At 42.4% G+C, this 71,269-nt stretch overlaps 2 protein-coding genes across 3 annotated transcripts in view; one reads left to right on the top strand and one right to left on the bottom strand.

Moving 5' to 3' along the window:
* The first annotated feature begins 1,856 nt into the window (after positions 1-1,856).
* Abcd3 (ATP binding cassette subfamily D member 3) lies at positions 1,857-56,415 on the top strand. Of its 2 annotated transcripts, none has more exons than XM_032897392.1 (23): positions 1,857-2,121; positions 19,502-19,538; positions 23,706-23,804; positions 24,676-24,764; positions 29,428-29,497; positions 30,737-30,834; positions 31,169-31,292; positions 33,195-33,251; positions 35,251-35,393; positions 37,845-37,914; positions 38,996-39,065; positions 39,151-39,248; positions 39,342-39,433; positions 40,534-40,625; positions 40,707-40,779; positions 42,170-42,233; positions 44,153-44,230; positions 44,326-44,391; positions 44,487-44,576; positions 45,005-45,124; positions 48,540-48,644; positions 52,263-52,319; positions 55,031-56,415. In XM_032897392.1, the coding sequence occupies exons 1-23, from the start codon at positions 2,012-2,014 to the stop codon at positions 55,106-55,108; spliced, it is 1,980 nt and encodes a 659-aa protein (XP_032753283.1). In that variant the 5' UTR covers positions 1,857-2,011; the 3' UTR covers positions 55,109-56,415. The 2 variants fall into 2 exon arrangements, with proteins under 2 accessions (XP_032753283.1, XP_032753284.1); XM_032897393.1 differs by lacking the exon at positions 1,857-2,121 and adding an exon at positions 17,752-17,798.
* Positions 56,416-70,407: 13,992 nt separating this feature from the next.
* Positions 70,408-71,269, bottom strand: part of F3 (coagulation factor III, tissue factor) — an 11,442-nt gene continuing 10,580 nt past the window's right edge. Inside the window, exon 6 of the mRNA XM_032897394.1 lies at positions 70,408-71,269. This exon is cut by the window's right edge and continues 50 nt beyond it. Coding sequence (XP_032753285.1) covers positions 71,186-71,269 — 84 coding nt within the window. The 3' untranslated portion in view covers positions 70,408-71,185.

Below are 71,269 nucleotides of genomic sequence, written 5' to 3' on the forward strand. Positions count from 1 at the left end.
GCCTTGAGCCTCTCCAGCACTTCTTCCTTTAGATTTTATACTCCTTCTCTCAGTGTAGACGTTTCTTCATCCTTTCTTGGTGACGAGGGCCTTCGCCTGTGTGCTGTCCCTTTTTGTACCAGTTTGCTAAAAGCTGACGTTGTTAGACTACTCCTCAGTGGTTTCTATCAGATGGGCATATCAACAACTCGAAAACATCGTAGCTTGCATAATCTACTTGCCTACCCACCTTTCTTCCTCTTCCTGCCCCCTAGAATCTTCTACGCTTCTTGAGTAAGGGCATTTTGTAGAATATTTTGTCAGTGAATTATTCTCTTTTTTTTTTTTTTCTGAATGTTTTGAAATCTGCTTTTTTTTTTAAAAAAAAAAAAGATGATGTTTTCAATCAGTTTTAGAAACCTTTCTTTCATTATTACAAACTCTTCTCCCCCAAGTGTCCAACGCTTTTATACTACATTGCAACTCACTAGGGAAATAGTGCCCGCCCAACTCCCCACATCTGCTAGTGGACTCCTTTGGTCTTAGGGTGTAACTTTGAAATCATCCTGTTGGTCAAGTGTTAATAAAAAGTTCTAGCAAAACTCTAAATTCTATTATATTCTCATAGGACCTAGTTCATTTCTCTAAGCTGACACTAAACTCATCCATATTTTTCTTCGTGTTTTTCTTCTGTACCAGCCTCTGGAGAATAAGGGATTGATTGTTCATACTTGTATTCTCTGTGCCAGGCATACCTAATTACCTCAGTGACTCCCAGGGTAATGGGAAGATAATGGCATATGGAGGATTTGGTACAGGTTCTACTTTTGCTTAACTTAGACTTTTAACTGATTGTTGAGCTCCTGTACACAGCACACACCACGGTCGGTTGGTCGGTGTCTGTTTTTTTCCATTCTCATAACCGTTTAACCAATCACACAGAGAAAACACCTAGGGCACCACTGTTTCATTGGTTACTTTTATGGGCAGGCAACATTTATGTATTGTGTAAGGTTTTATAAGCTTCCTTTCAGACACTTGCTTCTCTACAGTTTCTTAAACTGAAAACAGCCATTCATTAAGTTATTGTGCATGCGCTGGACTAAATGCTAGGGATAACAATTTCTGCATGATAGGGGTGGGACAGGAGAAGAATGCTGTAATCTGTAAAGCCCGTCTGCTTCTGGGAGTAAGGCCAGCATTAATACAACGCACGATTGTTATTTCTGAATGTCCCTTTGCAAAGAACAGCGTTTCTCAAACTTTCTTTGACTAGACCTAACATAAAAAAATACATTTTTTATCGCCATCCCTTGTACATATCTACAAAAAGAATAATTTTTCTTAAAACTCCTTTTTGTCACGCATTCTGAGCTTTTTCCCACTACATTATTCTTATTAAAAAATTAATACAGCGGTGGATCCGTCGTCCCCAACCGATTTTACAGAAGTCCTAGATACCAAAATCTAAGGCAACTTGAGATAAGATATCTGATTGTAGTTTTTCTTTTCCTGGTCTCCCTTCACTCTTTAAGTTGTAAATGTAGACCATACTAGTGCTCTGTGATGGAGCCGTTCCCCTCCTCCCTCGGCTTCTTTAAGAGGGGGATGGCAGAGGGGCAGGGCCCACTAAGTCCGCGGCGCAGGCCTGGCCCGCTCTTCCAGTTCTTGTGAAAGCTAGGGTGTGTGCAAGCAGAGCTCCCAAGGCCGAAGCGGGGGTAGCTCCGGATCCGCGCCGAGGACCAGCACCGCGGGGCCCGCCGCGTTTCCGGCGAGTCAGTGGGGGTCCGCGCGTGCGCAGAGCGTCCCTCTGGGGAAGGACCTTTCGATCGCCCCGCGCCCGCGCGCGCGTCCGGGAAGCCAAAGTCCAGGGTGGGCTCGGCGCGGCGGCGCGCGCCAGGGGGCGTTCCCGCGCGGCCGGCCCCGCCCTCTCTCGGCGCCGAGCTATCCTCCCAGTTTCCCCCGCGGTTCCTGCACTGAGGTTGTCGCCGGCGCGTCCCCTGTCCCGCGGCTCGCTCGCCCTGCCGGTGCCATGGCGGCCTTCAGCAAGTACTTGACGGCGCGGAACTCCTCGCTGGCGGGGGCCGCGTTCCTGCTGCTCTGCCTGCTCCACAAGCGGCGTCGCGCCCTCGGCCTGCACGGGTGAGGCTCGCGGCCGTGCCGCTTTCCCGGGCCCGAGCCGGCTGCTCCGGGAGCGCGCCTTGCCCTTCTCTCCAGGTCCGGAGTTGCGCGGGTGCCCGCAGAACCCAGCCAGCGGTCCCCGAGCCCCGCGGCCCTCGGCCTGGCGGCCACTGCGCTATCCCCAGACTGCGGGAGGGAGGAGGGCGCGCCGCGTTCCTGCGCCCCCTCACCACTTCCCCCTGCATGTCAACTTTATGGGTGCATTCTGGTTTTGCCATCTCATCGCCACAGAACGCTAAGGTTTCTTTCGGGATGGACATTTTACGCCTGCTCGACTCCGGAGTAGTGGCGGTGGATAGTGGCCAGGGGCGTTTTTGGGGGTTTTCTGGATCCAGTGGGCACGAATTTTTCTAAAGCGGTGCCCTTTTCCGGAATTGGTCAGTGGATGCCCTGACAGCTCATTTGGAAAGATTGAATTGGCTGGGTGGTGTGTACAGGACAAAGTTTCCTCCATCTGCTTTATAGGTGAAAGGTGAAAGTGTGTTTTAGGTGAAGATCACTTGTTAATTACAGCGTACAGCTTCCTGCCTGGAGAGAAAGTCAAAGTTTACTTTGAACTCCTGGGAGATTGGGAAAGGAGAGAATTGAGTTCTGGTGACGGGATTACAGGCACAATTTTATTTCTTGTCGCACATTTGATTGCAGCGAGCGAAAGAGAAAAGGTTACTTCCTAACTAAGCATTCTTGCTAAGTCTTTGGATATTTAATATTCAATCTTAGAATAATTCTTCTATGCTTTTTATTTCATCAACCCTCTGGGCAGGTACTATTGTCTCCTGCCTTTGATTTGCTTGATCTACCTTATTAGAATTTGGCCTAAAATACTAGCAGAGAGCTCCAAGTACCCTTTCACGAAGTATTTTCTGTCCTGTCTACTTTGACTTGCCTATTGACTGCAACATTGGCCCCTTTCTTCCTAAATCAGCTTTACAAAATAGTAATATGCGTCACCTTCACACACTAACCTTTTTTTTTTTTTTTTAAAGAGTTCTGGGCGGGGCTGATTAAATATTTTTCTGTTAGATTGTATCCTTTCTGAACTCTCCTTTGGGATTAGAAGTTATCAGTTATTTGGAATATGCTGATAGAAAGTGTTAGATGCTTTGTCTTGAATTACAGTCTTTGTAGGGAAGCGTTTCAGTGCATAGAATAGGCATTTTACTAGGGAGGGAACTTGACTGCTAACAGCTCTGACTGATTTTTAAAAAATGTCCTTTTTCCTGGGACACTTGTATACATACAGAAAACACTATGCAGCATAAATGTCAAGTTGGCAAGATTTTTGCAAGTAAAAGACAACCTGTATCATCAATGCCCAGATCCAGAAGCAGAATCTTATCTGCACCCAGAATCCCCTCACATCTCTTTCCAGTCATAGTCCAAGCCAACAGCTCCGTTGTATTGTAGTACTGTAGATTATTGAGTACAGGGAGTTTCAAACCAAATCTACTGGGAAATAATAGCAATAGAGGTGACAGTATAATATAATTTATCTTCCTGAGTAATTGAAGCTGTTCACCTGCCATTCCAAAGATCTTCTTGAGAAACTTTGTAAACTTTCTGAAGATAGAATTATGCAACAGGTAGTTTACTGAACCAAAGAGAGTTGCTAATCTTTAAATATTTAGAGGGTTGAAGATGCAGATTATGAGCAGATAAATGTGAGACATAAATTACTGAGATAAAATGATTGAACTTACATAAGTCACTAATATATACTATATAGGCTTATATCTAAATATATTAGTACATATATACAATATATATATATTAGATGTGTACTTTCATGTTCTTATCTTTCAATCCCTATCTTTGGTTTCACAGTCTGGAGGTTATAAAATTTTGACCTTCTATTGCCCTGGCCCTTGGGTGTGTTTGGTAACAGCTAATTAATTTTAATATCTTTCGGTACTTACCTATGGGATAAGTGATTGTTTGTCTGTGAATAGTAAGTTTTCTTAGAATGTATATTCTCTTGGAATTGGATAGCTGACAGAACTAGTAAAGCACTCAGAAGTTATGTTGCAACATTATTCTAAATATTAGAGAGGATAAAATTCTGTTACTTTAAAATTCTATTAATGCAACTTTTATTACCCTATTACATCACACACTTATTATGAAATATTTTGCATATCTATGGAGTAAATAGAATAATAATCCCCTACTCATTTCACCCATATTGTTCCATCCATTTGTTTGATCCCTACTCCGTTACAGGTAAAACATATTTATTGAAATGTGCAATTCTTAGTTACACTTGTCAAACAAATGGACACACGTATTACATCCGTCTTACAAATTGGGACATTTTTGTCTCCCCAGAAAGTTCCTTTGTATTTCTTTCTCTTTACTCTTCCTTAAGCAATGGACTCTTGTAATTCATGGGCAAAAGTCACTTAATCACTAAAAAGGAATTGTTTGTTTAGGGCTATTTTCTGTGCTACATGCTGTAGGAGACAGATTATCTATCTATCTATCTATCTATCTATCTATCTATCTATCTATCTATAACATTTAAAATAAGTAAGCCATCTTAAGGCGCTTATGCTCTTGTTAGGGAAAGAAACTTAAATATGAAGTGTTAAAGGTGAGGACGGTGAAGTGGCGTGTGCGGACACTTTAATACTAGCTTACTTGTGGTAGTGGTTTGAACCTCGGCTTGAGTTTTGTACTTCTTCAGCCAAGCACTTGTAATCTGTTGAGTGCATTAGGCTGGCTTTCTTTTGGGTCCGATTTCACTATGTGCCAGCTCAACCCCTTCTCCCCACCGTTATTTTTTCTTTGAGACTTAGCTCAGGAAAGAACTTTCTGATAGGCATTTTCCACCGTTTCTAACTCCGGACTGATGTATATACCCTTTGCTTTTCTGACACTAAGATTCCTCTTCTCTAGCACTCACTACTTAGTTTTGCACAGGTCTCTTTTCTTGGCTTCTGCCTACCTCAGAATCTGAATTTCTTGAGGCTGTGGACTGAGTCATGCTTACTTTCCTAGTTTACTTAACTTTTATTTTTTGCTGTATTGGGATCACACCTACTGGCCCTTGTCCATGTCAGACAAGTAGTTTATCCCTGAGTTAGGGAGACCTTGAGTCATATTTAAATCCCTCAATTGGCTATGTCCCAGGATAGACAGTAAACGTTAGAGGGGATAAGTGATGCAGAGCTGTGGAAGACTTTTTAAAGAACAGTTGGCAGAAGTTGAAGAAGCAAATAGAGGCCTCGTCTTCATAGAAGTCGTGAGTGTACCCGAGAGTCTGTAGTGTGATCTGAAGAACGGGAAATCTGTGAGGCTGGCCTGAATGAAAGAGAAGGAACCAGTCTACATTGTCGCAGAGTTTTACTATGCTAAATAATAAATAAGTAAGCCATTGAAAGACTGAAGACGGAAGAAAGCAGTTTCCCTTCCCATCAGTGCTTGTGAAACAAAGTTCAGATTTCTCATCCTAGGTTTCAGAGCTTTTCTCCATCTGGTCTCCTCTTACCTGGCTAATCTTATTGTGGCCTTGCCTGCCAGTTGGTACTCTGTGTTCCAAATAGGCCGGTGTCCACACTGTTCTCTGAGCAGGCTATCCTCGTACCTGGCTTTGCAGCTTCATTCACGTGATCAGTCTTATCTGTAATTTCTGTCTCCTTTGTTCTTCAGTTCTTTAACATTCTTAAAGGGCTAGAGACGGTCACCCTGACATGAAGTATTTAGCTGCTCCTGATGATCTAAGCGATGATCACGTTGCTTTTAACTGTGCATACAAGTGCCTTGGCGGCTGTGCTCACCTCACCTGCAGTAATCTAGCTGGGCGTGTCAAGTGCACCTTCATCTTTTGTCCCTTTAAAGCCTTAGTCTATAAATGGTGGGGCACAGTTTCCTCCCCAGATATTTCTACGGTTTCAGGCAGCACAGATTTCTCTTACTCACATCTTTGCTTCTGCTTTATTTTGGATGCCACTCACTTGTCTTTTGAGCCTGTCTCATATCTGTGTTGCTTTCTCTGCATTAAGTATGATCCCCAAAATAACTGTTACAGAGAAGTTCTGTTAAAAGATTAGTACAGTTAGTAGCAAAGATTCTGTCAGCTTAGTGAGTATCTTAGGATTCCTTTACACAGGACATTGCTTATATTCCCACTCCTGGAACCCTCTTGGCATTTCCCCACCCTGAGTCTCGGGCCTGACGTCAGGCCTCCTATGTGGCAGTTACTTCCTGCACCCCCTTCCCACTTGGGAACGTTCCTGCCAACCAAATCCTCTTTTCTTTATATCAGTAGGGGCTGGCCTCACCTTTCTTTTACAAGTTCACTGAGGGTTTTGTGTAAGTATAAGCCACCCAGTGAGGAACTGGGCCTTAATGACACCCTTAGAATGAGCTGTTGAGTAGAGCTGTACGGCTGGCCTTACTTAGGTTTCTAGAGTAAAAGGAGGTGCTTATGGGAAGCATACCTTAGAAAAGCTCCTTAGAAAAGCAGCAGCTGTGTGCTGAGCGCAGTTGTGTAGATGAGGTGAGGGTTGTGAGAAGTGTGTCTGTGGTAAAAGAGGTCCAGTTAGTTACGAGTCAAGTTTTGGTACATGAGCCTCTGTGGGTGGCCCCATGTCTCAGTGCACTTGTATGTGTCGTTCCCTGCCCGGAATGTTGTTTCCATGCTTCACGTTGCTTACTTCCTCCCCTCTTTCAGTCATTGATAGTTAGATCACAGTTAGACCTGTGGCCATTCAGTTTAACAGCATCCTTTGTGAGTTCCCTTCCTGGCTATACTTTTTTCCCTAGCACTTACTATTACCAACTGTGCGGTTCCTGTACCTAATGTATCTGTATGTCTGTGCTGCCGGGATGTAACTAAGCTCTACAAAGGAAGAGATTTTTGTCTGTTTTATTCATTGGTATAGCCCTAGTGTGTGGAATTGGGTTTGGCAAGCTGTACTCAGAAAATACTGTTCAGTGATTGTGGCAGTGAGAAGCTGATTTCTTAGGGCATGGCTACTGTTAATTTAAAGAGCAGCTTTCTGATATAACCCTAACCCTCACCTTTTGGGAACTAGACCTCTTATTCCTTCTATTTGTAAGTTCAGAAGCAATATAAATGATAGTGTTAACATACGATTTTTAAAAATGAACTTTTGACAGTTAAGGAGTAGAAATTAATATTAAAGATAAATAAAACTACTAATATAACTATAAATATAATAAACATGGCTTTATTTTTGCTTACTCTGTATTTATTATATGCCCTTCATAGTTATAACTGCATGTTTTGCTGTTTTCATTTAAAGCATAATTGTGTTTTTCTTTATGACCTTTATGATTGTAGTTTTATGGCTTTATCATATTTTATTTTACCCTTTCTTGTTGTGTATTTTCACTGTTTGTGGAAGATTTATTTTTCCTTGTAGCTGGAAATGGAACCTAGAGCCTTGCTTGTGCTACCGGGTTCTACAACTGATCCATACCTGTGAGTTTTTACGGATAGTACTGTATAATTTTTGTTTCTTTGGATTAACTTGTGGAAAGAGGATTAATAAATGCAAGTTTGTGGATGCCTTTATCATGCTGGAAGGGGTGTGGACATTCTAAATTATACAAATTGACATTTTTAAAATGAGTCATGCAAAATGGTAATGCTATGAATGAGTGTTAGTATAATTTGCCATTATTCAGGGATTTTTTTTTTCTTTTAGAGGTATAAAACCATGTTGAAAAGTTAGTTTACATGTGTTTCGTAGATTAGCAAGAATGAGGTTTTGTTTATTTTTATTCAGCAGTAGCAGCAGCAGCATCTTGATCATGAAGTAGCTTGGCATAATTAAGGACATATAGTCTTTGAGGTTGGGGAAGGGTTCAGAGGTTCAGTTAGCCATGCATTTGATCTATGACGTCTCATCAGTTTCTGCCCCTTCTCTGAGCCTCAGAAGAATAGGGATAATAGTATTTATTAAGCCATCAGTTATGTGAAGATTGAATAAGAAAACACCTTAATCCAATGCTGGACTCAGAAACCATCATTATGCCTACCAAAAAACAAAACAAAACAAAAAACCAACTAAAAGGACAACAAAATATCCCTTTGTTAGCTTCTTAGATATTATTGAGGCTTCCTAAAAATGCTTCTCAAATGTATCAGTGAAAATGTCCTTAAATAGTTTTAAGTAGATAAGTCTATTTACTTTTAGGGTATTATACTGGTTTTAGAGACACAGTTTCGGGTCTTCTTACATGTTTCCAGTTGGCATCTCCTAAAAAGGATACTCTGTATTTCTCCACCTTATAGAGAGGTGGTCTGAACTCATAGTATTCAAAGTATGGCCTCACCGGTGCAGGATAGAACCATGACCTTCTTTGTAGACTATATGCTTTTATTAAAATAACATGAAGTTGCATTCATTTTTATGACAACCAAATAGTTTTCACTGACTTCCCTTTTCAGATTGTTTCTTTGTTGTCATTGCTGTTTTTGAACCTTGAATATTGGTTGAGTGACACACATCCTCTTCGGTATCACATCATCTAAAACTTGTGGTCCTTTAATTAGTATTCTTTCTGTATATTTTCCTCAAATTAAAAGAAAATCAGATTAGAGGAAGTCTAGGTAAGGTATAACCTTTTTGTTAATAGATAGCCTTTGAGAATTGTTTTGGATCTTACCTGTAACTTACCAGCACTTTCTGGTGACAGACCTGTTGTTTTCCTTCTCTTTCTTACTGAGCAGGGTCTTCTTTTAGAATAATTCTTTTAGAACTGGAGGGAAGGGTCTGTGGGGTACGTAGCTGTCAGGATGAGGCCATAGAGCCAGAGGGCTTTTCTTTAACATCGAAGCAGGCGAAAACCCTTGCCTAGTCTAACATTTAGTGCTTAGAGTTGCCACCATCCCTTTAGAGACCAGATTGATTTTAGTCTGACAGGTAAACTCATGTTTAACCTGACATTTGTGATGCTCTTCTAAGTTCTCAGGCCCTACCATACCTTTAGAGAAGTGCATTGTAATACTTTCTCAGGATCCACTCATCTAGGACCTGACAAGTACTCTCCACCTCTAATCTTCTGGAGTAGAATACACACTCTCGTCATGTGGAAGAAAAAAATTACATTTTTTGAGTTATATCTAGAAAATTAAATTCAAATTTATTCAAAATGTTATTTCTTTTGGAAAGTTTTTTTTTCTTTTTTCATTTTTTCGGAGCTGGAGACCGAACCCAGGGACCAAGTCGAGGCGTCCTTACTGGGGTCACTTGGGTTATAGGCATCTGTGTCAGCGGGGAAGCATAAGGACGCCATACTTGGACTGCTGGCTGTGCTCTTCAGCGCAAACTCTAACGCATTATGCATCTGCTTAGGAACAACTGTGAGTGTTTTGTTTTGACTTTGTTTTGCTAACTTTTTTTTTTTTTTTTTTTTTTTTTGGTTCTTTTTTTTTTTTCGGAGCTGGGGACCAACCCAGGGCCTTGCGCTTCCTAGGTAAGCGCGCTACCACTGAGCTAAATCCCAGCCCCTTGCTAACTTTTTGAGACATGGTCTCATCTAGCCCAGGTTGGCTTTGAACTCTAGGTAGCTGAGGATGACCTCGGACTTCGGACTTCGGAGACTCTGCCTCTGTCTCCTAACTTTTGGGATTACTGGCGTATGTTACAACGGCTGTGTATTTTTAAAAAAATCTTATCCTTTTGCTAGTCTAGCAAACCCGAGTGACTGCAGCTGGATGAAAATACATGGGTAAGGAAGCTCTTCAGAGCTTCCTCAGCCAGCACGGTGCCTGTGAAGAGCTGCACAGCCTCGGTGCACTGGCAGCACGAGGCAGACATCAGAGCGGACTGTGTGATTTACTCCATGTGTAAATTATCTTGATGACCTCTGCTTTATTTTTAAGCCATGCATAATGTTTTTTTTTCAGACCACAATTTAATATACTTACTATTTATTCACACATTTTGAGACAAGATCTTATGGAACTCAGGCTGGCTTTGAACTCAGTTGTGCAACTAAGGATGGCCTGAATTCTTGAGCTTCTGCCTTCCCATTTCTCCGGTGTGGAGGTTGCAGGCATGCACTGCCAGCCCCATCGTAATATTTCATATCTGTTGGCATTAGCACATGGATGTACCTGGTGGAGTGGAGCAGTCTCTTAGGCGTGTAATAATTTAGTTACTGTGTCATGTTTATATGCCACCCATGTGTGTGCTCAGTTTAAAATGTTTATGAAACTTAATCCCCTGAAGTCAAGGAGGTGATTAGACCCAAGTAATAGTTTAAAATTACTCTTTTAATGCTTTATTATGTCAAATATTAACTGTTTTTGAATAACCAAAAGTTTTAATACACCTCAAATTTGAAAACTAAAGGAAAAAGCACTCATTGTTAATCTGTTACATTACATTTTATTGATCCTAGAACTACTTTTTCATATTATAGCAAAAATACTGTGTATCAGCTTGTATGGAGGACTCTAAATTTAGTGTTTTTACTGTTATTCAGTTTATCATAAGCTTAGGAAAACAAGGACTTGTAATAGAATCGTGTGTTTTCCTCATTGCAGACCAAGGGTTGGAGGAAGTAGGCTGAGCTGAGATCAGTAGGTAAAGATAAGGCAACTTCTCAAAGGATGCTGAGGCTTTGTCCGTTAGCGGGTGATCCCGAGAGCCTCTTCTGAGGATTGAGAGCTGTGGGCCTACCCTGAACCTCAGTCTGTGAGAACATAGTGATCAAGGAGGACCCCGACACTAATCCTGGCCCTCGTGCACCAGCTCACCACTGCACCCACACGCTAACACACATGTAAATTATCACACATGTACACGTGCAGAAAGAAAAAAGACCTTTGAAAAGGAGCCATGCAATATAACATTTCTTGTGTGTGTGTGTGTGTGTGTGTATAAATAAAATTTTTTTAATAACATTTCAATACCAGTTTTCTAGTTCAATTTCAAGCACTCCTACTAAAAGGTCCTCCTCAAGTAATATATTTAGGATACCATTCCCTGTTTACTTGTGTATAGAGTTATAATGTGTTAAGAAATAGATTTAAGGCATTTTCAATCGTAGGATTCTTTTGACTTTTTCTACTAGTTGTGCCCAGGATAGGTAGGCTGTTGAGAGAGAGAGGGGTGGGGGGTGAGAAGGTGGGGGTGGGGTGGGAGAAGCCAGTGTAGGATAAATGTAGCCAAAAATAGCTGTCTCCCTTGGAGAAAGTGGGATCAGTGTGGGGTAGACTATAAAACGTACCCAGTGCATTCAGCTGAGTGCTGTTTCTTAATAGGCTAGACAGTGAGTTTAGCACTTTGAATGACTATTATTTCTAAGACAAATCTTGTGGAAGTACAAATAATAGAAAATCCATACAACCTGAGAATTCCAGCTCTGTGTAGGAATGTAGTCTTTTGGGAGAGAAATGGAGCTAGGAAGATTTAATTAATTTGCTTCTTAATATGGATAGATTTCACCTCTGGGCCCAGTCTTAGTTTCTTCTACGTGAGGGTCAAAGGTGTTCCGAGGATGGAGAACAGCTTGAGCAGAGCCCAGGCACCCATGTGCTGCTTGGGCAGGCATTCAGGCAAGACACTTATGCAGTGAAATAAAACAAAAACATTTAAAAATGCTTTTACAGAGTATTTAAAACTAATCCTCTGTATATCGTTTTAAGCTGTTTCTGGAAATGTGAACATTTGAAATCTTTGGTCTGCAGTTTCTGTTGGTCTTGGTTAGTGTGCAGTTGTGCTTGGCTATTGTTGGCTGTCGTCTGCACATGTGACCTAACATTAACTTTCAGAATTATTTTGGAGCTTACAGCCAATGCCATATTCCTTAAAGAGCACTTGGCTTTAGATTTCCTAGGTGGAATGCCAGTCTACTTAATAAACAAAAGCAGGATTCACATTTCGTGCTTTAGTTATATCATTGTAATAGTAAATCTTTGTTATGTTAGATCAACCTCTCTACTTATGAACTTCAAATCTAAACGTTCTTTTGTCTTTTGACTGGTTTCCATATAGTTCTCTTATTGGAAAATGAACACAAAACATAGTCCAACGATTGCTTTACAGAATTCTTTCTTTACTCTTGTTCTTCATTATGGCTAAGGACTTGCTGCCCTCCACTCTTCCTAGGGGCACTCTGGGAAAGGAAAACGTTTTGTTTTGCTAGGCATTAGTTTGGTGCTGATGGTCTCTAATACTTCCCTGCCTCTACATGGTCTCTAGTGTGCGCCCCTTTCTCCCTCTCATTCCCCGTTGAGTTCATTTCCAGCCCTAATCTGTTCTAGCCATCATTTCTAATAACTTCCTTGGCTGTTCTTCCTGTCTGTATAGCTACTGCCTTTGTTATTTGTTTATTAGCTCTGACTTAGGATAACTTATATATTGTAATATGTTCTCACTGAGGGCAGAGGTTTCTCAAGTATCATCCCCACTCCTAAACATAAGTCCTAGCTCTCCTCACATAGCACTGCTATCTGAATCTTCCCAGTGTGGTAGGTTCTGTCATAAGCACTGTGTGAGTCTTAGCTGATGGAGACTGATGGAGATATTCTAACTGATGGTGGTGTTATTTTCATTTTGTAGATAGGAAAACAAGGTACAGAGCAATTATATAAGTTGCTCAAAATCACAGTTAACACACAATGTCATTAGAATTCTGACCCAGAAATTCCCTCTAGTGCTGTAACTGCTCATAGCTAGAACACATTAGTTTGTCTTTAAGATAAATGTATTTTGTTGTTATTTCACTGGAAAGGGCCGTTTTCCTTCCTTTGGTGTATAGTACCCTCTTATGAAATGTTTTTGCTCACGGTGTTTATGATATCATTCACCTGCATCCCCTTTAGGTCCCCTTCACACTAAATCTGTTTAGTTTTAAGTCTCAGTTTAGGTTTTACGTGAATGAAGGCTTAGGTTAGCATTAGTTCTGCTTTTCTTTGTATCTCAAAACACTTGGCTTAGACCCAACACATGTCTGATTTTATACTAATACAGTGTTTTACTCTACTGAGATTATAACCTCTTTGAAGGCAAGACTATTCCTATTAACCTATGAACCTATAGTATGGTGTAGTATTGCTCAAAGCTAATAAAATGTTTGTTTTCCATTTTAATTGCTTATCATATATTTCCTTAACTTTAAACTAGTATTTCTTTAAAAAATATTTTTTTTAATGTATGTGGTGGATACACTCGTGTGCATGTGTGGAGTTGATTCTCTTTCGACCATGGGTTCTGAGGATTGAATCAAGTACTTTTATCCACCAAGCTGTCCCTAGATTGGTAGTTCTTTAATTTAAAAACTTATTTTCCCTATTAAAGTGTAAAGGCCTCTTTCTGTATATGTCTGTCCAGAGCTGAGCTTCCTTGTTCCCACTCTCCTCTCCTGTCTGTTGGTTTCCTTTCTTTTCTCTGTCCTTTCACAAAATTTTAAGAACAGATTTTGAGTCCAGTGGATCAAAAGTCAGTGTTTTACTTTCACTGTCTCCTAATTTTATGACATGGTTTCAGCTACCTTTAGATTTTAGAAAACAGGAGATGGCAGAATTGCCTTCCTTGAGTACTTAGAAGAATGGAATTTAATCTCTGAATTCCATAAGGAAAACATGCTTTGTGTTAGATTCTTTCTCATAAATAAATGAGTCTTCAAGTCTCTATTTGCTGACTTAATTAATTATGGGTATTCACTGTTTGATTTATAGGAATATACTGTTAGAAAACTTGGCATCAGTTTTAGGAAGCGTAGCTATTGTCGGTGACATTTGGCTTTTATGGCTTTGTTTTTGCCCTCAGTTGTCGTCTAGATCTTAGAAGTCAGACAGTGTTAATGGATAGAAAACCTGAGAGTTTTATTGAATTGACTTGTGTATCTAGAATTCTGACTTTTCACAATGAAATGCAATAGTTGAATTACTTGGGAAAGTGCGAGGTGGTGGGAATGTGGATAGCAAAAGTGGTCTTTAGTTGAGCTTTATTTCAAAATGGTGTGTATTAAAAACAGCCACGTTCTGTGGGTCTCAGGAAAGCCTGGTGTCCTTGTCCAGTCAGATGTCTTGTTGAAGGAAGCTGTTCACTCGCTTACTTGTTCTGTCGACTCGCCACCTCTCCTGGCTTAGCCACTTGTGTATCTGGCCATTTAGATTGTTTTTTCTTCTTCATAGACTGATTTCAAAAGTCTTGTTCTGAAACTAAATTTAAAGGAGAAAACAAAGTGTAAGTTTAGAAAGTATCTTCCGTATGTCAGGTACAGTGTTGGGCATCAGTGATGTGGAGACGAACAAGACGGCCCGTTCTCATGCTGGTGAGGGGAAAATGCACTGTGTGCATTGTGGAGAACAGCAGATACTGGATGTTCTCTGCTTGGAAGGAAAAATCAGGCTTCGAAGATAGAGTTGCTGGATAGTTTGTTATCCTGATTGGCACAGTTTAAAACTGAGAGGAGATACACTAATCACTTTGTTAGCACACAGTAGGTATGAGGAAGGACCAGTCTGACTCTTGTCCCAAGAAGTCAAATAAAAAATGGCCGTGAGTGGCTGTGTGGTGCCAGATCTTCCTTGAGAGTACACGCACTCTTAACAGCAAGCCTTCTCTCCGATGCTGATTTGTCTTTTGAAGTAAGTTCTCATTGTGTAACCCAGGTTGGCCTGGAACTTAGTCTTCTGGCTTCAGCCTGGGATTATAGATGTGTGCTATGACGCTTGCCCAGGAAGACTCCTTTTAAACAGCAGCAGTAACATGTAAAGACAGTGCAGTGCGAGACATGTGAAGTAACACTTTATTTCACTTCCCAGCTTAACCTGATTAACGTCAGTGTGTCTTCAGCACACGGAGTCTGTGCTCGGTGGCAGATGAGCCTGATTGGGCAGGAGCCAAGACCTGTGCTGCTTCAGTACCGTGCTGTAGAATTTGGACTCGGTTCTGAGAACTGTGCTTATTTTAAAAGTTTAGTTACAAACTGTACATTCTCATGGTTTAAAATTAAAAAATAAAAACCAGAACTACTGATAAGAATAATCTGTTTTTGTGATGTTTTAGTAGTGATGCATTACACGAATAAAATGTAATACTTTATAATGCTTTATGCTCAGTAACTGTTAAGTCTGTGAAGTTGTCTGTTCTTTGGGATTTTCCCTTATAAATCTTTGGGTGTAATGCTTTTTCTTGGGATGGGATGAGTAGGAAATGTTATCTAACAATCTTCTTAATATCTCATCTTTCCAATCCATTGCTTTTTTTCTTTATCTCCCTCCTGAGTAGGTGATCAGTTTTGGAAATTTATGTTTTACTAGAAAATTAGACATTTCATTCAAGTTTTTAAATTACTTTATAAGATATCCAGAGACAGAAACTGTGTGTGTGTGTGAGTGTGTGTGTGCGTGCGCGCGCGAGCATGTGTGTCTGTCTGTGTGTCTGTGTGTCTGTCTGTGTATCTGTCTGTCTTGTGCTTTTGCGTTCCTCTTTTTTAATTTTGAGGGAGGGCCTCACTGTGAACTCCAGGCTGGCTTCCTGGTCCTGCCTCAGTCTCCATGGTCTTGGAATTAAAAGGCAGGCACAGCCTTACCTGGCCTGTATTCTTCCTTTACTTTAGATTACCTGGTGCTTTATTTTCTGAAGAGCTAGCTCTTGGATACTTATTGCTTAAGGTTGACAGGTTTTCTGTGGATTGTACATTAGGTCAAATGAGATTAATATTAGCTACATGCTCTAAACAGAATGCTGTGGAAATTTGAGGAAGAAAGTCATGGTGAGAGCTGTTTGGCCATGGACATGGGGGCATGGGGAGAGTTGATTTGGGGGTGGGCCTGAAAGTACAGGTACTTCTTCAGAATTCTAATTCTGTTTTCTTGGATTATATACCCACAAGTAGAATTGCTGGATCAAGTGGTAAGAATTCTACTTTAATTTTGAGGAATGTGTGTTTTCTTTTTAATAACCCTGGTTACGTTCTTGCCAGCTGTACATGAATCCCCTTTTCTGTCCGTCTTTACCAACATTGCTATCTTTTGCTTCTCTGGTAATAGTGATCCTATTAGGTGTTAGGTATATTTCATTGTAACAGGTAAAAAGTATTTATTCATTCTGCTTTTTATTTATGTGTGTACCTGTGTGAGCTTATGTGTACCATATCTTGAACAGGTAAATGGGGAAGCCATAGGAAGTGGCGTTACAGGTTGTTATGAGCCATCTGATGTAGACTCTGAAAAGTGAGTGCAGGCCCTTTGAAAGAGCAGCAAATACTTTCCAATGCTGGGCCATTAATCCAGCTCTCACTGTATAATTTGCGTTTTGTTGATAAATACAGTTGAACATGTTTTGATGTGTCCAGTTGATACTCATATGGCTTTTGAGTATTGACTGTTGGCTAATATTTGAATTATTTGTTTTCCTGCCTTTTAAAAACATGCTTTGAATGCCAACTCCTTACTAAATGAATGGTTGCAAATATTTTCTGTTATTCTGATATCTGCTTTGAAACAGTTCTATAGTTTGTAACGTGTTTTAAACAATCCTATTATATATACACTTAAATTATAAACAACAACCCTAAGTACTGTTTTTAAAGATTTATGTATTTTTATTTTATTTTAAGTGTTTTTACATTTTATATTTATATTTTATAAGTGCATTGCCTGAATGTTTATAAGTGCACCACATGTATGCCTTGTGCCCATGAAGGCCAGAGGAGGGCACCAGATCCCCTGGAACTGGAGTTACAGTTTTGAGCCGTCCTGGGTGTTGGGAACTGAACCTGGGTCTTTTGCAAGAGTAGTCAGTGCTCTTAACTGCTGGTCTCTCTCTCCAGCCCCAACTTGAGCACTTTTAAAAATGAGACATCCAGGTGGTGGTGGCACACACCGTTAATAACAGCACTGAAGGGGCAAAGGCAGAGGCAGGCAGATTTCTGTGAGCTCGAAGCCAGCCTGGTTTACAGAGTGAGTTCAAGGACAGCTAGGGCGACGCAAAGAAGCCTTGTCTCGAAACAAACAAAACAAAAACAGACAAACAAAAAACCCCTAGAAACTATTCTTTGACTTGGAGTTAGGTTTGTCTTTCTAGTTTTGCTTGGTTTGGTGATGGTGAAAATGAATGCACAGATTGAGCTCAGAGAGGCGTCTACATAAGAGAGTTACATATACACAGCCCCTGCAAAAGACTTGGAGATGTGCAACGGAGAGACTCCTTCTTATTCCTCCTCTGAGGAATGTGTGCAGGGCTCTCCCCCCACCCTGGCCTGTGTTTAGGGTCTGCTTCACACACACGAATCCCCAGGTCTGACTTAACAAGAACAGCATACCTTTGGATAAGTCTGAGCAGTGCAGAAGTGTAAAGACATTTCAGTTCATCACACAGCATTTTACAGTACTTACTTTGAACATGTCTTTGTTTTTTCTCTAGTCCTGTGATAAAATGTCATGACCAAGACAACTTTGAACAAGTGTTCAAATGCCCAAAACTATAGGGAATGGTTCTCATTCAAACTACCACAGAATATCTATCCGAGTGTTAGATCTGTTTGAGTTCTGCCTAAACTTGCTTTTCCCCTTCTGTTCATGGATACAGAGTCCATATTGCCAGTATGCTATACTTTTAACTTCAGAGAAACCATGCTGCATTAACTTCTCATCTCATCAGACCTCTTTACTGGAAGGAGAGTCACAAACAGGAATTTAAAATGTGGTTAGTGTCTTGCTGAAGGAGTCCAGGGACAGTGTGTTATAAACAGGGTGTGAGCCAGGCGGATGGTGCTTTGTGGAGTGGTAACATGGACTAGTAATCCTGGGCTACTGTTCCCAGTGACTGTCCTCACCTGTAATGTGGGTGTGACAGACTCATAGATACCTGCGTCGCTTAGTCACTCATGTGATGGAGGGGTACAGATTCTGAGCGTGTCAGAAGTAGAAAGGTTCTTCTAGTGTGATGCCTACTCTCAGTTGTCACATGAGAAACACTCAGAGAACCTAGAATGCAGGACTGTCTGTGAGGGTGTTTCTAGAGGAGACTCATTAATTAGCTGGACCTGCCTTCAAGCACCACCATATTTGCACACACGCATGCACGTGCACACACATGGCGCACACGAGCTTCAGTGGGGTAAAGGGACAGAAGGCAGCTTCCTGCCTCAGGTCTCTCATGGTCTTTATGGTACGTGCCGCTCTGCTGTCAGGGTGGACTGCAGCCTCTGAAACTGAGACAAAGTAAATCTTCCCTTGGGTGTTGTAAAGATTTTTAATTCCAGTCCAGAGTTTCTACCTCGCTTTGATCATTCAATTCCCAGATAAAGGACACAGATGGCCTTTATAATAAGCCTTAAACAGCACAAGGGCTGGGTAGATATCTACCCTCTGTACTATTAGAATCTACTTTCCTATCGATAACCCCGAGTTATTACTTACTGTCTTTCATCTGGGCTGCTCTTAACTCAAATTCGCCAGCCCTCAGGGCCATGTATTCATGACTCACCTAACCCATGGCGACTTTCTCTTCCCCCTCCACTTTTCTCCCCTCTTGGTTCTCTTCTGATCCCCCAAGCCTGGGAGGCCTAAAATAATACCTCCATCACCACTACCACCACCACCACCCCGCCTGTGTCTCTTCTGCCTAACTATTGACTGACAGCATCTTTATTTACCAGTCAGAAATAACTTGGGGGCAAGGTTACATAGCTCACTTGAGCCTACTGCAGACTCTCTCATCTTGGGAGCTGCAGTTAGTCAGTAAAAGACCAGGCCTCAACACTTGAGCCCTTCCTCCTACCCCAAGGTGTTTTAAGCACATGTGGCTCTGTTTCACCTTGTTAAAATCTCACTGGCTAACAGTTAATGTAGCCAAGCCTTGATTCAAGAATGGACAGGCAGATTTTCACCATTCTGTGGGAAGACTTACAGAAAAAAGTATACATGATATGTGGGAGTTCACCCACCACCACCACCACCACCACCACCACCACCACCACCACCACCACCACCACCACCACCACCACCACCATCTGTTTATAATACTAGTAACCTAACATTTAATGATTCCTTTCTCTAAACAATACTTAGTACAAATTAAACATGTCTGCCCTGAAATTATCTGAAATAATTAAACCTTTGAGCACCCTGGGTTTTTGTATCTGATAAATGTAATGAATATAGCAAATATTCCAAATTTTTAAAAACTATGAAATCTGAAACACTTCTGGGCCTAAGCATTTCATGCAGCGGGCGCTCAACCTGTAAAGAGGCATATGAACTCCTTACTGAGTGACTTTCGCCTCTTGGTTATGAGAAAGGAAAATGACCATTTGGGGAATTTTATAATTTTTGACATCTTAGAATAATTTTAATTATGGAAGCATATAACAAATAAAGTAAAGCTCTTTTATTTTTCCTTTGCAGTAAGAAAAGTGGAAAACCGCCATTACAGAATAATGAGGTAAAAATTTTAAATGACCTACTTTTGGGGATGGTTTGCATTATTTAATCAATTTTGTTGGGTAAAATAGTCAGACTTTTAGAGTTAGAATACAAGTTTTAAAAATCTCACTTCCATTCGACTACATATAAGATTCCATTAGAGGAGTTCTCTCTGAGGAGTCTTGCCGAGTGTCTTCTAGTATTACTTGTATCTGTTCACTGGAAACACTCTTCTGAGGAGACTGTTACTAGATTGGCCCATGATGGCTTGCTGGCTGTGGAACTTTGCTTTTCTCCCTTTTATTGAGACAGGATCTCACTATATGTATAATCTAAGATGGCCTTAAACCCTTCATCCTCCTGCCTCAGCCTCCTCAGTGCAGAGTTTAACATATGTACCACTATGATTAGAAACTTTTCTTTAAATATTTATTATATCACACCATTTTTATCTTTTACACGTCTGTACACATGCCTCTGGACCTATCCTAAAAGTTCCTTAGACATTGTTCTTAAAGTAGAGTGTAGTTACCCAAAGGAGGTTTTAACTAGCATGAAATACATCAACACTGTTAAATTACTTGATGTGAGCACCATATTGCTAATATTCAACCTAACATTGATACTATTTATTTAGTTATAACTGTTGTTCACATTATTGGTAAATTATAATCTGTACGTATCTTTTGATCTTTCTGATCACAGATCCTCTAATTCTGTATTCACCAATTAAGTTTTTAAATAGTAGCTTTATTTACACTCCTTATTTTAATAGTCATCATTTAAGTCCAATAGTTATTTGTATATTTATCATAGAATTGAGTGGCCGTTACCACTCTCTTAAACTTATCGGTGGTACTGAGTGAGCCCCGAAGTGCATCTTGCCCATGTGGGTCTCCACAGTCCCCCAGTGCCCATCTGAGCTCTCCCCCTACCACACCGTGTGCCTCAGCTCCAGTTCAGCTTGCCAGCTGAGTGGTCACAGCTGCTACCTTTGCTGCTGGGACAGCTACACTTGGTTACTTGGCTTACAAAAAGTTCTATATTAAAGATCATCACACTAAAGCTGTGGTCAACCTTCAGGTCCAGAAAGATATCCCAAGTTGCACATGCCTTCAGAGCGGAGGGTCTCGGGGATACGGCCATATCCCGAAGCTGCTGGTGTCTGAAAGTTCCCCTTTCCGTCATAGAGTTCACTTAAACATGATGAGAAGACAGGGACAGTGTGGGGCCTCTGACTGTTAAACAGAAACTTAATGGGGTCTTAGTGCTATACCCCACGGTGTTGTGATGTTACCTGATCATTTAATTGGAATAGCAACCACTCTGATTGGTCCCGCAGGTTTTAGATGTAGTACCTTGCAAATAGCAGCTTTCATATGCACAGCATCAGCCTTGCTATTGAAACATCATGGTGAGCATTTGTTCAATGAAGGAAAAAAAAAGAAAAAGAAAAAGAAAGCTAAACCAATCACATGGTCTAGGAATTAGTTTGGTCTTGTAAGGATCTATTTCTTTAAAATAATGGTCTTAGTATATAGTTGTATCCTAAGGTTAACAAAGTCAATTATTCTCGAAATCATGTACTGTCCATTGTACCTATAAGTTTAAAGGAAAATGGCCTCTTCCCATTACTTAGTTATCCTGAGAGTAATTAGAGTGTGACGAGTTTGCACAGGAGAAGCAGGCCATGACCTTGACTGTCCTTGTGGCTGCAATGATGACCTGGGCTCAGCTTGCGTGTCTCAGTCAGAGTTAAAGGAATATGTTCCCCTTATAGCCAGTCAGATAAAATCAACAATAAAAGGGGCAACAACTTAAAAAGAAGTTTTGTTAAGTTCACTCCCTCCCCTTAAATCCCATGCCTAGTAGCACTCACTCCTTGTTACCCTCATTTCCCGACCCCTGGCAACCACGGATCTACTGTTTGTCTATTGATTTGCCTGCTCTGGGGCATTTAATAGTAATAGAATTCTTTAATATGTATAGTCCTGTAGGCCTTTCCCTTAGCATGATGTTTTCGGGGTTTCTTCAAGTTTTACTGTATCCATATTGTATTTAAAGTTTTACTGTATCTATATTTTATTTCAAGTTTTACTATATCCATATTTTATTTCCCTTTATGCTGGGTAGTAGTTTGTCATGTGGGTTATATCACCATCTAACAGATTTTTATATTGTTAACACACACATAAACCTTGTGAGTAATGCAGCTGGGAATGTACCAGTTTTAAGTGGAGAGGTGTACACACACACACACACACACACACACACACACACACACACGATGGTCTATAACTTAGTATGGAATTTGGGGTTATGTAGTAACAAGTTGACATTTTATCAGATAAATGGTATTTATCCTTGTGTCAGCTTGTTGGCTTTAACATCTGTACTATTAGTATAGTTTTGAACGTGATTCTTATATAGTATACTTTATCATATAGGCTATTACATACAAGTTTAATTTGCTTTCTTTTTCTTCTTCAAAATTATTTCTAGAGTTGACTAATAAGCACCAAAGTGATTATTGCCTTGTTACATCTCTTAAGCCCCACCCTTTCTCTCTGTCTCTTTGTCCACTGTGACTATCCAATTGTAGCAAAACTTATATTTTTCCATCAAGGCCACTCTCCCCCCACCTTCATTTTTTATTTGAGACAAGGTCTTGCTTTGTACCCGTGGCTGGCCTGGAACTTGCTATATAGACCATGCTGGCATTGAACTCACAGAGAGCTGTCTGCCTCTGCCTCCTGAGTTTAGAGGCAGGCACCACTGTGCCTACTAGTGATGTTTTAAAGAGGGATGCAATTAGAAGGACAACTTGAGCGAGATGATTCTCTTTTTTCAGCCCATGGTTGACTGGGGGTCTGGAAAGGGCTGGGAAGGATGTGTTTTGGGGTAGCTTGTGGTTGTTTTGGTTTGTCTCTCCTTAAAGGAGAAGTCCTACCAAAACTGTAGATGCCGCTTTGCCCTCAGCTTTGTAGAAGGTTGTAGTTCTGTTTTCTTAAACCTTTGAAAACAAATCTCTAAGGGAGGAGCCATTATCTTATCTCAAATCTCTGTCCTGACAACAAATTTGTGATCCTTCTACGTCCTTTAGGTCCTTTGGTAGGCACCCCTACCTTTTGTCATCTGTGTTCTTTCTCCAGATCTTGATGCCAAGTGTGCACTCCAGTGGCCTTCCCAGCACTGGGTGTGTGCACGCAGACTTGCTGTGCTTTGTGTTTTAATACCTTTCTCCACTTTGTCACTTTCAATGTGGAGATCTTTCTGTGTCTCCCTGTCCAAATTACTCTTTCTCATGACTTCAGCTAGTCGATCTGTAATTACTCGTTAATTTACTTTTGTCTGTGTTCCCCTTACTAGGAATGAATTGAATATATGGTAAAGAGCTTAGGAACTTATGAGTAAGAATCCACAGATTGTATACTGAAAACATTAAGTGATAAATCTAGTAAGCCAGAAGGTAGGCTTCCCCCTCCCTTTCGTTTTTTGTTTTTTTGTTTTCTAAACAGGGCTTCTCTGTATAGCCCCTGCTGTCCTGGAACTCTCTAGACCAGGCTGGCCTAAACCTCAAGAGATTCACCTGCTTCTGCCTCCGGAGTGCTGGACAGGTGGTGTGAGCCAGCACTGCCCAGTAGACGTCTCTAAAATTAGGGAAAATCATGTCTAGGATTAAAAAAAAAGTTTGTATTTATTAAGAAGTGGAGGCTAAGGGTGCAGGGCAGTAGCGTGTGGGGTCCATGCCTACCGTGCATGAAGTCTTGGGTTCAACCCTGTCACTGCAAAACCAGCTCAGCGCTATAGCCACACTGCCACCTTGTCCCTTGACAAAGGACAAAAAAAAGGGTCAAAAGCCTGTCTTTGCTTTCACTTGATTTTTCCTCTTCTCTCAGAGAGCACCTCATTTCTCTTCTCACCTGTTAGGTAATCTCATTTTCTTGGAATCTGCTTGAATATGGAGAGCTGCTCACTTGTACGCTGTAAATTCAGCCATCTATCTTCATAGCTGTCTGCAGTTACCTGCAGTGTGGCCGGCCCTGCGATCACTCTGCATCTGATGCCGCCATCTTAACCGGCTCTGTAATCACTGTACTGATGCCGCCATCTTGCCACAGCTCTTTAAACACTGCATTTGATGTAGCTATCATCTTAATAAGGTTTTTTCTCTCTCTACATGTAGAAAGAAGGAAAGAAAGAGCGAGCTGTGGTGGACAAAGTGTTTTTATCAAGGCTCTCACAGATCCTAAAAATTATGGTCCCTAGAACATTTTGTAAAGAGGTAAGTCTTCAGAAAGTATAATACTGAATGTTCAACTTTGCATGTTCATGACTGGAATGATCAGTCATAGCAGTTCAGTAAGATGTTCTTGTGCAGGTAAGGCAGACTATTACATACGTGTCTGAATGATCACCAATATCGCTGATGTAGCATTTGTCACTCCCTAACACCATTTTACCTACTGTATGATGATTGTTTGTTATATGGACCTGCTGGGTCAGCACTGCATGCTTCATGTGGTTTCCGTCTTTTCCCCTTAGCTGTTGCCCTCTCCTGTTGCCCTTGGTTTGTTAAATGTGTTCTCAGCCCACAGCTACATTAGCTATTCTAGACATTCCCTTCCTCTCTTCCACAGAGCTCTGCTTAACGGAACTTGTTTCTTTTCTTGTATAACTTTTGCCTTAAAAGCTCCAGTTGAAAGCCCTGAGAAATTCAGACAGTATTAAAGACTTTTTATTTAACAAATTGAGCCTCATTTACTCAGTTTGTACAAAATTTTAAGCTCCATGGCTTATTGTTTAGTTAATGCAGTAATTATTACAGTGTTCTTTATTAAAGTAGCATAATAAAATAAATAAGAAAGTCACAATATACCAAGCTAGAAAAATCTCAAGTTCCTATTTAGTTTCTGCCATTAACTGTGAATTACTTACCTTTGAATTCTAAATGAGATTGTTAGTCAAATGCTCTATAAGGCCTTTAACATATATGTTATAATTTTAAGTTCCCTTTAAGCTCTGTTAGAATTTATTACAGATAAAATAAATATTGTTAGAATAAAATTCTAAAATCTGACCAAAAGCTTCAGCAAGTTACTGTTTCTTTTAACATTCTGAAATGCATTTAGTGTACTTTTTCTGGTTTATTTTAGACAGGGTACTTGATACTTATTGCTGTTATGCTGGTATCTCGAACATACTGTGATGTTTGGATGATTCAAAATGGCACACTAATTGAAAGGTACGTACGTGTTCAGCACCTTTTTTCTTGTGTGAAATAGTAGTTTGCCTTGTATTTAAGCATTGTTGTTATAAGCAAAACAAACAAAGCAGAGGAGGGTGAATAAAATATGCCGAAGTCCAGTCATGTGTGGTTCATCTATAGAAAGTTTTCGGGGTATTTCCTTATGTCAGGCACTGTGATGTGGTATCTATACCAGTGAACAGGAGACATTCTGTATCAGGCTTTGCTGAGCTGACATTGTGTAAAAGGGTAAAGACAAGTAACCCAAAAATTAAGGTGCGGTGTAACAGGTGCTAGTACAAAAGCTTAAAAGAGCAGGCAACTATCAGTGTCTAAAATTAATAAGATAATTTGGAGGAAAATATCAAAACATTTAGTGAGTCATATGGAGTGTGCTGTATTAAAAGAAAAAACCCCAGACTTTTCTTATTCTAAAGTTAATTTTTTCATGGTTTTTATTATATTTCCAACATTATCTTAATCACTACAACTTAAAGTTGTAAAATGGCAGTTGGGCTGTTTCAGATTGTTGCAACTCCTTTGTCTGTTAATGAATTTACTATTACTATATTACGAATGATAAAGTGAACATTATTGGAATTGTTTTATAGAATGCTGCGTTTTATCACATATCTCTTAAAATGATTTACAGTAGGGGCTGGGGATTTAGCTCAGTGGTAGAGCGCTTACCTAGGAAGCGCAAGGCCCTGGGTTCGGTCCCCAGCTCCGAAAAAAAGAACCAAAAAAAAAAAAATGATTTACAGTAACTTTTTGGATAATGTACCCACACTTTTGAAATCTTTTAAAATAATATTTTTCATTTATAAATCCTTGATTTGTAGGATGCATGCTTTATGCCTGTGACTCATTTCTGTAGGAAAGTGCAAAAGGATGTTTGCTTAAGATAAAAGCCCTATGTAAACACGTATGGGTAAATTATGTAGGCTTTTAAATTCAACACACATCTCTCTGAGTGGATGTGAGCCCTTTTTGAAGGCTCTGTGGCTTTAGAGTGCGTTTGTTCCCTGCTTTGGAAGGAGAGAAGTCGCTTGTGCTTGTCTCCGTGGTGACACTCTGCAGTGTTTGGTTGTCAGGATTTATCGGTTGTGTGACACTGGGTATTGTTGGAATGCGGCTACAGACTGTGCTTTATAGTTGGTCTTGTGAACAGTTTCTTGCTTGTTCTGCCGTTTATTAGTTACAGGTTTTGTTTGCCCATTGTTCTGACTCAGCGTAAGGTTTTCCACAGTAATCTAAAATCTCCACAGTATATATCATATGTAATGTAATATTGCCAAGCACACACTTGCGCAGTTTTACAGTCTTAATTTTGCATTCCTGTTTTCACCCCATCCTGTGTCCCTGTGGTTTCGGTGTGCCTGAATCTTTTATTGTTATATTTCCCTGTTACTTTCTCGTTTTGGTAAACATAGTCTTTTTCTGAGAAGGGAAAGTAAAATTGAAATATTATATTCTTAAATGTTTTTCCTTTCAGATATTAGAAATTCAGTAATTTTTATGTACTAGGTATCTATTTTTTATTGAATTTATTTTCTATATACTCAGTAACATAGAAAAATGCATTGCCAAGACTAGGCGGTTTGTAATTTAATTGATGATGATGGATATAAGCCAATTTATAATTCTGTTAGCCTAGTATTTCATTTTAAATTTTAATTTCAAAACTGAAAAAAATTCTTTTCCACAGTTTTCTCGGAGTTTTTTTTTTTTAAACAATTCTTTTGGAGTTAACGTAATATGTGATGGCATATACCTGTAATCTCAGCTTTACAGAGTCTGAGGCAGGAGGACTGCACAGTTGGGGCCAGCCTGTACTCTGCTGCAAGACCCTGTCTAAAATGAAATACAATAAAAACGTTAATAATTTTTCACTGAGAGCAGGCTTTGAGGTTTCAGTAGCCTTTGCCACTTCTCTCTGTTAGGCATCTTCATGCCACTAGAAAGTCACTAAAACAACTTCCTATGCCGTGCAGGTTTTGAGCTGCAGTCATATGTGGGACTTTGATGCTTGGCCAAGTACAAATACTTACTAGTTTCTTAAAAAAATTTAAATATTGCAGGACAATAATGCAGGACAATTTTATTTGAAAAATTAGTACTACTTTTGTCTCAATATTAGTTACACTGTGGATGAATTTGCCTTTTCCTTTTTGGCTCTTTGAAGTAGGTTTAGTGTTCCAAGAAATTTGTTAGTGATATTACTGTGCTGCGTTTCATTTTCTCACATTTAAGGCTTAGTTGTTAGTAATGGCTGAGAAGTGTGTAGAATGGACAAATTCATCAGTAGGGATGGAACCAGTGATGGAGGCCAGTGTGGACCAGGATCCTCCCTAACTGTGTGCTCTGTCCAACCGAAGGATGTAGTTTTCGCATCTCTTGTTACAGGCATTGCTTTTATAGTACCAGACCATCTTTCATAGATGTCCTTGGATCTGCTGGAGTAGCAGTGACTTGATTATTCTTTCTTAACTATCTTTCTTTTGCAGTGGAATAATACGCAGAAGTGTGGCTTTATTCAAGGAATCATTTTTTAAGTTCATAGCAGCTACTCCATTGGTAAAGAGTGCACAGCGATGGCTGGCATGCGCAGTACCACATGCTCTGTGTAGTTTCAGGTCTTTCACAGCTTGGGCAATGCTAATAAAGCTTGTTGGTTTTCTGTAGTTTGATTCAATTGTAACTGAAACTTACAAGGTTTTTTGTTTTGTTTAATTTTTTGTAGTGCCCTAATTACTTCTTATAATAGAATCATTGCTATAAACAATGCCTTTGTACTGTTCCATTTTTTTCCCTTGTAGTTCAGCTTTTTAAAGGCCAGTATTTCCATTTAATCAAGAATTGAGGAAAAATTGTCTGTTTATTTTTTTCCATTGGTATAAGGTAATAATTCCTAAAAGTTTTGTCAAGAAAATAGAGCATGCTGTAAAGCCCTTTTTGATTTTTATATATTAAAATCTTTGAAAAGCTCTTTGGTAATGATGTTTGATAGCTTTGTTTAATCCAGATTTTACCAAAATTACCTCCTCCTAAATAAAAATTAAATTATTACCTTATCATATATCAGTCAGCTATTTAGGAGATCTAGGCAAGTTGCTGAAGTGTTTCTCAATATACATATTATGCATGTTCTCAATATATAGATATATTTGTGATATATCTAATAGTTATAAAATTACATTTGGGAATATTAATAAAAATCCTCTGAAAAGAAAATTCGGTCACATCACACAAGATCTCTTTAATATATATATTAAATATATATTAATATATACATATACACACACACACACAAACACACACACACTCTATGCTCATATCATAATGGCCTTCAGACTTTTTTTTTTTTAAAGATTTATTCATTTATTATATATAAGTACACTGTAGCTGTCTTCAGACACTCCAGAAGAGGGCATCAGATCCCATTACAGATGGTTGTGAGCCACCATGTGGTTGCTGGAAATTGAACTCAGGACCTCTGGAAGAGTAGTCGGGCACTCTTAACCGCTGAGCCATCTCTCCAGCCCCGGCCTTCAGACTCTTATTAGAATTTATTTTTATTTTATGTATATGGGTTTTGCTTGCGTGAGTGCGTGCACACCATATGCATGCCTAGTGCTTGCAGAGGCTAGAAGAGAGTTACACAGTTGTGAGCTGCTGTGTGGGCGCTGGACTAAACCTGAGTCCTCTGCAGGCACAGCAAGTGCTCTGTGGCTGAGCCATGTCTGCAGCCCAGCCCGCAAACCCTTAAATAAAGTAGGGGACCCTTGGTTTGGATCCTTAATATGCACTTTAAAAGCAGGTAAATGCATAAAACAGACAAAAAGCAGATAAAGAGACTGCTTTTGTTGAACTGTGTCGAGGGACCTGAAGCTGTTACAGACTGATTTTGGTACTTCTCTCATGTGCCAGCCAGTCTCAGGATTGGCTGCCAGCACCCACTGGTTAGGTTTCATTATTCACCTTAATTTTTTTTTTCTTTTTCTTTTTAGATAAGGTCTCAGTATGTAGTCCTAGCTGACCTGAATCTCAATATGTAGACCAGCCTGGTCTCAAACTCACAGAATCTGCCTGCCTCTGAGGGCTGGGATTAAACATGGGCACACACCATAGTTTTTGTTTTTAGGCAAAGCTTTATTAGAGTCTAGTCAGGCTGTCTTGGTTACTTGTACTCCACTGGTGAAAGCCTTGGATCCACAAAGCCTACACTGTTTTCTCTCTCCCTTCCCAGCTGCCTGAGGAAGGCTTTCCACCACCACTAACTAGATCACTCCAGTGAGAATCAAGGAAGCTAAAATATTTAAAACAGACAAATAGTCCTTTGGTTTAATCTGTAATTTACCGGAATTCCTGGGTGTTGTACCCAGAATCTCGCACATGCTAACGAAGCACATGTTCTCCTTCTGCCGCACACCTGTAGCCCTTGGTTACCTTTTTCTTCATCTTGACATCTGCAGCCAAGTTCAAGCAAGTTGTTAAAATGTCTCAAAACCTGTTAACATGTTTGTAAGATTTCTTTTCAGTTTTTCCTCATTACATAACAAGTCGGTAGAACCCCCAGGACTGGTTATAGAGCTCTAGGTTTTCTGCGGTTACGTTTGGCTTCTTTTGCAACTAATGCATTGCATGTGGTGGTTCGCAGTGGCATCATTGGTCGTAGCAGTAAAGATTTCAAGAGATACTTATTCAACTTCATCGCTGCCATGCCTCTTGTAAGTGCACTTCTCTAAAACCCTTCTCTGAGAACTCGACACCCATTAAATCCTGAATGTGAACTAGATCTGTGATACTAAATTCTAATTTGTGTTAAATTTTGCAGTTTAGCTTCTAATGTTTTCAGTGTAAACTTTTATACTTAATAGAACATTTTAAAAGTTTGTTTGGCTTGGTTTTATTTATGTTAGTATGTGTGTAATACACACACACATGTATGTTTTTTTTCTTTGTTTTTCCCCCTCTCTGCTTTCCATCCATCCCCTCTCTCCCTTTCTCTCTCTCCTTTTTTTCTTTAAGCTCTCCTGACCAGGTTTCTCCAGTGCTTAACCACATTCTTTCAAGTGGCAATAGCGCCTCTCCCACTTGGGACAACTGAAAACATTCCCAGATTGTGAAATTGGGAGTAAGATGGGCAGATCATCCCAGAACTATTGATTTGAAAACATAAACAATTGTGACTGGAGACACTATTAAATTAGGGTCTATTCTCTGAATTAATTTAGAAATTAGTATAGCTTAAAACCCAAGTGGTTTTCTTACCTTGGTCTCTACTTTTATTTTCTAGGCCCTATAAGACTTTTAATATCCAGGTTTGGGAGGAGAAAAGAGAAGTTTCCTTGAGAAATCTAATTAATTCAGTTTAATAAAGCTCACAGATGGGCATACATAATTTTTAGACCTTCCAAATGAGAAACTAATAAGTGACAAGAATCAAAGTTGGAAACAGTATAAAAGAACATTTTAATAAGCTAGTTTAAACAAAACTGGAAGGATTGATGTAATTGTGAGGTAGACTAGTGAAGTGTTTCTAGAATAATCTGGAAAGTAGCATATAAAACTCACACTTTAAAACAAAACCACAGGGATCATGACTGGGAGCCACTGTCTAGGCTGTAGTGTTGATAGGAGAGCAGAAGGTAGAAATGCTAGTGTGTGAACTTGTATCTATCAGGGAGAAATTGGAAAGATTTGCATTTCTGATTACCTAGAAAGGGTCTCAGAATAATATTTTAAAATTAAGTTCCAAGTAAGAGGCCAAATAGGGTAGTTAAGTACATGTGACTTTGCCTGTTATTTTTGAAGTTATAAAATCTAAATAAAACAGAACTGAATTGCAATATGACCTGAGTTATGAATATCAGAACTTGTAGATACAGAAACTGATAAATAAATTAATTAAAATTTAGTAAGTAGAAATTGAAGCAAAACCAATAATACTCACTTGTTTGTTTTAGATCTCTCTGGTTAATAACTTCTTGAAGTATGGGTTAAATGAGCTCAAACTGTGCTTCCGTGTGAGGCTCACTAGATACCTCTATGAGGAGTATCTCCAGTAAGTGAAACTCTATTTTTAAATTAGAAATATTTAAATTGGGCAGCAGTGTTTATGATACTAGACTTTTTCTTGTTTATTGGACTGTTTTTCAAGAAAATGACTCTTGCATTAGGAATACACTGGGAGTGATCTGTTAGTGGTGGGCTCTAGTCCTAGCACTCCCACCATTAGCTGCCAAGTCACCCTTCTCTGGGCTTGCTTCCCCATAGCTAACAGAAGTTAGGACAGTCCTTAGAATGTCTAGCCTGGTGTGTGTGCGCTGTGGGTAGCACATGAATATGCATGGTTTCTGAGTCACGTGTTTTAAATCACCTTCTAATTGCTATTTCAGAGCGTTCACCTACTATAAAATGGGCAACCTGGATAACAGAATAGCAAACCCAGACCAGCTGCTCACACAAGACGTAGAAAAGTTTTGTAACAGTGTAGTTGATCTGTATTCGAATCTTAGTAAGGTAAGTTTACCCACTTAAAAAATTTGTTAGATTGTTGAATTTTGAATCTGAGCAAATTTGTTTTAGAATTGATTGCGTGGAAGGGCGTAGCATATAAAGAATGTTTTTAAAAGAAAATTAGGATAGCTATAATCATTTTAATTACATAACTAATTTAAAATCTTATTTTTGTCAGAAATTAGTGTCTTAAAAAAGTTTTATAAGAATTCTGTGGCCTGCTTTCAGACAAGTGTTCTTGTCTGTTTACTTCTAGCACTTCTTACAAGTTAGCCTTTTAATTAATATTTCAAATTATACATTCATAAAATAAGACAAGGGACTTCCTGTTTCTCTTTTTCAATATCATCCTATGTGAAGAAAGTAACTGTGTATGTACGCCTGTGTAGGTGTGCGTAAGTGTGAGTCGTGTGTGGTGTGTGTGTGTGTGTGTGTGTGTGTGTGTGTGTGTGTGTGTGTGTGTGTGTGTGTGTGTGTGTGTGTGTGTGTGTGTGTGTATGTGTGTTGTGTGCGCAGATGCATATATGCATGCGTTGAATGTGTTTCCATGGCGGGTGCCGTGGCCTGGAGCTTTGGATGTCGGTTACTCTCTCCTGCATTTGAGATAGTGTCTCTCACTGTTCAATGCTGTTTCTGGGCTAGGGGCTCACGAGCTTCTGGTGATTTATGGTCTCAGTTTCTCATCTCCTGAGAGGAACATGCAGAGATTACAGATGCTTGTTCTCTGTGTTCAGCTCTTATGTGAGTTTTGAAGATCAGGACTTAGGTGTGCGTGGCAAACACTTTACCCACTGAGTCATTTCTCTAGCGCCTCTCTCTTGGGGATTATTATTAGATCTATAAGGCTAATTTTGAGAGAACTGTTACATAGCCTTTCCTCTTGGCACTTGAGCAAATGTGTAGCTCATAAAGTGTCAAACCCACAATAGCGAGACATTCTGAAATTGATTATAATCTTTCTATGTACTATTGTGCATTCTGTTTTAAACATGAATTTAATTCCTGACTTAAATTATAAATATTATTTTTAGCCAATAACCCTTATATATGTTTCAGTTGAAATTTTATTTGTTTGTTTGTTTGTCTTTGTTTTGTTTTGTCTTGTTTTGTTTTTCAAGACAGAGTCTCTCTGTCTTGGCCTTGGCTGTCTGGGAACTGACTGTGTAGACCAGGCTGGCCTCAAACTTAGATCAGCCTGCCTCTGCCTCCTGAATGCTGGGATTAAAGTGTGCCACCGCCACCGCCTGGCACAATTTTAAAGTAATTTGTTTCTTAATAATATGCAAGAGAAAGGGAAGTATACATCTTGGAGTGAGCCAATTCATAAAGTCAGACGTTTGTATTAGTACTCACGAATTTAACTTCAAATAAACAAACGCAATCTGGGTTCCTTGAAAAAGGTTAGAGTACAGCTGCTTCTGAAACGCTGGTTCAGTTGATTCTCAGTGAGTAGCAGTACAGCTTCATAGACTCACTGGACGATTTCCTTCATGTGATTGCTGGGGAGCCCCTCATTTTACAGATGTTGTATCAGAACAGAAGAACATGAAGCAGATTTGGATTTATAACTCAAGTGATTTTGTTTAACACACTTATATTTCTGTGTGAGGGAGTAGTTATCCTGATGAGCTGTCTTGTGCTGAGGAGTATTCCTCCAACTTGATGGTTAATAGTCATCATTTTCAATATCTCCATTTCAAGTTTCTTAAGAACTTTAATTATTTATTTCTGTATATTCCTTGATCTAAGCACTGTTACAGTCTAATTATTATACACAGTGAGAGTTCCACACATTATGTATTAAATATTGAATTGCATTTTATAGTTAACATCTTATATTAGTTGTCAGTCTAGGCACGCTAGTTCTCGGATCTAATTCTGTATATTCTAATGTTTATTTTACAGCCATTTTTAGACATAGTTTTGTATATTTTCAAGTTAACAAGTGCAATTGGAGCTCAGGTGAGTCCATTTTTATTCTTTTGTGTGTATGGATATGTGTGCACACACAGACACACACTTGAATGTGTGTGGATATTATAGGACAACTTGTAGGAGTTTTTTATTCTGTCACCTTGTAGGATCCTAGGGATTGAACTCAACCTTGTTTCTTTATCCACTAAGCTGTCTTGCTACCTCTGTTCCACATTTAAAAATCTACAATACTCTGTTTTGATCAGTGTGAAGATCTAGGATTTTTTTTTAACCTTGAAACCATCTTCATATTATACCTAATCTGATCTGATTATAAAATGATGCTGTACTGGAGGCTCTAAAATAAGTATCCTGATTTGGCTTTTTTTTTTCTAGAAATAATAACCAGAAGTATTTAAACATGCATTGCATACACCGAACATGCATGTGTTTATTGTTGCAAAGTAATGTTAAAGAGAGATTCGGCAGCAACTAATTTTTTTTTTTTTTTTTTGGAGCTGGGGACCGAACCCAAGGCCTTGTGCTTCCTAGGCAAGCGCTCTACCACTGAGCTAAATCCCCAACCCCCGGCAGCAACTAATTTTAATAAAAACTTAGAATAATATCAGCAGTATATTCAGAATGAAATACTAGTTTCAGAAGTATTTTATAAAGATAAATTGTTGGCTAGCCCATGAGCCTTGTTTTCTTTTCTCCGATATGTGTGGTGACAAGAACTTTTTTTAAATCTCATTAACATCTAACTTGAATAATTTTAATGTTTTTCTTAAATATTTATAGCAAACCATGTAACAATATATTGGTCTTCTATATCTATATATGTTTATGTGTGTGTCTTTTTATTCATTTTGTGGTTAATTGATAATTTACCTAGTTTTTCTGCTTTTGTTTGAATTTTCTGTTTTTCTCTTTATTACCCTGTGCTCAGGTGTAATTATTCTGTAACTGACTGCGCCATAAGAGAGGGAACAGACCTAATGTTTTAGTCTCTATACCGTAATTTATATTTCTGGTATTTTACATATTTATATGTATAATTCTGCATTGACATTTTAAAAATACAGTTAGCACCTCCAGCTGTTTTTCTATAGTTACTGAAATGTGTAGAATCAGTCTAATACGATTTTGAAAAATATTGGTACATATATTCATATAGATTGTACCAGCCCTAAAAGGTGAGTCCGTTTCTACAGAACAGAGATTTCAGTATGTTAAAGAAGTAGTTATTCTGGCAGGGATAATGAAGCATGAAATGCCCACTAGAGGGTGTCCAAAAAAGAGTTGTGTGCCTGGAGGAATTGAAGCTGACTGAGCTGTTTTGAGGCCATTCTTAGATGTCCATTAGATGTTGAACTTGTCAGATGTAAGAACAGCTCCATTGAATGCCATGTTCAGGAAAACAGTTTTGATTGGGGCAGAAAATGTAGAAATTAAGGGCGTTTTGGGACTCGTTGAAGCCTCTTAGAATAGCCAGTGGCAGTGGGGTCATTTACTGAGCTGTAACGTATGGAAGACAAAAGCATAGTTCACAGCAGGGAAGGGCTGAGAGCTTGTGTAAGGATTGCCCTTGAGGCACCTATAGACGCCTGGGTGAGGATGCATGCTACATACTTGGCGGTAATATAGTGTATCCGAAAAGATACTGGAAGTCTAAGTTTAGAATGAGGCAAGATCTAAGGAAGGAACCTAGAGGACTGCTAACATTCAAATAGAATGTAAAACCACTCTGAGAATTGCTGTGGACTCTTGAGAGAACGTTAATTTGGGCTCCAGCAGAACAATGTTAGTTGACAGAAGGTAAGTCCGTGAGAGGCTTTAGGTGATCAGTTGTTGGTGATGGAGTTAATGGAGTTGGGGTGACAGTGGAGGTGCGGAGACTAGCATGTGATTTTCCAGGAAAGAAGAAAGAGAGAGGAATAAGCCAAGGCTCAGCTTCTCTGGGTTTCAGGTCCTTACAGCCCTTCACACGTGGGTTTTATTGCCGTGTCCTTGAGTGTTGTGCATCTTTCTCCTCCGTTAACCACAGGGCCCGGCAAGCATGATGGCCTACTTGCTTGTTTCTGGGCTATTCCTAACTCGACTCAGAAGACCCATCGGTAAGATGACGATTATGGAGCAGAAGTATGAAGGAGAATATAGATTCGTTAATTCACGGCTTATCACTAATAGGTAAGGAGAAATAGTTTAGAACAATAATGAAATTTTATTTTTGTAGATATTGATGTCATTTATATTGACATCTAACAATATAGGTACTGAAATAGTGGGTTTTTTACTTGTTTTGAAAATAAGCATTATGAGGAATATTAGTTTTATAAAGTAGAAATCCTGCATGGTTCATGTACTCTTTATTAGCTGTGTAGTTTCTTTGATTTACTTCTTCATATTTTTTATTGACTGATTCTCTGTGAATTTCATTTTTAAAATTTAGTCATGATAGTATTCAAATTTTTGTATTTACTCAATGAAACTTCTGCTTTAACTTATCCACAGACATTTTAAAGTTATGACTGTTTTGCAGTGTTTAATAATTCTGATTTTCCAGATAGTTTTTTGTGGGGAGGAGGAGTGCTGGGCATTGAGCCTCAGGATCCATTGACTGCGGCCAGAACTGCATTCTGGACCATTTCGAGATCTAAAATTGGAAGAAAAAAAATGTAGCCATTGAAGCCATCCATTTCTATTTCTACTCATTAATTATAAACTATGTGATTTTAGGAAGTTATTTGTAGCTTCTTTTCTTGTAGATGGATAATGAGTTGTTCTGATGATTAACTGTATACGTGCCTCTGGTTCAGGTTTTCATCGGGCGCTAAGGTGCTCTGTAAATTTTCTTGTACCTATCTGCCAACTTCAAGTCAATTCTGAGGGTTTTAGTATTTATGTAATATTTTGTAGGCTACACTGTAGGAAGCCACAGAATTACCTAGGAGATTATTCTTTTAATAGTTGCTCTTCCCTTCCTTTTATTGACTTTCTATGTAGAGTTTCTTGCTCTAGGGAGGCAGGGGGATAGTGGGTATAGTTAGTGAAAAGTGTTTGTGGTATCCTTTTACTAGACAACAAACACGTTCCCAGAGTAGAGGCATTGGTGGTGTCGTGTAAGGACTCTTAGGACAGCACAGTCGGGCACAGCGGGATTGGAGCTGTGGCTCTTGCTGGTACTCTCTTGGCTCTGCCCTGTGCTGTAACCGTCCCTTTCCTCTGCTTCACGCCTGTGAGCTTAGAATGGCAAAAACAAGCTGCAAGCACCAGAAACAAAAGAAGAAAGTGCTTCTTGACGTTTCTTTAAGAAACCCTGCCCCCCCCTTCTCTTTTCCCATCATCTTACTCTTTCTTGGGTCTTACTTTTCTTTCTTTGCCTTATTATGTAACCCAGGCTGGCTTTGAACTTGCAATTCTCCTGCCTTAGTGTACTGAATGCAGAGGTTTTACATGTGCACTTTGATTATTATATATCTGGTGTGCACATGTGCATAACGGTGCCCATATATATGGAGGTCTCAGTTCTCTCCTGCCACCTTGTAGAATTGAGTTTGCCAGGCCTGCATTCCAGGGCTGCCTAGCCATCACACAAGCTCCCCCATACAGACTTAACGTGTCTAAGCTTCTATGTAGATATTTGTGTTCTGGTGCTATAAGAAGTACATTGTGGAGGCTAGAAAGATGGCTCTACAATTTGGAGCGTTTATGACTTTTGCAGAGGCTCTGGATCCAATTCCTAGAAACCACATGGTGGCTCACAACCATCTGTTACTATAAGTACTTGGGCAGTTTTCGTCATACTTACAAGACAGAAAGACTATAAACTTTAGTTAAACAGGAGCATTAACTTTAGCTTCTGAACTATGTTTGTTGTGTGAATTTAAGGAATTTACCTAAGTTATATTTGTGCTTTCTTCATTCATCTGTATGGTTCTGCTTTTCCCACTGGTGATCTCTGTCATGCTCCCCGGGGAAATTGTACGGGGAATACTGTGGTGCAAGAGTGAGAACAGCGTTGGTGCATTTGGACCTCCTGGTGGCCGCCCTGCAGCACTGTCAAAGGCTGTGTGGCAAAGTCACTACTTGTAGTTTTCTGTTGTTTTCTCTCTTTATCTGGTTCAGGTCTGTAGTTTAACTCACAGTCTGTAATGTCTGTCAGCCTAATCTTTCTCTATAATAAGGCATCTTCCTCTTCTGCCTTATTTACAGTTTGAGAGCATTCGCTCACTGAATCTGTAATAGCCAGGTTATGTCCAGGTAGGTTGTAGTCCAGTTTGATCCAGTCAGTTGTGTGCTCTTAGCTAGGTACTGGCTTGGCCTGTGCCAGATATTCTCTTAGTGACAAGTGCCCATTTATCATTACCTTTGTTTGTTTTTTAATATTGAGGAGCGGGTCTGCTACTGAGTGCTTTTGGTGGTCAGAGGACAGATTTGTGGAATTAGTTCTTTCCTTCCACTGTACTGCAGGCTTGGGCGAGTGAACTCAGGTTGGCAGGCTTGTATTTTACTCCGAGCCATCACAGTGGCCCAAGATGCCCACTCACATAGAGAAGCTGACTCATTGAGCACTGCATTTCAGTTACCTGTTAGGGTGAGATAACTTGAAATTGATTGCTACATTATTTTCTTTAATAGTGAAGAAATTGCCTTTTACAATGGGAATAAACGAGAAAAGCAGACAATCCACTCCGTCTTCCGAAAACTGGTAAGATGAACATTTGACGGTTATGTGGTTTTTCTATGCCTTTACATATGTATAGATAAATGTCACAGATATGTTTTAAATAGCAAGTCTTTATACTGTGTTTTAAACTAAAAATGAGTTTAAAAACTATTGCATCAACATTAAATTGTCCATTTATAAAGCAATTTACTAATAATCCTGCTCATTTTGCAGTGTTTACTGTAGGACTCTTACGGATAATTAATCTAGTGGTTCTTGTAGATCAGTGGGGCTTTTTGCAGAGTACGGTTAGCAAGCTTTCCTGTGAAGGATGGGCTAGGTTTCCTGACCAGGTAGTCTCTGTTGGACATACAATACACACAACAGTGGCTGTGTAAACAACTTGATTGCAACATAAGTGGCAGGCTAGATTTTGTTGGTCATAGTGTGTTGACCTTTGATTTGGAATATAAATATTTTCTGAAAGCTGTTTTTCTTTATTTGATGCTATTTTGAATTCAGATAGTTATACTCATTCAGAAGGCATTCAGTGACAGGTAGGCTGCTTAACTGCTAGCGAGAATTAGGTGGTGAGTGCTGAGTGAAATCTTGCCTCCAGGGAGCTAATATTTTAGTGGAAATTTGTGATATTGAATATATATTTTAAGAATACTAAAAAGTTGTCTTAGGCTATTTCAGAAGTGATATTTTTGCCATCTAGCCTGACTAGAGGTTTTAGAGTGCGTCTAGAGCCCCTAGTCACGCGGCAGCTTTCAGAGCACCTTTCCCAGCCTGTGACTCCTCACCGTACACTCAGTTCTGACCAGTGTATGTGAAATGGCTTCTCATCCTCCGTTTGCTTTGGTGATGATGAGCTCGTGTATATAGGTGTCTGGCAGTATTGGAAACAGCACGGAAACGTTGTCGTTAGGTAAACACGGTTTGATGAGGTGTTTGGCATCTGCGCACTGTTCAGCATTGTGCTCATCGTGTGCTGTGTAAGAGAGTCAGGAGCCATAGCTTTTCAGTGACTGTTTGTGAGTTAATTATGCTTTATCCTTAGGGAAAATCAGTTTTTTATTTGTCAAGAAAAAAAAAACGTGCTTTGTTTGTTTCCTGTCAGGTGGAACACCTACATAATTTCATTTTTTTCCGGTTTTCTATGGGTTTTATCGATAGCATCATTGCCAAATGTAAGTATGTTTTCAAAGAGATGGCGTAGCGTGATCTGTGGGAAAAGTGAAATAACAGTGGGTAACGTCTTCACCGCTGTTGCAGATATTGCCACTGTAGTTGGGTACCTGGTCGTCAGTCGCCCGTTCCTAGACCTGGCGCATCCGCGACACCTTCACAGCACCCACTCAGAGCTGCTGGAGGTAAGGTGCTTACACTGATGAAGACAACTCAGAGTTAAGGCTGTGCTCTGATTCAGAAATGTAAGCACAATCTAATACTCATTTGTCTTTAAGGATTACTACCAAAGTGGAAGAATGCTTTTGAGAATGTCTCAAGCTTTGGGGCGGATAGTTTTGGCTGGGCGTGAAATGACTAGATTGGCTGGGTAAGATATGCACTAATACGCAACTGCATAGAACGGTTTTTAAACGTGTGTTGTTCTTATATTGCTGGTACTCAGTTGAGATTAAAACTGTGGGAGGTACTGACTCCTCCTACTCTAGGAAGCTGGTTTTGATAGAGAATGAGGGACGACTTCTCTCAGTGAGCTTCCCCTGCTTTCTGGAGGCAGCTGTGTGAGTCTTAACTGGATTGGTGCCCTGGTCGTTTGCCGTCCTTCACGGACACTGGCCCTGGATAAGTTGGGGAATGAGGATACTTGGCAGCCTTCTTCTTTTATAGAAATTTAGTTAGTGAGTAGAAGTTTTACATAGAATATTTTTGCTGTCCACTATAGATTTTTACCCCCTAAGGATTTATACTAGCAATTGGGTTCTTTTTTTCCTTTTTCTCCTACTCCCCCCCTCCACAAGCATTTTATTAAGGAGTGATTGGTGTATTAAAAAAATCATACTTGATGTGTACAAAATTCACGACTAAGGGACAAGTGTGCATCTGTGAAACTGTCAACACGGAGTATACATACACATGCACCGAGCACCGCCCACGGCCTCCTCTGGGGAGTCTGCTTCCTACACCAAGCTGGCGAACATTGACCCCCATTTGCTTCTCTGATGAGAAACCTTCCCTTTGACCTTCACGTCCTTCTTAACTCCCCAACTCCTGGTCCCTGGTCTGGTTTCTGTTGTCCAGTGAGAGCAGAGATGGCCTCAGTTTCCCCTTTGTCGAGAAGTAGTATGCATCAGTGCCTCTTCTCTCTGAGGGAACGGCCAGTCTTATATGTGACTGTAGGTCACTCTGTGGCTGCAGTGTGTACTAACAAGAACACGTGCTAGTGACCAAGGGAAACACGTGTCTTGCCTCCGGATGGGTGCTGTTGAGATGAGGATCCTGTGAAACCCCCTCCTCATTTCCCTGTCCCCTCTCTTTTGCTGAAGCAAAGTAGGACTGTGTTAGTAATACTTTATGCTGAGGAGACGTCCTTTAGGTTAGGTCTCTTAAGCTAAGCTACAATTTTAGACATTTCAGTTTATATACAAGATGTAATAGCCTAGACTTTTGATTATGGTTTCTGTTAAATTTTAGTTTTACGGCTCGGATTACGGAATTAATGCAAGTACTAAAGGATTTAAATCATGGCAAATATGAACGTACAATGGTGTCACAACAGGATAAGGGTAAATATGACAATCATGGTTTGCAGTCATGATTTTAGATCTGTCCTAATGTATAATATCTTAATAATTATTTCCGTTCAGGTATTGAAGGAGCACAAGCTAGTCCCTTGATACCTGGTGCTGGAGAAATCATCAATGCAGACAACATTATAAAGTACGTACTAGCCAAAGGCTCTGCTGCACCCCGCACATTGGTTATGCTTCATGGCAGCTTCTCTGCAGCTTGTAGTTGCATGTGCGACTTACAGTTGACCTTCAAAAACTTTAAATAGCCTTGGTATGTCATCGATTTAAAAGGTTTGAGTATATACCTATACACATTTACGTATGTATAATTTGATGTTTGATATCACCTACGTATTGTAAAATAATGTCCCTGTTTCAGCTAATTATTGTCTTTTATTTCCATACCTGAGTGTGAGTGTGAGTGTGTGAGTGTGTGCGTGTGTGTGTGGTTTCCTGTGTGTAGAGTGTATTTTTAACCATTGTTCCTGTGCTGCTGCTTAGACCTCGAACTCACCCATCTCCCCTCATGAACCTGAGTGGCACCGCCTTCATTTCCCTGTCCCTCCCCCAGCAACTCCTTCTCCATATGAGTTACATAAGCTACGCTTCTCTCTCTCAGTTCTTACCAGAGTGCTCTGTCATCAAAAAGAGAAACACTTCAGTTCTTTTAAAAACATGTTTGTGGTGTAAAGAGTTTAAAACAGATTTTTACTCACGTGCTCGTGTGTGTTCCTGCTTCTATGTGTGTGCACCATGTGCGTGCACCATGTGTGTGCACCATGTGTGTGCAGCATGTGTGTGCAGGTGTGTGTGCAGCATGTGCGTGCAGGTGTGTGTGGAGGCAGAAGAGGGCATCGGATCTCCTGCAGCTGGAGTTACACAGTTCTGAACCTGATGGTTGCTGGGAACCAAATTTGGGCTCTGCAAGAGCAGCAGGGGCTCCTACCCACAGAGCCATCTCCTCAGCACTCCAGACTCAGGGTTTTTCTGTTTTCAAGGCTGAATAATACTCCCTTGTGAGAGCATGTGCTTACACATACGATATATTCTTTATCCTTTTATCAGTTGAGAGACATTAGGGGAGTTTCCCCAGTCGGTTTGCTGAATAAAACCTGCAGTGAGTGTGGGGGTGCAGATACCAGTGTGCGGCACCTGCTTATTTCCTATGGACAGCCACCTGCAATTAGGAGTGCAGTCTGAAGCGTTAGGGCAGTGAGGCTAAGCGAGGAGCCTCCACATTGCTTTCCTGTCAGCGCTGAGGGGGTTCAGGGCTCCTCTTCCTGCCTCTGCATCTCGCCTGCACTCGCCTTTGTCTTTAGAAGCCAGGGAGGACTGACGCTCACTGCAGTTTTCATCTGCATTTCTGTGCTGGTTAGAGATCTGAAGAGCCTTTTCAATTGCATTTTGTGCCTGAATGTATGCTTTTAGCAAGTGCCTGAATGGACTTTTGCTCTGTTGGGTTATTTCTATTTGGTGTATTAATTATTTAAGTTCCTTACATGTTTTAATTTCCTCTTTTCTATTAATGTCCTTTCTAGGTTTGATCATGTTCCTTTAGCAACACCAAATGGAGATATCTTGATCCAAGACCTTAGTTTTGAAGTAAGTTTTAAAATGTTGATGACTTTAAATCATCTTCAAAATATGAATTGAAAATTGAATATTTCAATTAACTTTGAATTATCTCTATAAATCCATATAATCACATTTGAGACTCTCTTTGACATCTAGAAATCTCATTTTCTTAAAATGGACTGGCCTTAAAATCTCAGTGATTACTAGCACGTCAAGTTGATTTTGTTGGCGATATGCTCAGGAGCTAGGAGACGTCACAAAGGAACCGGCTTTTGTTCCTAGCACCCTCGTGTTGGCCATTCTCTCCCATCCTCTTTCTCTTTGCATTTTACTTATGTATTGTGTGTTGTTTGGGGGTGAAGCACGTGTCACACTGAGTGTGTCAGTCAGAACACAAGTTGAGTGAGTTGTTCTCTTCTACTGTGGCTCCAGGGGTTAAACTCAGGTCATCAGGCTTGGCAGGGAGCGTCTGCCACTGACCCATATCACTAGCCCTGAACAAGTCACAGCACAGTTGCACCTAGTGTAGCCATCCCAAGTAGGGTATCAGCCAAATAAACAGTGTGTTTTCCTGACTGACTGGTGACATGATAGGTCATGGGAGCATGAAGAGGCAACCTTGACTGTGTTCCGTGGGATTTGTATCTTGAATTTTGAGGACTACTGTTAGGTTATTTGTGCCCACCGGCACACTTCTGAAAATCAGGATTTCTTTCTTTTGGAAAGTCATCAGAAGACAGACTTGGCCATCAGAAAGCAAGTTTCCTGCCTGCCTGCCTGTCTGCTACGCTCTGTCATAGCTAAACTGATGGGCTCTCTGCAGGCTGAGATGCATCCTTCATCCTCACAGGCTGTCAGTGCAGGCGTAGTCACTCCTCTGTAGGTTGTAGTGTTTATCCTGGGCACTCACCGCACTCCCTTCACCTGCTTGGGCGGAGTCCGCCTTTGCCTGCTTTGATGATTCTCATGCAAGCAGCCTCGTTGGCTTGGTGAGCTTTGGCTTGGGCCACCTTTTAGGCTTTGCTGACACCACCTCCTCTCCCTACCTCACACATCTCAGCCCAGTAACTGCTGCTGCTTTCCCTGCTGTCCTCTGCAGCAGAGCCTGTCTGTCTGTCTGTCTGTGAGGCAAGGCCCATTCTTGCTTGCTTGCTTGCTCACTGCTGGTGGGCAGGAATGGCCTCCTCATGATGAGACATCCTCCTAACACGTCTTTGGAAGTTGTCCCAATTGTCACTTGCAGTGACGAGTACTTTGACCTCCCAGGCCTCTGTGCCCTTCCTGTTTCCTTATCCAGCCATGGAGTTCTGTCCACGGTGCTTAGTCTGTACTATACAATTTACTTTACTTTGTTATTGTACATAGTGTTGCTGACACAGAAGTTATACACAGTGTTATTAAAAGATCAGAATAAAAGATGATGCACATATCACTGGGAACGTTTGGATATGTTACAGTGTATTCATACTATTCATGTAGTATAGTGTGTGGCACACACAGAGTATGTACTACAGGCATAACAGAATGGGCAGGAGGACCCAAACACAGTGAACTGAAGAATACTTGTGACATATTGTTAAGTAAATACAGACCTCTGAGTAAAAGAATCTGTTCTACAGTGCAGGTAATAATATGTTAATAAACATGAATACATACAATTATTATTTTCAAGAATCCTCAGGTGTTTTAAGCTTTCAAGTTTTGCATCTGATTAAGACTATATTAAACAGTCTAGGTAATGGTCTTTAAGTGAAAAAAAGGAAACAGTAAAATTAAAAGTTAGCAGAAGTAAAGGTCTCTCATCATACACTCCATAGTTGTGCCCAACACCACCTTTACAAGTAAAATTAGAAGCTAAGACTTAGCAAAGATAGCTTTGACTCTAAGGAAATACCTCACATACTATTCATTTAATTTAGTTAATTCAAAGAATAATTGTCTTTCAGGTTCGATCTGGGGCCAACGTTCTCATTTGTGGTCCAAATGGCTGTGGAAAGAGCTCCCTTTTCCGTGTTCTTGGTGAAGTATGTACAAGCCGGCTTCCAAAGCTTGCTGTCTTATGTGTAAGTCTGTCAGGTTAGGAATTTCAGTCACTTATGTTCTCCCTTTGCTTTTATAGTTATGGCCTCTCTTTGGAGGACGTCTTACTAAACCTGAGAGAGGAAAGTTATTTTATGTTCCTCAGGTAAGACTTTGTTTGAACTGTTTTGTAACCTTTAAGATCTTTTTACTTAATGTTTTAAAACATACACTTAATGACTCTTTCTGTGTCACTGCTAGCGACCCTATATGACCCTGGGAACACTGAGAGACCAAGTAATATATCCAGATGGAAAGGAGGACCAGAAGAAGAAGGGGATATCTGACCAAGTAAGGGGTGTTTATATCCTACACGCACTGAGCATGCCCTGCTTTCTTTGTCATTTGAAACATCACATAGTGTGGCTCATCCAGAAAGTCTTCCAAACCATTGTTAGAACTCTCCAAGAGGTGGTAAAAGATAGCTGCTTTGCTTAAGGATTACCCGTGGCATGTTTTAACCATCGTCACAGGATTGTATTCTCTCATTGCCCCGTCCTTTGGTTATATGATATTGTATTGTCATTAAGCAAATAGACATTTGTCAAGGGTACTATGGCTAGGGCTTGACAGTTCAGGTCAGCATTGTCCCATTTCTCTCCTGAGGAGCACCGAGCTGTCCGAGTGGTTGGCTATGGAGTTACTGAGCTGTCTAAAAAAGTAAGGTGAGATGGGGCAGGACATTAGCTTCTAATAAACCTTTCCGTCTTTGCATAAAGGTGCTGAAGGAGTACTTGGACAATGTGCAGTTGGGCCATATCCTTGAGCGGGAAGGAGGCTGGGACAGTGTTCAGGACTGGATGGATGTACTCAGCGGAGGAGAAAAACAAAGAATGGCGGTCAGTGCCCTCTGAAACTGGGACCAAATGTTCACTAAAGTCGCTATCAGAGTCCAGAATTCGACTAATTCAGACAGGGCTTTGTCTTGTACTCAGCAAATATTGTAGTGTGTGTTATTTTAAATTATAATAAAAGTGCTAGAACATGTTTCACTTCACACAAATGTGATATTCTGAAAACTGTGTTAGTTAGGAATGCTGCTGTCCTGTGAGAGGGAAAACTATAGAGTATTAGGTGTAAAGTTAGGCTGCTTTCTAGACAGTGGGTCTGTGAGGAGCCTGGTAAGTCTTTCCCCTAAAGACTGCCTGTTAGCTCCTGCAGGCTGCTGTCCCTGAACAGCGGAAAGCACTAGAAACACCATTTCTTCATCCTTCTCTTTGTCCTTGTTCCTCCCTACACTGGCAGTTACTTGTAACTTTGTTTCTTCTGTCACTAACCTACTCCCAAAGTTACTTAGAACTTTTTAAAACTTTCCTAGTACAAAGAAGAATTGGAAACACTTTAAATTTTATAATAACAAAGTTATCTTGAAAATAGATAGCATTTTTCTCTCCCCTATTCCATCCTCTCCTTATTTGTTGTTCTCTAAGCTCCCACAGAACAGCCCAGCTCCAAGTTCTAAATGCTTCCACTGTCCTTCCAAACAACAACATGGTGGGGTCCACTGTAGCAAGACCAGTCTCAGTGATACACACTATGGCCAAAGCCAATTTGAAGGAGAAAGTCTCTTTTAGCTTTTGTGTTACAGTTCATCACCTGGTGAAGTTAGGGCAGGAACTCAAGGAAGGAAGACTTGAAGTGGAAACCATGAAGGAATGCTGAGGACTGCCTTGCCTCCAGGCTCACGTTCACTTACCATTCTTATTCAGCACAGGTCTGCTTGCTCGGAGATGGCACTGCCCGGGGAGCTGGGCCTTCCTCCATCAATTAGTAGTCAAGAAAGTAGGCTAGGGATGGCGCAGTATTAAAGAGCACTGTTTGCTCTTCCAGAGTTCCTAGGTTTGACACCTACTACCCACATGGCATCTCGGCCGTTGGTGACTACAGAGGTCTACATTTGATGTCTTGTGGATTTACTTCTTGAGACAGGGTCTGTCATTGAATCTGGAGATTATCAGTTGGCTAGGCTGGCTGTCCAGCACGCCCACAAGATCCTTCTTTTCTGCCTTCCAGCACTGGATTAGAGTTGATGCCACCGTGCCCGATTGTGTTTTTGTGTGGGTGTTGGGGATTTGGACTCAGGTCTTTGTGCCTGCACAACAGGCACTTTACCCACCGAGCCATCTTCCCAGCCTCCCCCCACCCATTCAGTTTCTGCCTTACGTCTTTACTGCTCAGCAGAACTCGTTTTATATTTGAATAAGAGCTGTGGTTCAGGTCAGTTAATGTTTGAGGGCTTAGTAGATGATAGTCAATATGCCAAGAGGACTACAAAGGCTAACACATTATATCTTTTAAGACAGTCCTATGAAATAACTAATGTGAATATCCCAGTCACCAAGGAAGCTATACTTCAGTAGTTTGGGGCTCGCCCAGCAGACAGTTGCTGTTAGAATTGGTGAAAGGTTGCTTATCAACAGCAGTTCAGACAGAATATTGGTTTAAATACTTGCTTTACAGCTTGCTTGTTTTGTGGAGTCAAGTAACTGACAGCATGGGGAGAGATGGACACACACACACACACACACACACACACACACACACACACAGTAAGAATAGGTTCATGGAGCAGAGAGGCACGGGAAATACCGTCAATGCACTGTCTGTGGTAATGTCTGATGCTTCCTCTTCTTCAGTTCACGCACATAGGTGTGACCCTCAGAAAAGCCATTTGTTCTAGTTACCTACTTGCTATCTATACGCGAATGGAACAGCTGTGTGAAGTGTCCAGTATATTGTAGTAGTTTAACCATGGTTTCTGCTTCAGTGAACTTTACATCTTAGGCAGCCACACAGAGAAAGATGAGGTCAGGTTTGCCATATGCAGCAGTCCCATAAAGGCCCACGTGGACTGAGAGAGTGACTTACGCAGACGCTTGGAAGATGTCTAGACCAGAGCCAGATACTGGGACTTGAGAAAGAATAAGCTGTTGTGATAGCACAGGCGTGGTTCAAGCATTCTGGAGTTAGAGGCAGGAGGATTGCCATGGGTTTGAGCCAGCCTGGGCTAATCAGAGTGAAAGCCTCTATCAAACAGACAGAAACAACACAACAGTGAGAAGAGAAGGGAAAAAGAGAAAGGAAAGAGTGACAGGACAGACAGCCTCTAAGGCCTGGGCATCTTACTCCTAGTGCTTGATGAGGAAGAGGCAGAGCTGGCTGGGTGCTGAGATCAGAGCATGGCAGGAGGAGGGGATGGACCATGGAGATGAGGAGGGAGACGCTGTGGAGAAACTTTAAGTCAGGTGGGGTTCTTTGCGTTACATGTGTAGTAGGTGCTCTGGCTACATGGAGAATAGTGAACAGCAGAGAGGGCAGTGCTGTGTCATGCAGGTCATACAGGCAGAGAATGAGGGCGGAGACAAAAGTGTGTGCACTCTAGACTCCACGAGACTGAAAAGGGGGGGATGAGAGAGAGAGAGAGAGAGAGAGAGAGAGAGAGAGAGAGAGAGAGAGAAGAGGATCTGAGATTTGGTTCTGAGGCCCCCAAGTGTGCACACTGAGTGCCAGGTGGGAAAGTACCAGAGAGGAAGGAGGAAGCAGCAGGGCAGGGCCTCCAGTGGGCACCGTTACTTGTTACTCAGGGAGGAGTGCCTTGAGGAGAATGGTGCTCAGAAGATAGATTAGGTTAGGAAGGTGTCTGATGGTTTGCAACATGAAGATCTCCTTTGTGGACAATGACGGAACATTTCCAGGAAATACAATACATTTGGAATATAAGTGAGGAAAAATTTCCACACCCTGCTAATGAGACAAGTGTAAGCACTCACTCCCGAGTTCATTTCTAAGATCCGCAGCTTTCAGAAACAGCACACTTCAGACCAGCAAGACAGGCCGGCAGGTGCACTGTCGGATTGGTGGGACACCGACAGATGCCTTTACTTAAGCAACAGTCGGGGGTCTGTGCGTCTGAGCCATCTGCAGTCTGACTTCTAAGTTTGGGCTGAAACAAGCTTGTTTGTCTGTTGAGTTCATCGTAAGACTCAGTTCCAGCTCACACCAGTTTTTGGTTTTTCTTAGCAATACATATTTCTCACACATTATATTTCTCCTTTTGTTTAAGATGACAGTAAAAATGATTCATTTTATTTATATTATTTCTATCTCTGGGGTGACACTTTTTAGTTAGGAATAGCTTTCATATTTTAGCTCTGTAAGACTCCAAAACTGTACTTACTGAAGTGCGCTTATCTTTTTGCTAGTTTATCTTAGGCCGGCCTCTGTTCACACAGACTGTTTCCTTCTGTGCTTTAGATGGCAAGATTGTTTTATCATAAGCCCCAGTTTGCCATTCTGGATGAGTGCACGAGTGCAGTTAGTGTGGATGTGGAAGACTACATTTACAGCCACTGTCGGAAGGTGAGTGTCCCGGAGCGTCTGTGGGCCATGTCCTCTGCAGGCTTGGAGCCGAGGGCAGCAGGATGGCTACGGAAGGTAATGCCTTGCCTTGTCTTTAACCTGGTGACTAATGTCTGTAACAGAACACAAGGACTTGTCAGTGTATTCTAAATACAACTCAGACATGAACACAGTACAGGAGTTATCCATGCATTCTAAATCCAACTCTCTTTAGCTTTAGCAATCTCTTAGTTGTGGTACAGTGTTTAAATCTGTTCTTTTCCATCATTACTTACACTCCGTTAGCCAAAAAACACCAAAAATCAAGAAGCCTCTGTTCTTCTTTCGTTTCATTAACTTTATCTATATATCACGTTTTAAATTAAGAAAAATCAAGAGTAACCATATGGTAATTTAATTTTTTTTTTAATTTTTATTTTATGTGGGCATGTGTTTGTGGCATATGAGCCTGTTGTGCTTGTATGTGCTTGTGTGAACGGTGGTGTGCATCATATGGTGCGTGTAGAAGACACAGCTTGACTCTGTATCTTATCTCTATGTGGTTGACGAGGCAGCTTTCTTGCTGCACTGGAGTTTGCTGACTCTGCGAGTTCTTGCCCTGTCTCTGCATTCTGAACACGAGGTTTGCAGGCAGTCCACAATGCCCACCAGCCAAAATCCAGTACTCATGCTGCGACAGCAAGGGCTCTACCCACTGAGTCATCTCTCCACCCCTTCATTTATTATTTCTTAATTTGTCCGGTTTATTATTTGGATAGTATTATCTAAATAAGTATCTTTTAGTTGGCAAGTAGGAGGTGGGCTGGGCTACCATTATTTAAACACTTGTTCACTAGGCCTGGTGCACTCTTGTTAAATTTGAAAAGTAGTAGTACATTCAATTATTCTGTGTAAATAAATGAGTTACAGGAGTATTTTAACAATTTATTTATATTTGGGGAGTTTACCATAAAAAAAGTCATGTTGTACATGTGTACACACACACACACACCACACACACACAGTTCCTGCCATTTGGAGGATGGCCAAGGGTCAGCAGCATTGACAATACCTGGAAGATGTTAGAACTGTGGAGTCTCTAACTTTGCGGAGTAGAACAGTGTAGTGACAGACTGTCACATGGGTCAAGTGCGTGTGAAAGGGTGAAGTGGGTGCTTCAGGAGGGTCTCAGTCTTCTCTACTGGAAGACTGAATTGAACTATGAATTGCATTTCTTTAATGGCTTATTTCTCTTCTCTAATTCTTTTGAGTAACTCATATGTGGTTTTCAGTTTTATAGGCATTAGAGATGTTTGTGGTGTTTTCACCCGTAAGACCATATAGACTGTATTTCACTTGGAGGCTTTTCCAGGACCATTCTGTGTTGTTGCCTCTTTTGATTTTGAGATGTGTAGGCCTGTAAAATACATCTCATTTGAGGGGAGAAAAGTTACTTGAGGTCTTAATGATAATTTAAATCATACTGGTTATTAAGAAGCAGACAACGGGGGACTGCTTTAGAATGTTTAGAACCTTCTAAAGCTGTTGCTTTGGTCTGTGCGTGTGTGCTGGTGCTCACGTAGGTCAGAGGACAACTGTAGGAGTCCGTTCTCTTCCACCGTGGCAGTCCACAAATTGATTGTTAGCCTTGGTGGCAAGTGTCTTTACCCACTACGGCATCTTGCAAGCCGTAGAGCTTTTTCTAACTATAACTATAAATTTACAGATGAATTAAAGCAACACTTAAGCTCAATGTAGAATGTTTGATATTAAAGAGAAAAGTGGTGTGACTGCAGAATCTAAGCCATGATCATAAGATTTAATTTTGGAAAGGTAGCTTCTGGTGTTCAGATCTTACCATTTAAATTTTACTTTTGTATTTTGGCCTCAGTAATTCTGATACACACTATGCCTACCCTAATTAAGGTCTAATCCAATTACAAGATCGGAAATTAAAAAAAAAAAGTCTCAATAGGCTTTTGATGCAGTTGAGATGCATGTGTAACAAAGCTAATAGTATACATATCTTCTTATGCAGGTCCTAACTAATTTGCACGTTGGCAGCCAAACTTGTGATACGGTTTAAATAATACTACTTGTGCCAGCAGAATAATTTAGTCATAAAATTTCATGATAGAAATTATTGGAATTTATCTAGGCTAATGCTGTGAGATTATTATCAAAATGAAAATAAAATCAGGGTCTGGAGAGATGACTCAGTGGTCTACAGAAGGACCTGGGTTCAGGTCACAGCATCCACATGGTGCCTCACAACTGCCTTTAATTCCAGTTCCAAAGGATCTCACACCTTCTTCTAGCCTCCAAGGGTACTGCGTGTGTGTGGTATTACATATGTGCAGGCTAAACAGTCACACACATAAAATAAAAATAAATAAGTCCTTTTTAAAAATAAAATGAAACTAAAAAATCATGGGGAAGGTTTGCTGATTCTCTCAAACATGAGAGGTGTGTGTTAAGGATCTGCCCTAAGGCGGTGCTTCTCCTCCCTAAAGCGGTGCTCCTCCTCCCTAAGCAGTGCTCCTCCTCCCCTAGGCGGTGCTCCCCTCCTCCTAGGTGCTCCTCCTCCCTAGGCGGTGCTCCTCCGCTCCCTAAGCGGGTACTCCCCTCCTCCCTAAAGTGCTCCTCCTCCCTAAAGCCGGTGCTCCCTCCTCCCCTAAGCGGTGCTCCTCCGCTCTAAAAGTGCTCCTCTCCCTGGTGCTCCTCCTCCCAAGCCCGTGCTCCTCCGCTCTAGGCGTGCTCCTCCTCCTAAGCGGTGCTCCTCCTCCCTAAGCGGTGCTCCTCCTCCTAAAGCGGGTGCTCCCTCCTCCCTAAAGCGGTGCTCCTCCTCCTAAGGCGTGCTCCTCGCTCTAAGTGCTCCTCCTCCCTAAAGGGTGCTCCTCCGCTCCCCTAAGCGGTGCTCCCTCCTCCCCTAAAAGCGGTGCTCCCTCCTCCCCTAAGGCAGTGCTCCTCCTCCCTAAGGCAGTGCTCCTCCGCTCTAAGGCGGTGCTCCTCTCAACCATCTATATTGACTTCGTAACTAACTCCCAGGCAATAGCAGAACTGTCCCAGGGGTTAAGACTGCTTAGCAGCACTTCTGGTGTGTATCCATCCATTAGATGGCACTGTTGTTTCAGCATACCAAAAAGAGTCTTCAGTCATTACCAGAATGTCGGGGGGAGGGGGGATATCCTGGATCGACTGAAGCTTTAGAGCAAACGTATTGGATAGCAAAACTTAATCCAAACATAGGATCTTTTAAACTGTTTGTCTCGTTATGCTGGTATTTGTACACATTCCTGCAGACATGCATGGAATCAGACACATGTGGAATTCTGCCTCAGAACGTTCTAGAGGTAGTGGAGTAATAACTCCCAAATCTGAACCCCAGACACATTCCGAAATGGGACGCTACAGCAGGGAATTATACTTCTGGGAGCACTGGCTGCAGACTGTGCGATTTTTCCTGATTTTAACCTTTTGCTGTTCTTATCTTACTACTTCATAATAAATCAAATGTAGGGGCTATATTTTATCATTAACTTTTATCTGTAGCACTGAGCATGTATCTAGTAACTTAACATGTGTGTGTGTTGTGGCCTGCCATGACTGATGTAAACGTAAACCCTTTCTTTGGCTTAGGTCGGCATCACCCTCTTCACTGTCTCACACAGGAAATCCCTTTGGAAACACCACGAGGTTCGTATTCTTTCCTTGTGTGGAATGATGAATGTTTAGCTTCTGTAAATAGGTGAATTTTGCTGACTGATTTTAGATTTCATGGTCATGTCACTGTGTAGGCACACATTCTAAGGGAAAGGGTGATTCGAGTTTTACGGTATACAGTGGGACTTTATTGGGTATTGTTGTCAGTTTTGAAAACTAGAATGTATATAAGCAACCTCTAGCTCTCCTGAGCTCTATTTAAGGGCAGTTAGGTCTCTAGTGTTATAAGTGACTGCTGTGTAATGGCTATGGGTAAATGAGCTGTGCCGTTACCTTCAGGTTTGACAGAAGAGGAGAAAGTCTTAAAAACTAGATGGCAAAATTTTGCGAGCATTTTCAGGGAAAGTAGGATAATGCCAGCCATGTTTATAGTGTAATGAAACAGGATCTGTTAGACAGTCTCAGGCACTTACTGGATACTGCATGGAGTTTGCAGTATACAGAAGTGCTGCGTATTCTCGTTAGTGTTCACAAGGTTAGTGGGTAATTGAGAACGGAGTTCTTTTCTTCTCTCTAATTCTCTCATCTTTCCCTCCTCAACCTTTGCTATTCTCTCCTTCCCTCCCCTCCCTTCCCCTCTCCTTCCCTCCCCTCTCCTTCCCTCCCCTCTCCTTCCCTCCCCTCTCCTCCCCTCTTTCCTTCCCTCCCCTCTCCTTCCCTCCCCTCTCCTTCCCTCCCCTCTCCTTCCCTCCCCTCTCCTTCCCTCCCCTCTCCTCCCCCCCTCTCTCCTTCCCTCCCCTCTCCTTCCCTCCCCTCTCCTTCCCTCCCCTCTCCTTCCCTCCCCTCTCCTCCCCTCTCTCCTTCCCTCCCCTCTCCTTCCCTCCCCTCTCCTTCCCTCCCCTCTCCTTCCCTCCCCTCTCCTTCCCTCCCCTTCCCTCCCCTCTCCTTCCCTCCCCTCTCCTTCCCTCCCCTCTCCTTCCCTCCCCTCTCCTTCCCTCCCCTCTCCTTCCCTCCCCTCTCCTTCCCTCCCCTCTCCTTCCCTCCCCTCTCCTTCCCTCCCCTCTCCTTCCCTCCCCTCTCCTTCCTCCTCTCCTTCCCCTCCCCTCTCCTTCCTCCCTCTCCTTCCCTCCCCTCCCCCTCCCCCCCTCCCCTCCCCCCCTCTCCTTCCCTCCCCTCCCCCCCCTCTCCTTCCCTCCCCTCCTTCCTCCCCTCTCCTTCCTCCCTTCCCTCCCCCTCCTTCCTCCCCTCCTTCCCCCCCTCCTTCCCTCCCCCTCCTCCTTCCCCTCCCTCTCCTTCCCTCTTCCTCCCCTTCCCTCCCTCTCCTTTCCTTCCCTCCCCCTCCTTCCCTCCCCTCTCTTCCCTCCCCTCCCCTCTCCCTTCCCTCCCCTCTCCTTCCTCCCCCTCCTTCCCTCCCCTCTCCTTCCCCTCCCTCCCTTCCCTCCCCTCTCCTTCCCTCCCCCCCTCTCCTCCTCTTCTTTCTCCTTTCTCCCTACGTTTCTTCTATCCTTCTTTTTTTTCTTCTCCCTCCCTCCTCCTTCCCTCCCTCTCCTTCCCTCCCTCTCCTTCCCCCCTCCTTCCTCCCCTCCTTCCCTCTTCCTCCTTCCCCTCCCCTCTTCCTTCCCTCCCCTCTCCTTCCCTCCCCTCTCCTTCCCTCCCCCCTTCCCTCCCCCTCCTTCCTCCCCCTCCTTCCCTCCCCTCTCCTTCCCTCCCTCTCCTTCCCTCCCCTCTCCTTCCCTCTTTCCTTCCCTCCTCTCCTTCCCTCCCTCTCCTTCCCTCCCCTCTCCTTCCCTCCCCTCTCCTTCCCTCCCCTCTCCTTCCCTCCCCTCCTTCCCTCCCTCTCCTTCCCCTCCCCTCTCCTTCCCCTCTTTCCTTCCTTCCCTCCCCTCTCCTTCCCTCCCCTCTCCTTCCCTCCCCCTCTCCTCCCCTCTCCTTCCCCCCTCTCCTCCCTCTTTCCTTCCCCCCTCTCCTTCCCTCCCCTCTCCTTCCCTCCCCTCTCCTTCCCTCCCCTCTCCTTCCCTCCCCTCTCCTTCCCTCTTCACTCCTTCCCTCCCCTCTCCTTCCCTCCCCCTCTCCTTCCCTCTTCCTCCTTCCCTCCCTCTCCTTCCTCCCCTCTCCTTCCCCCCCTCTCCTTCCCTCTTCACTCCTTCCCTCCCCTCTCCTTCCCTCCCCTCTCCTTCCCTCCCCTCTCCTTCCCTCCCCTCTCCTTCCCTCTTCTCTCCTTCCCTCCCCTCTCCTTCCCTCCCCTCTCCTTCCCTCCACACTTTCTTCCTCTCCTCCTTCCCTGTTCTGGATTCAGCCCTAGACTGTGCGTGCGTGCGTGCTAGCTAAGAGCAGCTATCATGTGAGGGAAGGGAACACAAAGCAGCTAGGAACTAGCAAAACAGAAAATAAACAGAAGAAAGCATGTTTTTATATATAGATGCTCACTAAGTAAAAACAGAAGGCTTTGTTGTCTTCAGAAGGCACATGTATAACTTTTCTTCTCTGCTGAATCTAAACAAAAGTCTTTCAAGCGGAGAGAGTTAGCTGACCAGTGACGCGCTCAGTGCTGCACTGGCGAGCCACCCAGTCTCTGGCACCGCACCGGTCATCCTAGCAGCTCTGAGCTGTAATTCAAAGCTGTGGGAGCATCCTCTTTTGTGGGATGCCTGTGCATTGACTAAGAAACATGCAAAAGTCTGTTTTAGTTCTCCTAGATGGGGACCATACCTGTTCTTAGTTTCTGACTTTCCTTCCTCTCATAGTACTACCTGCATATGGATGGCAGAGGCAATTATGAATTCAAAAAGATCACAGAAGACACAGTTGAGTTCGGATCATAGAGACCATCTGGAGAACTTCACACTTCACAAGAGAATGAATGAACAGAATGCATTTGTAAACAATATGCATTGTAAAATAAAGTTAAGCTTGTTTTTTTTTAAAAAAACAAAGCTACAAATTGACTAGATATAGGATAATTGAAACATGTTAAAACATTTAATATTGTATAGGATATTGCTAATTGTGTATATGTTGGTTTAATTATTAATTATGTACTAAGAATGTCCTTATTCTTGTGGTTAAAAAACCTGCCTGAATTAAATTGGGCTTAAATCAGTGTAACCTGATTCATGGGATGTAATCCATTTGAAGTCAGCTAATTTGACTTTTATAGCTCTGTCTTTTTCTTTAATGAAGAACCCTATTTAAAACTGGGTCATTAGCTGTTTATTCTAACAAAGTAGTCTTGATTTCCTTTTTGTTTTTTTTTTTGTTTTTTGTTTTTTGTTTTTTTTTTTTTTTTGTGCCCCATGGTAGTGGGAACCAAACCAATCACAATGTTTTATTGGAACATATTCCATCATCACAGGATAGCATTTTATTAAACAGTGGCGGATTTCTCTAGCTGCTACATTTATTCTCATTCCTCATACATGCCTTGAGGTGCATTTGACTCCAGGAGAGCCATTTGGGTTTTCTTTAGCTAAATAATAAATGTACCCGTCTCAGTCTTTTGGACTGAGTCGTTCTGAAGGTTCTCGTGTGGACAGCATTGTGTGCAGTCTGCTTACAGCCTGTGCCTGCTCCACATTGTACCAGTCTTACCAGTGCTTGAGAGCTCAGACACACCCTGCTGCGTGAAGCGGGAGGGTTTTAGATTTTGTGACGGGAACCGGAAAGGTCAGAGTGTGGCTGTGTCATGGTGAGCACCACATGGCTGTAGAGGCCCGACATGAGGTAATGCACTGAGCACGCAACGCCACTGCTGCTGTGCGTGGCTGTGGGTTCTTAAAAGTGCTGACTTTGTCATGCACGTGGGCGAATGACATTTCCTAGGAGTGGCCTCTGACTCCTGTGCAGCTGCTTCTGTGTCAGCTCTGGCTCCCTGGAACCATGAGTGACTTTGCACAAAGGAGGACTGAGAGTGGACGCGATCAGTAAGTCGTCGTGAATCAGTTTGATGGAGTGGGCTCGGAAAGGGGCATTATCACGATGGTGTTGTTTCTTTGTAACTCATAATCACTGGCTACCAGGATAACCCTGATGTATTGATTCCGTGAATACATCACATTCAATCTTACCATGTCTCCTTAGCGAACGTGTGTACTTATTTTCTGTTCAGATTAAAAAAAAAATGAATAACCTACACAGCCTTTGCTTGTCCTTTTTGACTCTTGCGCCTGAACGCTGACATTCAGAAAGAGCTTTAGCACCCGACGGTCTTTTTTGCAATACCTCGTTAAATGAGCGTTAACATTTCTTGTTTTATATTTTCAGACAGGGTCTCACTATGTTGCTCTGACTGGCCTGGACTCACTGTGTCAAGGAGGCTGGCCTTGAACTCACAGACTTCTACCTACCTTTTCCTCCTGAGTGATGGGATTAATGTACACTGTTAAATGTGCATTTCTTTCCTAGAAGAGCCCCAGCAAATGTTTATACCTCACAGATGCTAATAGCTAGCCAGGAGACCCTAAAAGCCAGTGTGTCGTGAGGAAGGCTGTAAGGCACAGGGAAACTACAGGTTTTCAGACTTCTAGGCTACCACAGGCTGCCAGCAGAAGAATCGAACCTCTTGCCTGCCTCCTGATTATTTTCTTGTTTGACTCTAACAACGTGCCTCACCATTTGAGTCAGAGGCACGTCTCCAGGAGAATCCCGGTGTACTCTAACATGGGTGATGGTGTTCTCGGGGCCGACTCGAGAGCACTGGTCCAAAACAGCACTGCTCAGTCGTTCTCTGCATGAATATCCCAAACTACACTGGGAATGCGAGTTTAACCCCAGCAAGAAGTCACGCAGGAAATGGAAGAACTTTATGGATGGCCTGTAGATCAAGTTTATGTTGCCGTGTCCTGCAGTTCTTTTCAGCCAGTGAGAAAGTGTGTAAGCAGTGTTGCTAGGCGTTGCTGGAGTGAGGCGTGGTCTCTCAGTGATTGGCACTTGCTTTACAACTAGGAGGTGAGTGTAGAAATGCTATTAATAATTTTAAACCTTTCAAGCTTTAGGGTTTTGAAAACATTTTTCCTTTTTTTTTTTTTTTTTTTTTTTAAGAAAATTATTTTTTTTCTGTACAAGTACCCTGTTGCTGTTCTCAGACACACCAGAAGAGGTCATCGGATCCCATCACAGATGATTGTGAGCCACCATGTGGTTGCTGGGAATTGAACTCAGGGCCTCTAGAAGAACAGTCAGTGCTCTTAACCACTGAGCCATCTCCCCAGCCCTTTAAGCTTAGTTTTTAAAACCTTGAGCTGTGCCTCGTGACTGAGTCCTATTGTTGGATTTGACATAACTAATTGTGAGAAGCAGCCCTCAGTGTTTTGGACCCTTATTACCCACTTCTCATTTGTGAAGGATTGAAATGTTTAACTTCTATGAACATGTCATGTGTGTGCCACATAGAATATTAGTTCAGAAAATCCCCCCTGTGTGTGTGTGTGTGTGTGTGTGTGTGTGTGTGTGTGTGTGTGTGTGAGAGAGAGAGAGAGAGAGAGAGAGAATATCACCAAAAACTACCACAACCAATTTATTCTGCCCTCAAGGATGCTCTTTGTAAATACTCTGACTAGTTTTTTTGTTTGTTTGATTGGTTGATTGTTTTTTAAGAATGGTTGGTCACTGCAGAGCCCTGGGACCTCAAACTTGGGGCTGTCCTGTGTCTGCTTCCCAAGTACTGGGACTACATTGTATACTGTGGCTTGTCAGCTTTGGATAGTCCCTACCACTTATCTTCCTGCTCCACCCCCCAACCCCCCCAGAGTTGCCACTTTTAAAACCGTGGAAACACTCTGTTACAGCATAGGTACAGAGATGTCCTTAAGTTTAAACACTGATTTGCTTTTTGTTCCTGTCCACAATTATAGTCACTTGAAATCAGGAAATAGAAATTTATCACTATTTAAAAGCCTCATTTACATCTTCCTTCTAATTACTATCCCTCTATATGTATCTTATAATCTAACTTTACCTGTTTTTTTTTTTCTTTCTAACCTTCTTGTATACATGGTACCCATTTGTACATGACTTTATTCTCTCAATAAATAACTGTGGAGATTGACCGATGGTGTGACAGCTGTTCCTTCTCTTATGGCTATGTTTACATACCTGAATATGCTTCTTACCTAGCCCTTAGTGGGTGTTGGGTTGTTTTCTGTTCAGAGCTACATAAATAAGCCATACAGATATTCTTAGGTGTGGTTTTTGTTGTATCTTGGAGAGAGGTGGGTTTTTTTGTTTTTTGGGGTTTTTTTTTTTGGTTTTTTTGTTTGTTTGTTTTTTTCCCCAAATTCCCTGCTCAAATTCCCTTTTGTTTCAACCGTAAGTGGTTTTTTTGTTTGTTTTTTCTCACTTCTGTGTCTTTAGCCACAGACAGGAAGTCCCCCTGTCTTCAGTTTGCATTCCCATGATTGCAGTGAGGTTGAACTCTTCGTGTTACTGGCTGTGTCTAAGTCTTCTTTGGGAGGGTTTGTTTAGTCTCCAGGCCCTTTCAAGATTCAGTAGCACGTCCTGTTGCTATTTCAGGGTTCTCCATGTATTCTTGGTATGAAACTTTAATATCAAACAAATTAGATTATGAGTAGCATTATGAGGATATTTAATAAGATGGCCAACTCTGGTATAACAATTCTCCATTTGTCTGTACTTAATAATACAAATTTGAAACAGGATAGAATAAAGTAAAAAAAAAATGGTCAGCTGAACTATATTTTTGCAGGAAACTAAGGGAAGAAATGAAGACGCTCTCCCCAAACCCACGTAGAAACACTTGAGCCTGACTAACCAATCCCAACCAGGTGCCTCGACCCTGAAGCACGAGAAGTCCTTTTCCTTAGGGCTTTACTTCCTGCCCAGTAATGTTTGGTGGCTTCCTGTGTGGAGATGGCTTTTGCCTCCTTAGTTTTATCCCTAAGCATTTGGGAATTTGTTGGTTATAGCATCAGCTGTAACTATCATTATTAATTTAAAACAATGGGCTTTGTCATGATATATCATGTTATGTTTCATACATGTGCATCGCTATGCTGTGTTCACCCTACCCACTTCCCCCTCTCCCTCCCAGCTCCTCTCTCAGAGGTGTCCCTTCCTCTCAAATAATCCCCTCTGCCTGTCTCCCTCCCTCCCCCCCTTTCCGCTGTCCTTTCCGTCCTGTCTGGCCTAGATTACACATAAGAAACACGGTGTCATTCTGAGTCTGACATTACTGAACATGACACTCTCCAGTTCTGTTTTCTTGAGAATAGCATAATTTCATCCTTTATCACTGAATAAAACTCCACTGTGCATATATACATCCTCCATGTTCATCTGTTGGTTGTTATCCAGACTGATCGTGTATATTGGCTATTACCATTTCATTTGCTCATTTTTGCTGATAGAAATGTAGCTGATTTTTTTTTTTAAGATTTATTCATTTATTATATATAAGTACACTGTAGCTGTCTTCAGATACACCAGAAGAGGGCATCAGATCTCTTTACAGATGGTTGTGAGCCACCATGTGGTTGCTGGGAATTGAACTCAGGACCTCTGGAAGAGTAGTCGGGTGCTCTTAACCGCTGAGCCATCTCTCCAGCCCGTAGCTGATTTTTAATACATTGACTTTAGTGGCAAGTTGCATTTTCAAAAGATCGTCCTGTCCCGTCCCATCTGCTCTTTATAACTGGTGTGTCTTTGTCATCCATGGAACGGTGAGTCCATGCTACCTCCTGTTATATTAGTAGAACTTTCTGTGATAAACTGGGAGGTTTGGGTGTGATACAGAAAGATACTGGGTCAGGAGGGGCTTGTACAAGTTTTATGTGGATGGTGTGTGGACAGGGTTGAAGAGATTGCATATATCTATCGGATATGTGAGAATTTGGATTTGTTACTGGTAAGCTAGTGGTCCTAGCCCACTGTGGAGGAAGAGACAGCGTGGGCCACCCCTAGCTGTGATCAGTAGACTACAGCAAAGTCCCCCTTGAGTGGTTAAACCTCCTCCCAGTCTTTGAACAGTCCTGAGGGGCACACAGTGTCGTTCTCTGTAGAGCCAAGCAGAGCACTGGGTCTTGCTGCCTTCCCTCTAGCATCTGACTCCATCCACTTGCTGGCCTTGTCAGCCATCACTGCATTGGTACTGATCCCTCATTGTGCCAGCTGCATTTATGTCAACGCACTGCAAGCTAGAGTCACCTGAGGAGAGGGAACCTCAAGGGGGAAAATGGCTCCGTAAGATCAGGCTGTAGGAGGTTTGAAGTGCCAGGGTAGGGGGGTACCCAGAGAAGCCCCCGCCTGCTCAGAGGAGAAGGGGAGGGGGAGTGGGGAAGGATTGTGGCAGGGGGCGGGATGTAAAGTGAATAAGATAAAATCAGGCTATGGGCAAGCAGGTAGGGTATTTTCTTGATTAGTGGTTGATGTGGGAGAGCCTGGTCCATTGAGGGTGGTGCCATCCCTGGTCTGGTGATTCTGGGTTCTATACAGAACCAGACTGAGCAAGCCAGGGAGCAGCACCCCCTATGCCCTGTCATCACCTCCTACCTCCAGGTTTCTGCCCTGTTTGAGTTCCTGTCCTGACTTAGTTCAGGGATGGACTACAATGTGGAAGTGTAAGCTAAATAAACCCTGACGTCTCCAACTTGCTTTTGGTCACGGTGTTTCATCACAGCAGTAGTGACCCTCACTAACCTAACCAGTTGTCTGATGGACCTGTGGCCCCTGGGGATGCCCTTTCAGGCTCCCCAGCCTCTCTCACACCAGGCTGGTTGTGCTGTAGGCCACACCCATAAGGTTCCACATCTCTGTCTTCCTCTCCTTTCAGTTTATTCCCCGCTTAGCAGAACACGTCTACAGTGGCTTCCCGGGAAGGGCATAGGGAGGGCAAAAGCTTTGTATGTCTAAAAACCTCTAGTCCATTGCACTCGTGAAAAGGTCAGCTGGAATAAAGTTAGTAAGAATCTATTTTAATATGTATGTATGTGCACACAACTGTGAGAATGGGTGTGTACTAGGTTAACCTTGGATATAATGTGTGTGTGTGTGTGTGTGTGTGTGTGTGTGTGTGTTTGTCATGCATTTACACGACTGTTATGTGCAGATACACACGTATGTGTGAGTCAGAAGACAACCTAAGGCGTCATCCTTAGTCAAGTAATTCACTCTAATTGGCTTGAAGACCTTCCATTACACAAGATTGGCTGGCAAACTACTGGAATACTCTGCCACTGACTCCTCAGTAGGATCCCACACATGCTCTGTCCTACTGTGTATTTAAGTGTGCTTTAGGGATTAAACTCGAGGCCTGGCTCTTGGAAAGCCTTCACTTTACTGACTGAGCCCATACACCCATCCCTTCCTCTGGTTTTGCGTTTTTGCAGTAGTTTTTGTCTGTCTGTTTTTATTGTGGTGGTTTGTTTGTTTGTTTTTTGTTTTGTTGGGTATTGGTTTGTTTTTTGAGACCAGGTCTCTCTCTGGGACCTGAAGCTCATCAACTATGATAGACTGGCTGGCCAGTGGTTCCCAGGTCTCTTCCTATCTCTGCCTCCCTGACGCTGGGATTAATATGCACTTGCCACCACACCCAGCCTTCTATTTTTATGCTGGATGTCCAACTCAGGTCACTTAGCCCACAGAGCCACCTCCCTGGTCTGCATTTCTTTAAAAAAAGATAATTGTACAGGTGTGTGTGTGTGTGTGTGTGTGTGTGTGTGTGTGTGTGTCTGTCTGTCTGTCTGTCTGTCTGTCTGTCCGTCTGTCTGTCTGTGTGTCTGTCTGTGTGTGTGTCTGTGTGTGTGTCTGTCTGTCTCTGTGTGTGTCTGTGTGTCTGTCTGTGTGTGTCTGTCTGTCTCTGTGTGTACCACTCCAGTGCAGGTGCCCTTGCAGGATGCCTTGGGACTGAGGTTAGCACGTGGTTATGAAGCCACCTGAGGTGGAGCCAGTGCTCCTCACTGCTGAGCCAGCTCTCCGGCCTGTCCTTTAAACATCTGTAATCACCGTTATCCTTAGTTTGCTTGAGAAGAGTGGGTGTTCTGACTGCATGTGGCAGTTACCAATGCCTTTCCCCATCTTTCCTCTGTCCCCACTTCAGTGCTCCCCCTGCCTTGCCCTGAGAATGTTCTCTGCCCCATCTGGCAAGTCTTAGTGTTTCAGCCTCCTTAGCTCTGCAGTGGCAAATTTTCTTCCCTTCTCTTATGTCCGCTGCAGATAAACATCCTCCGTGGATCCAAGCCTTTTTAATACTGTGTAGTATCCTTTCTCCTGGGGTCTTGGAAGGAAAGGATGTTTCATTTCTAGCTGAAGGTACTTGAAAGTTCCCATTTCATATACAGTTAGTGCTTCCTCTGTAGCATTAAGGCTTAGTATATTTAAGAAAGTGCAACCTAATGGGCCATGATTCTGGACTGCCCTTTACAGCATCACCGCCTTGGCATGCTTATGTAGTTTCCTTTTTTTTTTTTTTTTTTCTTTTTTTCGGAGCTGGGGATCGAACCCAGGGCCTTGTGCTTGCTAGGCAAGCGCTCTACCACTGAGCTAAAATCCCCAACCCCTTATGTAGTTTCTTAGACGGGACCAGCCTGCTCTGTGGGCTCCTGTGTTCATTATGGTCCTCTTTCTGAAAAATCTATATTCATCCTAAATTCAAAAACTATTATCAATACTTAGCCCCCCCCCACCAATTTTTGTTGTTTGCCATTTTTGTGTATTCTCTGGCCCCACTCTGTGTTTAGTCAGAGCCATTTAGGCAGTGTCCTAAGGGATGCGCAAAGAAACACAGAATTGATAAAACATGCTTATGGCATAATCTGTGCCTAAGGTGCAGTTTGGGTGCTTCAGGTCAAGCGCTCCCTCTCCCCCTTCTCCTGGTTAACTCTGTCTTTCAAATAAGATTAAAACACACGAGTTCATGAGAGATGGCGCTTGCGAGCTCTTTCTTTCAGTGATAATATTTATACACTAATTACCCAACAATTTAGCCAGTTGTATAAGAATTGAGATGATACCTAGCAGGCATATTTAAATAAAATCCATAATGTCTGGCATGCAGAGTTAGTATGAGAATGATGGATAAATGAGTGAATCTGGATGCACAAGCAGGCAGGAGCAGGGTACCCACCCGCCATTGAGGCCGGAGCAGGGAAACCTGCTGTTCACACAGCTGTGGGCTAGGGCAGAGGTTGTCCATGTGTCTCTGAGAAGTTGGTCATGGTCACAGCTCTGCCGTGAGCACACACGAACAGCTTGCTTGGGGGTTAATAAATGGTTCCCCTCCTCAGGTCTGCAGCTCTGTCTCTTTTCCTCCCATATCCCCCATCCACCTTCGAAGGTCATAGGGAGTGGTGGGTTATGAGGTCAGGGAGATCACAGAGCAGTCCCTCCAATTCTGATGTCATAGACAGCATCTGGAAGTTCTGTAGGCTCGATTGGTTCAAGAATTCCACTCTGAACTAGTTTTCCAAATAGTTTACTAAAGAGGTTGTCCCTAGACGTGTGACACCTCTAGCTATGGGCCACAGAAGTCACAACCACCTGAGGAAGATTGTGTCGTTCAGTCGTTCTGGCCACCTCTTCCCTCATGGTTTTTCATTTGTAATCATTATGGATGTGACATTTTGTCTTTCATTTATGGACTTTTTAGTAGTTTTATACTTTACCCTGAATGTTCTTGTCCCGCTGTCGATGCTTCTTGGGAACCATAGATGGCGCCATCCGACACTGTGGTCAAGACACTGCTCTATCTGTCTGTGTGAGGGAAAAGCATCCCTGCCCTTCTGAAGCTTATGTCCCTTTTTCCTCACCTAAAATGTTTGTCAGAGAAGACCAATTACTATGTTAAAGCAAGGGTTGTTGTTGTTATGGTGGTGGTGATCCTTGAAAATGAGGGTGACCGGACTGTATGTCAGGAACCTTTCAATGTTCCCTTAGATTTCTTTTTAGAAATTTATTACACATCTGCAGTGAGTTTTATCACTGCCTGGGCACATGCAAGATCCCGTCTCAAAGGAAAAAGATTACCCGTTTAAAGCTAATCACAGTTCCTCAGTGTCAGTTCCTGGATTTTCTTTTAATTGGTTTTATTTTCCCCAGAAAATGATTTCCTAATCAATTTTCCTATCAATTATTTATTGATACACTCCTAATGTACAATCACAGGCTAAGAAGAGATGGTCTTTTAAAAAAAATCAACAGTTTTGAATTAATTATTGTTTGATTGGGTGTCTATGTGGTGCTCAGAGGACCACTTTCTGGAGCGGTTCTCTCCTACCCTTTCGGGCGGTTCTCTCCTACCCTTTCCGGGCGGTTCTCTCCTACCCCTTTCGGGCGGTTCTCTCCTACCCTTTCCGGGCGGTTCTCTCCTACCCTTTCCGGGCGGTTCTCTCCTACCCTTTCCGGGCGGTTCTCTCCTACCCTTTCCGGGCGGTTCTCTCCTACCCTTTCCGGGCGGTTCTCTCCTACCCTTTCCGGGCGGTTCTCTCTACCCTTTCCGGGCAGTTCTCTCCCTACCCTTTCCGGAGTGGTTCTCTCCTACCCTTTCTGGAGTGGTTCTCTCCTACCCTTTCCGGAGCGGTTCTCTCCTACCCTTTCCGGAGCGGTTCTCTCCTACCCTTTCCGGAGCGGTTCTCTCCTACCCTTTCCGGAGCGGTTCTCTCCTACCCTTTCTGGAGCGGTTCTCTCCTACCCTTTTATTGGGGCTCCAGAGGCTGAACTCAGGCTCCCAGGCTTGGGTTGCAAATGCCTTTACCCACTGAGCCAAGAGATGAAGATCTTCAGAACAGTTTACCTGGCTGGCTTTCACCAAGGCGCTCAGGATCCTTTCTGTTCAGCAGGGCCAGTCCCACAGCTGCCTGCAAGACAGACCTCTGCCGGAGTGTGCCGTCTGCCCAGGGAGGATTTTATCAGGCTTTTCCTGCTGTTAATTTGTGTTGAGGTCAGAAGTGGCTGCATTCTGACTTCTCTGAAGGCTGGGATGTCTGTTCTGGTCGGTCCCCACCCACCAGCCCCCTTGAGAGAAAAATAGTAAACACTGTGCTGGTTGCACTTGTCAATAGACCAGGCCTCAGACGAGCCTTAGAATCATTTCCAGAGCGTCTCGTCAAAGACCTCTAAGTCTGGGGGCAGCTTGGCTCAAGGTTGGATTTGCTGACATCGGAAGAAGGTGATGGTTGGCTTGAAAGCACACTGGAAAATGGACAGACTTAACCCAGGCCATCGGCGATGTACACAGGGTTCCATCTCGTCGAGCGTGTGGTTTTCCTTTCAAAGGAACTGCCATGGCTTAGCTGATAAGAGGAAATGAGGTAAAATTGTAGCCAAGTGGACATCTGTGCTCAGAACAAAAACATCTGGACAAACAGGAATGTCAGAAGGACAGGCTTCCGAATAGCATGTGGTTCAGGGTAGGAGAAAGAAGTCTCTTCTGCCTTTCCCCCCAAAACTTTGAGCAAGGACTGAAGTACCACCATTACTGCTTTTACACTTCATGTTATTTTAAGAGCACGCGATTGGTAAAATATGATGAATCCTTGGCACTTCGATGTGAGTGACCTTCGAGTCTCTGGTTGGAGTGTTAAGATTGTATCCTTTGAGATGTGAAACTGCTTCTCACTGGTCTGACCTTTCACCCTTGCCTCTTCTCCCATCCAGTCAGCTGCAGCAGTTCCACGGTCTCAGGAAGGAAGGTGGCAGCTGGAAGTGGAGTTCGCCATGGCAGGGTAGTCCATCAGGACTAGGACATAGATCAGAACTGGAAAGGACTGTGGCATCAAGTAAACATTGCCTCAGCCCCATGCACTCATCACACTAGGAGGGCGTGGCCTAAGCTAAGGGAGTTAGAAGTGGGGGACGGTGGTCACTGTGGAGCCCCACCTCTGAGCACCATGTAACTGTTACCATCAGATCCCTGCAGCTGTGATTACCTGCAGGGGCTCTTAAGCATTGTCTATGGAACTGAGGGAGGGTGCACAGGGCACCTCCCTTCCCTGCTGTACATGTCTGGATGAGCGCTCTTCATCAGCGGTGTAGCGGCCAGCAAATTGCCCATGCTTCCGTGAGTAACCCCCACCCACGGTGTATGTCATCCCAGTTGACCGTGGTTCCGCAAACTACATTTAGATGTGTCTTAGTTAGGGCCGATATTGCTGTGCTGAAACACCATGGCCAAGAGTAACTTGAGGAGGAAAGGGTTTGCTGGCTTACTTGTCCTGAATCACAGTTCACTGGAAGAAAGAAGTCAGGGCAGGAATTCAAACTAGGTGGGCAGGAACCTGGAGGCAGGAGCTGATGCAGAGGCCGTGGAGGGGTGCTGCTTACTGGTTTGCTCCCCTTGGCTTGCTCAGCCTGCTTTCTTATAAAACCCAGGACCACCAGCTCGGGAGTATCCCACCTCCATCAACCACTTATTAAGAAAATGCTATACAGGCTTATCTGTCCACAGCCTGATTTCATGGAGCCATTTTCTCAACTGAAGTTCTCTCTTCTCAAGTACTCTATCTTCTATCAAGTTGACCTAAAATTAGCTAGCAGCAGATGGAATTGTTCCTTTGGTGTCCTGGCTGCAGGGAATAGATGTTGGTTCAGAGCCTTCAGGAAAAGCCACACAGCAATGGGGGGCCAAGGACTGCCTGGAATGAGTCCTGCTGTCAAATAGGGGAAAGGGGCGTGGGGAGCCTAAATTAAAAATGGAGTCTTAAAAACCAGCATGTTGATAGTCGTGTCCTTGGGCTTTGTACCCTGTTGTGAAGATCATGGCTAGAGCAGGGAGTAGGGAGGTGAGTAGTGAAGGCAGGGTGGCCTTGCCTGACAGACCAGAGCAGCCTTGCCTGGCAGGGCAGGCAATCAAAGTGCCTCAAAGTGGAGTCAGGGGAGCGACTGTTGCGACTGGAGTCTTGTTTAACCAACATGGTGGCCAACTTCACTTGGATGGAAGGGGCATGGGAGAAGGGAAGAGACGTTAATGATTACAGCAGGGTCTCGGTCTGAGCCAGTGGTGCTGTCATTTCTTGAAATGGGAGAGGTTGGAGAGAACTAGATTTGAAGGGGGTAGGGGATTAGCTTCTCTTTGGATGGTTTGAATACAGTCCCTGTTAGATATCAAGTATGTTGTGTAAGTAGTTGGATCTGCAGGACAGCTCTGAACTTTAAAAGAAGTTGGGGCTCCAACACATATTTGAAAGGCGACATGCTTAGTGGGATGTTGCAGTTTTAAAGTGTGTACACTAGATGGCGCTAGGCCATGGGCTTGGACATAATGCTTGTGGAGATAGGGTCAAGCACTAGGGCAACCAGCATTTACAAGTTGGAGGCAGAGGAGGGTGTCCAAAGAATAGGGCTTTTTAGAAGTTGAAATTGTGTGTATGTGTGTGTGTGGTGGGGGTGTAGTTTGACATAGAAAATAATATATTTGTATTCTGATAGGAATAACCAAGCAAAGGAGAAAGGCCATGCTAGAAGAGGATGATTTCAGGGGCAAAGTCTTACATAGTCGTGAACTCTGAGGAGAATTTATTTATACCAGGAGTTCTCGACATCTCAAGTTTCCATTGTAAGTGCTGTTTTAGTTACTGTGCATTTACTATGACGAAGCATCATTTAATTTAGGGCTCAGCTCCAGAGAGTAGTGGAGTCCATGAACATCATTGTGAGGAGTGTGGCAGCAGGCAGGCAGGCATGGAGCTCGAGCAGTAGCTGAGAGCTTATGTCTTGATTCACAAGCGTGGGGCAGGGAGGGGGAGGGAAGGGAGAGGGAGAGAGGGTCAGAGAGAGAGGGAGAGAGAGAGAATAGGGCATAAGCTATTCAACCTCAAAGCCCACCCCCAGCAACACAGGCCAACAAGGCCACACTTGATAACCCAACCACACCTCCAACAAGGCCAATCCTTCCCAAATAATTCCACCTACTGGGAACCATGCATTTGAACATAGGAGCCTTGGGGGGCCATTCTCATTCAAACCACCATGGGTGGCTTCTTCCTTTATGCTTAATTCCCATATTAATGATAATACAATGTTAGTTTGGGTATTTTTTTTTTTACTACAAAGAACAGAAGGCTTGAACAGAAAACCCTGCCCCAGCTTGCTTAAATAATTAGTTGAAAAGTCGATGGTGGGGACTTGTGGTAAAGCATATCCCAGAAGTCTGTCACATCCCCAAATTGTCTTCTCGTTTTGCTACACAGATCATCTATGTGCACCACCCAGTTAGAGCATCCTTTTGTGTGTGGTTAAGTAAGGGTTCTAGCTAGGTTAAACAAGTGTACACAATAGTCATTTGAGAGAGTTTCTCCTTAAATAGGATTGATCCCGCTGTATTAAAGCCAAGATTAAAATAAAGGGAAAAAAAAGGAAGGCAACAGCTGGGAGAAGAAAACATGTTAAATACAGACGTCCTAGAGCTGATAGGAAGGGCACTTGGAAATGAGTTTTCCCTGAGGGAACGAGATGATTGTTTAAGAGATAGGTGCTCTGACTCAGAGTTCAAAAATTCCGGTTCCTTACATCTATGCCAAACTAATTTAAGACGGAAAATGTATCTGTAGAGAGCATTGGAGTTCTGTTTAGTAATGAACAGTGAAGTTTGCTAAGGCCCAGCACAGGTAAGGAGACGTTCAGTTTGGCCCACTAGAGGGCAGCAGTTCGGCTGCGGAACCCATGGTGGAGTTGATTTAGGAGCAGCTGTTTAATGTCAACAATGAGGAGAGAGGGGGCCGTGTGCAGTGGCTAAGGTTTGGAGTGGAACCTCCTGACCCTCGCATCACTGCCACACCGAGTCTGTAATGACTTCCTCCCGCTGTTCACAGCCCGGTACCTTATTATATCCAGACCTGCTTTCAGTCTGCAGATAATTCGAATTCCTTAGATTATGAAGCGAGGGAATTACATAATGCTATAATTATTCCTGGCAGAGAAACGCAAGGTCAAGCATGAGCTCCTGCAGCCCGCTTTGCCCTTCGTGTGGTACACGGAGCTCTTTGTCCTGGGTGAGACGTGTGAGTAGGGACTCAAGATAAGGGCTAAGGCCCCTTCTCCGAGGACAAGACCGCCTGCCTGGCTTTTCTCTTTCTGGACTCCCGCACGCACTTGTTGCTGTGGCAGCAAAAGCTGCACTGGTGCAAGCAGGGTCAGCCCCCCTCAGTGAGGCCGACGAGCACGCTTTGTTACTGAGTGAGCAAAACCTACCAGTTAAGAGGGCCACTGGCAACTCCCCAGCCTTCTGCTGAGGGAAGCCAGAGCAGGTTTACCCGGCAGCCAGCTCAGAACATCCTGTTCAGATTTTCTTTCTGTACAGATAAGACTTTTGCTGCATCTGAAGGACTCCCTCAGAGTCTCCATTTTAAAACTCACTGAGTCAACTCAGCGTGACCAAGTCCTTGTGCTTAGTTTCCCCACGTGAGGTCTGACTTGGCCCTTCTAATTTTTATCAACAATAACAACGAAAAATCAAAGGCAGGTCTCTTTTTCTTTGAGCCTCCTCCACAATGCAAGTGAGTGACTGGGGAGAAAGCTGTCTAAGTCTGTACTAAATGACAGCATTTTCTTCCTCCTCTGTAAGATTACATCCCTGCCCTGAGGCTTCTGGTCTCTCAGTAGGCTAGTTGTGTCAGGCTTGGTCACGTGACTTGTTTGGCCATGTGAACCAGAGTACGGAGCAGAAGTGTTAAGACTGTGAATTTGAATGACCCCCAGGGTCAAGGGGTAGGGATTACATGGGAGGGAAGGGAAGGGGAGAAGTGATGTAATTATAACCAAAACGTCATTTTTAAAAAGTGACTTAAACATTGAAGGTGCAACAGCCTGGGTTTCTTTTGGGTTTTGTTGGTGGTGGTGGTGGTATTTTGTTTTTTTTGTTTTGTTTTGTTTTGTTTGTTTTTGCTTTGGTTTCGAGGTGTGCGCATGCACACATGTGCGTGTGCATGTGCACACGCGTGTTTACCTTTGCTCTGATCTAATAGAGACTCCTGCTTTATTTTGGGTCTTGCGATGAGAAGACACTGTTAGGAGTTACCACCCACCACCACTCCCGAACGTGTGGTCTAAGTGAAAAGTATATGTTGTTGTAAGCCACTAAGATTGATAGGGTCAACTGTTACTGTAACAGAGTCACCTAGTGCGAAAACCAAGGAGTAAATAATAAACGGAAGATACAAACATGATCGCCTCGATTCCCAATCACCTTTATTTATATAAAAGTATATTAAATAAATTATCTCAATATATACAAATAGGAGATATATAAATAGAAAATCCCATATACAAAACCTTTTAAACTCATATAAATATACACAATGTTAACCACAAACACTTTAAGTACCTTAGATCATAAAACTATATGTAGTTCCTCTGTATGGTAGTCTTATAAAAATAGAGTTGGTTGTCAAATGTTCAATCCCTGTCATTGTCAGTTAAAGTGCTAAGTTGTAATAAAGTACAAATCACAAGGATGTCCCAAGCAGAAATATCCTGCATTTAACACATGACAGTTTGCCAGTTACTTTGAACTTCCAAAAGTACCTAGTAGAAGGAAAAACAAAACCCAAATACCGATTTACGAAAGTACAACTGTTGGAAAAGTCCACCCAAATCCCACTTTCCTGTTCTACAGCCTATGGCATCAACTCCTCAAAGGTTCTCCAAAAGCCCACCCAGGTTATAGGAAAGGCATCTGACCACTGGCTTTGCCTGGGCAACCTAGTGTCTTCCCGCGTGTAGAATACACAATCTTAAGCTTTGTGCAAAAGGTGCTGTAGTGTTGATCAATTTGTACCGTTCAGTATGTCCTAAAGTGACAGATGCTAGTGTTGGAATCAAAGCGTTAGCTGGAATGACAGGCCATGAAGGGAGTCTTTCTGAGCTAGGAGCAAACTCCACATCCTCAGTTCCCATCGGAGGTCTCGGTAACAGTGCCGTGCGGGCAGTGTGAGAGTCAGCAGCGTCAGCCTCCTCGTCTATGCCAAGCGCGACGGGGTGTTCTTCCTTTTCTGTCCTGCTCTGTTCTTTCTGCGCTTGCACAGAGATATGGTCAGCAGGAT

Source organism: Rattus rattus, chromosome 3, assembly GCF_011064425.1.
Source record: "Rattus rattus isolate New Zealand chromosome 3, Rrattus_CSIRO_v1, whole genome shotgun sequence".
Taxonomy (NCBI): domain Eukaryota; kingdom Metazoa; phylum Chordata; class Mammalia; order Rodentia; family Muridae; genus Rattus; species Rattus rattus.

What these genes read in the sequence shown, in the direction of transcription:
- Abcd3 (XM_032897392.1), top strand. Translation starts at nt 2,012, where the DNA reads ATGGCGGCCTTCAGCAAGTACTTGACGGCGCGGAACTCCTCGCTGGCG. An exon ending in CGCGCCCTCGGCCTGCACGG is followed by an intron (nt 2,122 to 19,501) that starts GTGAGGCTCGCG and finishes TTTCCTTTGCAG; the next exon opens with TAAGAAAAGTGGAAAACCGC. An exon ending in CTAGAACATTTTGTAAAGAG is followed by an intron (nt 23,805 to 24,675) that starts GTAAGTCTTCAG and finishes GGTTTATTTTAG; the next exon opens with ACAGGGTACTTGATACTTAT.